Consider the following 53,892-nt stretch of genomic DNA (forward strand, 5'->3'; position numbering starts at 1 on the left):
TGTGTGCACAGTTAATTGGAACGAGCTCCTCAGATGGGTATTCACCAGGTGCAACAACAGAGGACACCCCCAAAGGCATTGTCGGAGCTGCGGCAACACTGATTTGCCTGCTGTCTTTTGTATTGATGTGATTGGGGTCCTTCCTGGGCGAGCAAAATAGAAATTGAGTTCTTGTTTTGTAAGTCAGCGTGGAAACTTTTTCTTTACTCCTTAATGATTAGCTAGTCTGCAGTGTCTAAATTAATTGATCTGAAGCTCGTGGAACATGAACAAATGCTACTCTAAGGCGTACTTTAGAATACTGCTGCAATCATTCACTGCGGAGTGAGATGTTTAGGAAATGGATGGGCTGCAGTGAATTGCAGGGCTATAACTTTATCAAGGTATTTCAGTGGCATTGTAAACCACCAGAGATGAGACCGAGTCGACCAGTTGTGATGCTGAGAAAGTTCAAGGCAGAAAGCATCGTTTCCACTCCAGCCTAGAGCTGAAGAAATCCCAAAGCCGCAAATGCTTGAACAGACATCTGTTCCCTTGGTGTGGAACTGGTTAAGGTGGTAAACCCCCAGTGTTTAGTGGGTTAGTGGACCTTTCCTGTCGTGCTACTTGCAGGATGAGATGCTGCTGTTTTGAGGAGCTTCTCCGCACAACACCTTGAGCACTGCCCAGTGCAGTATCTCCCCACGTTAGAGCAGGGGGAGCTGAGCAGCAGAGAAACGAGCAGACTTTAGCTAAATGTCAAGCTCTGAACCTTCTGCTTCCTTGAGGTCCTGGTAAAATCCTCCTGGTCTGCCTGGCAAGGCTGTAGCAGTTGAGGAGAGGGGACGCCGGGCAGCCCAATTCCCAAGTCCTGTCAGTTGCCTTGGGGGTTCCACTGGGTTCTTGGAAGTTGCCGGCACTGTGTCGGTTATTGCTGCGCCGTTGGGAATGTGGTCACACCAATGGCTCCCTGGCCATCTCCTGTCTCTCCAGGCTGTCCACAGCCACCGAGTAGCCCATGGTGATTCAGGAAGCAAGAGTGGGCGCTACGCAAAGTGAATCCTCCAGGAGAAGCATGAATTCCCTGTCCTAAGGGAGTGTCTGTCCAGCGGGCAGGAAGGAGGCAGTTTTGTTGGCAGGAGGGCCAACAGCAGGGATGCAGCAGTTACGTGATACTCAGTAGGATTTAATTATATACCTGGTCTAAGAGCAAGTCTGGGGAGGTAACGGTTTTTTTAATGGGTTTGAAAATTGTTGTGCAACTTGCAGCGATGGTGGACACTTCTAGCTTAGCTGTAGATACCAGGGTAAAAGGGAGCCTTGGGGAGGAGACTGAAGCTTGGATGTCCTTGGGGATCTTCAGCTTGGTGCCCTGCTCCGATACATCTTGGTTTCCTGAGACACGTCAGGAATGTCTACCCCAGCCCTGGGCATATTTCTTCATTGCTTTTCTAGGTGGTCTTAGCTGTTGTGTCCTGATTCCTCTGCCCAGGCTCAGGGCATTTGTGCTCTGAACCTAAAGCTGAGGTGGCAGCGCTGTCTGTGCCCTGAGCCTGGAGCAGAGGGGGAATTGCAACCCTTCCTTATGTTTCCGGGGTGGGTAGAGGGCTGTCTGAGGTGGGGAAGATGGAGATGTCCCCCCACCAGCCAGGGGTGGTGGGCTGGAGGTGTGCTGTGGCGTGGTTGCTGTTTTGTCTTGCCCCTACAGGGAGATGTGGCTGATTCCTTAGTTCTGTGCCTTTCCTCTGAATCTGGGAGGCTGATCCCTGCAGGCTCTAGGGAAGTGGAGCCCCAGGGCTGTGATAGTGCCTCAGTGGAGAGCAGGGGAAGCTGTAAGACGGGGCCAGGGCTGTGGAGGTTGGAAGCCCTCTGGAAATAAGCATTGTGGGCATGATGAACGGGATTAATTTCAAGCAAAGTGAAATTACAGGTAGAAAATTGGAACAAATAATCCAGTTATTCTCAAGTCCTAATAGTAAAACGTGGAAATCCAGATTAATGTTGTATCATCCCCATTAGATTTCTGTCTTGGAAAAAGAGTTCTTTCCAGCTTTAAATCCTAGCTCTTGCTACAGTATGTCCTCATGTCCATAGTGCTGTGCTGTGCTCTCTCATGTTTCTTGCAAGAACAAAAGGAGACAGCAACGTTGTTGTTTCCTAACACTGTAAAGGGCCCAGTACCATGAACATGTGCAATGCTGTAGCTGTTTGGGGAGTAAAGGAATGAAGTTATTGCCTTGCTTGCAGGATGAGGGTAAACCTTGAGGGGGAGGGAATGGTCATCTTTGTATAGATGATGACTTGCTGTATACAGCAAGACATCATCCACACAAAAAAGATGATGTGGAACAGAAGGAAGCAGAAGGGAATGTGAGCTGTGATTTTTGTCAGATAATGTCAGAATGAAAAAAAAAAAAGTCAGAGTAGAGCTGGGTTTGAGAGCACTGGCCTTTCAAGTGCCAGAAAATAAGAAGCAGGGAAATCTATCTGTTCCTTGGTCCAGTTAGCCAGAAAGGGAGGGGAAATTATCTCTAGTCCAAAGTAGTGCTTAGCAAATACTGTACATGTTTCTCTTTGTTTGTGTTCGAGACCACTTTCTGGGGTTGTCGTCTCTTCTTGCCCTTTCTTGCACCCCCACTTTGTGTGACGCAGATGGAGAGAGGTGGTCGGCAGGCTGGTGGTTGGAAGAAGAATAGCCCATGGACCTGTTAACCCATGCTACTTGTAGGATAAGGATGCTGGAGAAGAACTGCCATTAGGCTAAATTCTTCAGTGGCCCGGCTGTCACATATTTGCATTTATATTTGAGCTAATTGCTCATGTTCCTTTAACGGTTTCATGCTTTTATTTCTGCTGTTACAGCCTCTAATGCCTGTAGGGAGCCTTAAGTTTGGGTGTTAATAAGTGAAAATGAGGGCCCTCATTCGCCATGGAGAAACGTTCTTGGGCACTGTGGTAACTTCATGCCTGGAAGGAGTCATATTTGCTGGGTAATTTTTGTAACTTAAACCAACCAAATTAGCCTTGAGAAACTATAGTTCTTAATCAGAGTATTGAACTCTACGCTCCATTAGTTGGAAGCATCACCAGGCTCCTTGCACAAAGGGTGGACATCGGGTTTGCAAAGTCGGCAAGTAGTCTGATTTTATTAATGCTGGGGGCAGCAGTGATCCCTGGGTTTAAGGTTGTTCATAGTACTCTGAGCACTTAGTAGGGTCAGGCACACAGTCACATCAGGTCAGCTGACCTGGCAAAATGTAGCAGTTAAGTGACATTTACCTTCCTTCTGTTCCCACCGGAAAACTTGTGAAGAGGAATAAAGGACAGTTTGGATACTACTAGAGATTGGGTTAATAATTCCAGTAAATGGGATTCCAAAAGTAATGGAAGTCGGGGAAGGTGAGAAATGCCAGCAGGCCCTGGTGTGTGTTTGTGGCTCGTGGGACTGCACCCACAGCAAGAGGCTGTTTTGGCTCAGGGAATGTTTGTTCTGGGGTTTTACTGCTATGAATGTTGACTGTGCCACTTAAATATGGTCTAATCACGGAACAGGGTGGGGAGGCCTTAAGTTCTCCGCTTCAGAAGGATGTCGCAGCCTGGAGACGTGGGTGTGTCCTCTGGTTCTGCCATGAATGGGATTCTAGAGTTTCTAAGTTCTATTGTTGCTCCTTCCAGGTGAGCTGAGAGATGGCCACTGGCAAGATGCATCTGTCCATGGGGTCCTCCAAAATGGCTGATGGATTCCAGAGCAAAGTGGTAGCACCTCGTTTTCCAAAGCTAGTCAGAGAGACAGAGGAGTCTGTAACTGTAAGTACCTGCTGTGGCTGGGCAGGACCTGTGTTAGGGCTGGAAACTCCCCCTGTGTCCCTCCTTCGCCTTCCCCTCGTGTTGTCTAGCAGCACTGTGAAGCTGGACCCCACCTCCCCATCGCTTTGCTGCCCGGCTTCTGCTGGAGGTGGCTGTCATGGTGCAGTGGGGGATTGTCGTGGTTTAAGCCCAGCCGGACTAATCACCACACAGCCGCTCACTCACTCCCCCTAGGTGGGGTGGGGGAGAGAACCAGAAGAGTAAAAGTGAGAAAACTCGTGGGCTGAGATAAAAACAGTTTAATAACTACAGCAAGAAACACCGCGCGGAGAAGCAAAGCAAAAGAAGGAATTAATTCACCACTTCCCGTTGGCAGGTAGGTGTTCAGCTATCTGCAGGGAAGCAGGGCTCTATCACGCGTAGCGGTTGCTCGGGAAGACAAACGCCATTACCCCGAATGTCCCCACCTTCCTTCTTCCTCCCCCGGCTTTATATACTGAGCATGATGTCATATGGTATGGAATATCCCTTTGGTCAGTTGGGGTCAGCTGTCCCGGCTGTGTTCCCTCCCAACTTCCCGTGCACCCCCAGCCCACTCACTGGTGGGGTGGGGTGAGGAGCAGAAAAGGCCTTGGTGCTGTGTGAGCCCTGCTCAACAGTAACTAAAACATTCCTGCTTTATCAACATTGTTTCCAGCCCAAATCCAAAACACAGCCCCATACAATCCAAAACACAGCCCCATACTAGCTGCTATGAAGAAAGTTAACCCCATCCCAGCCAAAACCAGCACATTCTCCACCCCTTATTCCATACCATTTACATCATGCTCAGGTCTCACACCATCCAAAACGTTCTCATTCCCTATCATCGCCCTTCCCATCCTTTGATATAGTACACAGATATCCTTCCCTTAGTCTATGGACCACCCCTGTGAAATATTTGTAAAATGTCCATAAATGTCCATTGAGTTCATGTAGTCCATAACTTTGGGCTCCATCTGTTATGGTGGTCACTCAGGAGAGAAGAGGTGTTGTATTGCATGGAGTTATTGGGCACCACAGCTAGCTCAGGTCGGGTCACTGCTGCACTTGCACTGCTTCTTGTAAGGCTTGTGCTCCATTGGTTCAGGTGGTTCCTGCTATAGTAATTCCTGTAACATATAACTCAAATTATGGATTAGTTTCACCCAGAATTAAATCACCTTGAGGTACACACTGGACTTCCCCATTCTTCTGCATTACCCACCAAGTGCACCCAGGTCCTTGAGCAAAAACAACCCCGCAAATAGGTTTACCTTTTCCTGAGGAAGGAATAACCCAGACTGTTTTTCCCAGCAAGTTCCTTATATGTACTACGGGAATCTTACCTCCTTCCACAGTGCGCAGGGGTTTTGATTGGGCAGGGCCAGGTCGACTGGCAGAGCCTCTAGTGTTAACTAGCCAAGTGGCTTCTGCTAAATGTGTATCCCAATGCTTGAACGCCCCAGCACCCATTGCTTTCAGTGTAGTTTTTAATATTGCGTTGTATCGTTCAATTTTCCCGGAGGCTGGTGCATGGTAGGGGATGTGATACACCCAGTCAATGCCATGCTCCTTGGCCCAGGTGTTAATGAGGTTGTTTCGGAAATGAGTCCCGTTGTCTGATTCAATTCTTTCAGGGGTGCTGTGTCGCCATAAAATGTGCTTTTCAAGGCCCAAGATAGTGTTCCGGGCAGTGGCATGGGTCACGGGGTATGTTTCCAACCATCCAGTAGTTGCTTCCACCATTGTAAGCACATGCTGCTTCCCGTGGCGGGTTTGTGGTAGTATGATATAATCAACCTGCCAGGCTTCCCCGTATTGATATTTCAGCCATCGTCCTCTATACCAAAAAGGCTTCAGCCGCTTAGCTTGTTTGATTATGGCACATGTTTGACATTCATGGATAACCTGTGCAATGGCATCAATAGTCAAGTCCACCCCTCGATCACGAGCCCATTTGTATGTTGCATCCCTTCCTAAATGTCCTGATGTGTCATGGGCCCATCGAGCTATAAATAGCTTACCCTTATGTTCCCAATCCAGATCCACCTGAGCTACTTCAATTCTAGCAGCTTGGTCCACCCGCTCATTGTTTCGATGTTCTTCAGTGGCACGACTCTTGGGTATGTGAGCATCTACATGACGTACTTTTACAACCAGGTTCTCTACCCGAGCAGCAATATCTTGCCATAATTCAGCAGCCCAGATGGGCTTACCTCTGCGCTGCCAGTTGCTCTGCTTCCATTGCTGTAGCCACCCCCACAGGGCATTTGCCACCATCCATGAGTCCGTATAGAGATAAAGTACTGGCCATTTCCCTCGTTCAGCAATATCTAAAGCCAGCTGAATGCCTTTCACCTCTGCAAATTGACTTGATTCACCTTGTCCTTCAGCAGTTTCTGCAACTTGTCGAGTAGGACTCCACACAGCACCTTTCCACCTTCGATGTTTTCCCACAATACTACAGGATCCATCTGTAAACGGGGCATATTGCTTCTCAGTCTCTGATAATTCATTATACAGAGGGGCCTCTTCAGCACGAGTCACCTCCTCTGGTGACAGTCCGAAGTTTCGGCCCTCTGGCCAGTCCATGATCACTTCCAGGATTCCCGGGCGGTCGGGGTTTCCCATCCGAGCCCGTTGCGTTATCAGTGCAACCCACTTACTCCATGTAGCATCAGCTGCGTGATGCGTAGAGGGGATCTTCCCTTTGAACATCCAGCCCAGCACAGGCAATCGAGGGGCCAAAAGGAGCTGTGCTTCAGTACCAACTACTTCCGAAGCAGCTCGAATTCCTTCATATGCTGCTAATATTTCTTTTTCAGTTGGAGTGTAATGGGCTTCAGATCCCCTATATCCCCGGCTCCAAAACCCTAGAGGTTGACCTCGAGTCTCTCCAGGTGCTTTCTGCCAGAGGCTCCAGGTGGGGCCGTTATCCCCAGCTGAGGTGTAAAGCACATTTTTCACGTCTTGTCCTGTCCGGACTGGCCCAAGCGCTACTGCATGAACTATCTCTCGTTTAATTTGTTCAAAGGCTTGCTGCTGTTCAGGGCCCCATTCAAAGTCGTTCTTCTTCCGGGTCACTCGATAGAGAGGGCTTACGATCAGACTATAACCTGGAATATGCATTCTCCAGAAACCCACAACACCTAAGAAAGCTTGTGTTTCCTTTTTGTTAGTTGGTGGAGACATAGCTGTTATTTTATTGATCACATCCATTGGGATATGACGACGCCCATCTTGCCATTTTATTCCTAAAAACTGAATTTCCTGTGCAGGCCCTTTGACCTTACTTTGTTTTATAGCAAAACCAGCTTTCAGGAGAATCTGGATTATTCTTCTCCCCTTCTCAAACACTTCCTCCACTGTGTTGCCCCACACAATGATGTCATCAATATACTGCAGGTGTTCGGGAGCTTTGCCTTGTTCCAGTGCACTCTGTATCAACCCATGACAAATGGTAGGACTATGTTTCCACCCCTGGGGCAGTCGATTCCAGGTGTACTGGATACCCCTCCATGTGAAAGCAAACTGTGGCCTGCACTCTGCTGCCAGAGGGATCGAGAAGAACGCGTTGGTGATATCTAGTGTTGCATACCATTTGGCAGCCTTTGACTCCAGTTCATACTGAAGTTCTAGCATGTCTGGTACGGCAGCACTCAGCAGCGGTGTGACTTCGTTCAGGCCTCGATAGTCCACTGTTAACCGCCACTCTCCGTTAGATTTTTTCACGGGCCATATGGGACTATTAAAGGGTGAATGAGTCTTACTGATCACTCCTTGACTTTCCAGTTGACGGATCAACTTATGGATGGGAACCAGTGAGTCTCGATTGGTGCGATATTGTCGCCGGTGCACTGTCATGGTAGCAATTGGCACCTGCTGTTCTTTAACTTGCAGCAACCCCACCACAGAAGGATCCTCTGTGAGACCAGGCAAGCTAGACAGCTGTTTAATTTCCTCCGTATTCAAAGCAGCTATACCAAAAGCCCACTGATACCCTTTTGAGTCTCTGAAGTACCCTCTCCTGAGATAGTCTATGCCAAGGATGCATGGAGCCTCTGGACCAGTCACAATAGGGTGCTTTTGCCACTCATTCCCAGTTAGGCTTACTTCAGCCTCCAACACAGACAGTTCTTGGGATCCCCCTGTCACTCCAGAAATACAGATGGATTCTGCCCCCTTGTAATCTGATGGAATTAGAGTACACTGTGCACCGGTGTCCACTAGAGCTTTATACTCCTGTGGGGCTGATGTGCCAGGCCATCGAATCCACACAGTCCAGTAAACTCGGTTGTCCCTTTCCTCCGCCTGGCCAAAGGCAGGGCCCCTCTACTCCTGGTCTGAGTCTTCATTACTTGCTTTTTGTACGTGCATAACAGAAGTCCCTTCATCAGGATCAAAAGTACCATCAGCCCTTCTACTTTGTCCAACAGACAATGGAGCAGTCATTTTTCTGGACGGATGCTTTTTAGCTGTTGTTTTTCCTTGCAATTCCTGCACCCGAGCTTCTAGTCTCCAGGTAGGTTGACCATCCCACCTCCTCATGTCCTCCCCCTGGTCATGCAGGAAGAACCACAGGGTTGCACGTGGTGTGCGCCACCGGTACCCTTTCGCCTGAACAGGGAAAAGCTGACTCTTAATAGCCGAGGCTCTGGTTGGAGTGGATGAGGAAAACCTACCCTTCTCAGATTGCTTGAACATGTTTTGAGTCAGTCTGTGTCTGTCCACAGCCGAGACACAAGCACACATGGAGGGAGCAAGGTTATCTTCATATTCTCGGAGTTGCCTGGCCAGTTCACCTATAGTTGGTGCCTCAATGTCTGTCCAGTTCATCATCGCCAGGGTGTGGGTGTAAGACGTCGCTGCATTCTGTACAAACTTGCGCCACATGGACCGTGTGCATTGGATTTCATCCGGGTCTTTGCATGCGTGGTCATTATAGATTACCTCCAACACGGCTAATTCCCTTAGATACTGGATGCCCCCCTCGATGTTGGTCCATTTCCTTCGAGAGTTTGCGAGTTCTTCCTTGAAGGGATATCTGTCCTTCACACTTGATAGAAGTCGCTGCCAAAGACTGAGGACCCCTGCCTTTTTTCCAATACCTTTGTCAATGGCCTTGTCCTTAGCAAGGGATCCCAGCTGCCGGGCTTCCTTACCCTCCAATTCCTGACTACTGGCCCCCATATCCCAGCATCGAAGTAACCAGCTGAGAATTAGCTCACCTGGTTGACGGCTGAAATCTTTTCGCATATCTCGTAGCTCACTTAGGGATAGGGAGCGGGTGGTTTCCGTTTCATTGATTATCTCAGCCTCTTCGTCCTGTTCTTGTGGCTGCTCTGCTGCAGAAGAGGCTGCCTCTTCTGATTCTTTTTCCCTCTTAGGGGAAGCTTCTTCATCCCTTACTAAACGAGCTGATTTCTGCTTCCACTGTTTCTTTTTAGTTATAGGGGCAACGGACACAGTGCCTGATTTATTTCCCCTCTCTTCTCCCTGAGGGTGCTGCATAGTATCAAGCAGTGCTTGGTAGATGCTGGCCCGGGCCCAGCACAACGCGGTAAGTTGTGCCTCTCTGGAGTAGCCATGGCATTTTTTTTTTCAAACATTCTACCACTTCATCAGGATCCTGTAGTTGTTCAGGGGTGAAAGTCCAGATCATTGGAGGTGAGAAGTTCTCTAGATACCTGCCCATATTCTCCCACATGCCGTGCCACCCGTGACCATACTCTCGTGGAACTTGGGTCATATTCCTAAATTGCTTGTTGACCTTAGAGAAAACTGAAGCAATATGTCTAAGGAATATCAATAGAAGTATTTTAACTGCCCAAGGATGTTCAAGGTACTGAGAGGTCATTGTCATGAGGGAGACAACATCACAGAAGAAGGAAGCAAGGGTGCTGTTCTGTATTTCCTCCACAAAAAAACTCTCAGAAGAAGGAGTATAATTGTTAAGTATCTCCACGAGATGGTACCCAAAATACAGTAATGGCTTCAGCGCAGAGACCAAACACCAGATTACCCAGCTCAAGGTCAGCGTTTTAAAAACAAATCTTCCAGGCAAAACGTCACTAATTACTGCAGAGCACAGCATACTGAAAAAGCGCAGGCCAATCTTTAACAGGTACAGCAAAAAGAAGATCATGGTGCAAATTAAACAGACTAATGTTGACCTATAACTTTTAAAGGATAGAAGTTCTGTTGAATCTGTTATTATCTCGAACCCTTCGAGCCCCACGTTGGGCGCCAAAAAGGACTGTCGTGGTTTAAGCCCAGCCGGACTAATCACCACACAGCCGCTCACTCACTCCCCCCAGGTGGGGTGGGGGAGAGAACCAGAAGAGTAAAAGTGAGAAAACTCGTGGGCTGAGATAAAAACAGTTTAATAACTACAGCAAGAAACACCGCGCGGAGAAGCAAAGCAAAAGAAGGAATTAATTCACCACTTCCCGTTGGCAGGCAGGTGTTCAGCTATCTGCAGGGAAGCAGGGCTCTATCACGCGTAGCGGTTGCTCGGGAAGACAAACGCCATTACCCCGAATGTCCCCACCTTCCTTCTTCCTCCCCCGGCTTTATATACTGAGCATGATGTCATATGGTATGGAATATCCCTTTGGTCAGTTGGGGTCAGCTGTCCCGGCTGTGTTCCCTCCCAACTTCCCGTGCACCCCCAGCCCACTCACTGGTGGGGTGGGGTGAGGAGCAGAAAAGGCCTTGGTGCTGTGTGAGCCCTGCTCAACAGTAACTAAAACATTCCTGCTTTATCAACATTGTTTCCAGCCCAAATCCAAAACACAGCCCCATACTAGCTGCTATGAAGAAAGTTAACCCCATCCCAGCCAAAACCAGCACAGGGATGAAGTGCGTGCTGCTTCGGGAAAGGTCCAGAGTCTTGCCTGGAGGCCAAGTTAAATGAATGTTCTGGGCATTGCACTGGCATAGCTGAAGCGTGAGCGTGTGCTTCGTTCCATCCTCTTTGTGTGGGCAGTAATATCTTCTGTCACGTAGGCATACTTGCCAGTGCTGCTCTGACCGTACCTGCCCTCCAGGCAGCCGGGCATGTGGTGGGCTGCTCGAGCTCTGCCTGAAGACGTGGCTGGTCCCAGACAGAACAGGTTGCAAAACAGTAATTGTATCTCATATCCTGTGTGGAGCACGGATCCAGCCCTGCAAACAGCAGTGGAGTCAGGGCGATTCCTCCTTCCCATCCACAGACGTCCCCTTTGCTGACTGGAGCTCACTTGACTGGAGGTGACCTAGTGCTCAGGCTCTGTCAAGGAGATATCTCCATGTACTTCTGCAGAGGGGTCTGTGAGGCCAGAACAGAGAGAAAACAAGTGCTAATTAAGAAGAAATAACTAAAACTTGGACCCATTCCTCTCCACGTCAGTCTTGGCACAACGCTGCTTTTCTGCTTTCCTCTGACTCACCCAGCTGTGACATCACACACGTGTTGGTTGTGAGAATTGTGCAAGGATAGAGTTTGGGGATTTCTGATAACTCCTCCCCACTCTCTTCAAAGGTCACTGGCTCAATCCAGCAAAACTAAAAAGAAAACAAATGCCCAAAGAGCAGAAATCCCCAAACATGTCACATCAAATCATGAAGGAGAAGCTAACGGCAGGGCAGAGCCACTTGGTTAGAGCGTGTGTGTTCGGCTCTGTATCATTAATTTACTGACGTTAAATATTTCAGCAGGTAACTTAGGGGACTTCCAGGACTATCCTAGTGGCTATGATCACAAATTATTCATCAGTGGCACTTGAACAAGAAAAGTCTTTCTGAACAAAGGCATCTGTGTAACTCTTGCTGGTGTTTTGCATTTCAGCTGACTCCTTCCACCTTCCTGAAGGAGATGTCTCTCACCACCGAGCAGAGGCTGGCCAGCACTCGGGAGATGAGGCGGCCCCGGATTATCCAGCTTCTAGACATGAGTGAAACCTCCCATCAAAAGGTAGCCTTTTCCTGCCCTTTTCCTTGCTGTTTGTGACATTTGAAGAGGGTGCGTGCTTGTGACAGGCCTGCCTCCAGCTTCTCTGAATACCTCGGTGACTAGATCCTGTTGTCCTTTCCAACTCCTGAGTGACTAGCGATAGGACAAGAAGAAATGACCTCAAGTTGCGCCAGGGGAGGTTTAGACTGGATGTTAGGAAAAATGTCTTTCCGGAGAGAGCGGTGAAGCATTGGAAGAGGCTGCCCAGGGAGGTGGTGGAGTCACCATCCCTGGAGGTGTTCAAGGAATGTGTGGACATGGCACTGCGGGACATGGTTTAGTGGGCATGGTGGTGTTGGGTCGGTGGTTGGACTTGATGATCTTACAGGTCTTTTCCAACCTTAGTGATTCTGTGAACTGCTGGTGGTGGTGGAGTTCCTTCTGCTGGGGGAAAAGTAAAACATTTTTCCCCCATGAGGCATTGAAGTCCTGATATGCTTAGTAGCCAATACGAATAACCTCTGCTGAACTTGGTGGGTTTTGCTGGAATTTAGCTACCAGTGCTAAAGCCCGATACTGGGGGAAGGCTGGGGCAGGACACCAGGGTGCGAGCTTGCCATTTTCCATCCTCCTGCTGAAATAGTCACATCTCGCTTCGGTACAGTTGCTGGCAAATGCTTGGGGTCATAGGACTCCCTCAACGGTGGCAGCATTGGCCTTTGAAAGCTGAGGGCCTACGGTAATTATTCAAGATTTAACAAAACCAATTGCATTAATGCTTTGGGTTGGAACAATGTGTGGGACCCTTGCAGGGTGTTAGAAATTGCAGGCTGCCAGATATACAGGGGAATCACACTGGGCAGAGGTGACGTGGAGGTGCTTTATCTGGATCAACGTTTACTTTCAAGCTGCTTTTCTTACAGGACTGCTCAGTACAACACGCAGTCCAAATGGGTAGATTGCTGAGGTAGGCTGTTGAGTGGAAAATTGCCAGCCAGAGACCTGTAACGAATTGGTTAAGGATTGCCCTAGACAGCACGGGAGGTTGGGAATGCGTCAGACGAGTGCACAAATAACTGGCAGTGTGCCGCAGCCACACATGGAGACCTGCCCATGTCTTTCGAGGGGGAGCAGTGCAGCTGGAAGAGGGGGGACAAAGCAGGGAGGAATTTCCTCAAAGTAATGCCTCTGCTCTGTAAGCATTTGCTGTTTGTGTATGTTTTCAGCCATGCTTCTGCAGTGGTGTTAATTAAGAGCAATAATAGAATACAGTAAAGCATCCCTTTTAAAGCTCATGGCAAAAGGAGATCTCAAGTCCAGTCTTACTCAAGTTGCCCAGTAATGCTGAGAAAAGAGCTGAACCTTATCACCATCCAATGTTCCCCTCACATGTCTTTTTCCTAACTACTGTTACTTTCTTGTTGGCCTTACCTCCTCTGGTACTGTTCTCTTCTTACTGATTTCTAGGCTCTATATCAAAAAATGATATCTGGGGATGTGTGGGACTTGGTCTCTCTGTCTCAGAGTAAAGATCATCCCGAAATGGTTTCCCACGGAGTCTCATGTAAATTCTTGGGTTTCGCTTGCTCCATGAGCGCTCATGGCTCTTTCAGTAAGTGCTCCAGAGCTGTGTGACCCCGTTAGCACAGGGCTCTGCTGGAGGTAAGCGCTGCCGTGCATTTTGGAGAAGGAAACCTGGAGAAACACCTCCCAAAAGAGCTTCTTAGCCTGAGCCCGCTCAGCGTGGCCCAGAAACTTTTGCTGAGCTCAGAACACAGGTGGGTGAGCTCCTGTTTCCCTAGTGTGAGCTGGGCAGACATAGTCACCAAGAGACTGTACTTCCCGGGAGATCAATGTAGGAATCTCATTCATGAATCTTTTTGCCAGCAGCTGAACCTCTCACTGCTCTCTCTTGCATCTCCAGTTCTCCTCAGTTGACCTGGACCAGAGCTTGTTTCAGCCTTTTCCATCAGAGGTGGTGTTTCAGAGCTACGTCCCCTGCAAGGTCTATGAAGTGCCGCTGATTCTGAGGAACACCGACAAGGTAAGTGCTGGGACGTGGAGGTTTAACGCCGTGCTGGAAGAGGAGAGCAGTATAATTCACGTGGTATACAGCATAGCGAGTTATCTGCTGCAGCGCAGCACGTCAGAATCAAATGTCTCACCACCTTTATTTTGCAAGCTGGTGGAAATCTTCCCATGCTGGAGATTCTCCCCCTGATTTTGGCCATGCGTTGGTGGTATCTAGCCCAAAGGAGCTTTTCTAGTCAGCATCCTTCCCCTTGAAATCCCCGGATTGAGGGGAATGTCGAGGGCTGTACAGTCCGTACCTGCCCTCATGCTTTACCTCGAGTGTGTATCATGTCCTGGTGGCTCCTTGGTTAATCTTGGTTTCTGGCAGGGCATCTCTGCCTCTCACAGCCTGTTTAGCTGCCTCTGCAGCTCACTGTCAGAGCACAGGCGTTGAGTCTTCTCCGCTTTATGTTGGAATAAGTTACAATTAGTGGTGTTAGCACTCCAGAAAGGGTGTTTTGAAACAGCAGTGGAAGCGGACTGATTTAGCAGGAGCAGTGGGAGGCCTTTAGGGGCCACTTTAGGCTCCTGGTAAGTGTAATTCAGTTCTGCCCAGGTTTTTCTAAGGCAACGTGGCTCTCTGCTTTCCCTTTGGAGAACCACAGCCCATCCACAGTAACATGCTCTTGAAGGTCTCCACCTTTACTTGAAAAAATTGTGATCGTTTTGAGATTTCCCAAGGAAGTTGAGAAGGGAAAAGTTGAAAAACGTCAGCAATTTTCTTCCACTGTAAAGAGGAGAATTGAGACCTTCTGAATTTCATCAGGGGAAACATTTGCTTGAGTGAGGCATGTGCCAAGAGCAAGGTGGTGGGAAAAGAGAGGAGTGAGGAAAGGAGCTGAGTTAGAAGGTGCTCTGGGAGAGAACTTTGTACAGGCAAGGGTTTCTCTTGACACCTAGCAGTAAGTGTGCTGGCAGCAGAGAAGGGTCAGAAAAAGAAAGGTGTAATTAAAGACAGTCTTGTATACTGAAGAGTAAGACGTATCCATGAGAGGAGGGCGGCAGGATGGGAAGATGGAAGTGTGCACGAGAGCGGGTGAATTAACCCCCTCTCCAAATCTCCCTGTTGGGGGAAACAAACAGGTGGACAAAAAAGCGCTGTTGGGGCATATGGCAGGTGGAGGAACAGCAAGAGAAGTCAAAGTATATTTGGAGATGACAGGTTTTGACAGGGACCCGGTTGAAAAGAAGCCCCTTTGGCAAGGGAGGGTGCAGGCGTGGTCCCTCAGTTATTCCTGGAGAGTGCTGCGCCATTCCTGGTCTGGCGTTCAGCTCGGGGATATTGGAAAGATGCAGCGTGGATGCCCATGCCCCAGGGATACCATTCATGTGGTCCACAGTGATTCTGGGCACTCTTTCCTGTAGGTGTCCTTTCCTGATTAAAGTGTGCCTCAGTTTCTCTTTCCCTATGGCTCTGCTTCATTCCCACTAAGTCTTTTGGCTTCAGCTGCTCCATTATCCATGTGGCACTTCAAAATGTTTGTCTTTGCCAAGTACCAGCCAACAGGCAAACAGTTAATTTGCTCTGTTCCTGCTCCCTCAAGTGGAAAAGAACGTCTGCAGCAACATTTCTGCCATTCCCAGTAAAAAATCCTAAACTTGTACAGCTGCACCTTGGGATTTGTATGCCCCGAAAGGGGAGGCAATGTGTGAACTGTTGATTTTTTTCCAAAATGAATTAGTTTTGAAGCTAGCAAGACCTCAACCATTGGACAGTGCTGGTGTGAAAGTAAGATCGGCTCTAAGGAAAATCCTTGGCATATTTAAGTACACAAAGTTAGAGATGATAGTCCCAAGAGAGGTTATTATATTTTACTTTCGTTGGCTTTTGATAATGTCCTAGAGAAAAGCAACATGTGCTCTGTCTCAGTTTTCTCACCAGTTTCCCAGATTCTTCTGAATCATACTGACTTATACTGCATGGTAGCCTGGTGCTGTCTGCTCCATCAAAATCCAGCTGACAGCAAAGTGTATTCCAAAGAGAGGCTCTGTAATCATTCAAATACAGAAGCGCTTTGCTACATACTTCCTGTTTGTACCTGTGTTTTGTACAAGTGCTTTTCTGTCTTCAGGCTGCTCCTCACGTCTTCTGGGTGGCTTTTGCTGAAGGTCTTATCTCATCTCCCAAGGGATTTGGTGACCAAAATGTTTGTCTGCAGTGTGAAATTGGCTCTGGGAACTCGCTGCCCCAGGGCATTGCTGGGAGCAAAGGGAGATTGGAGAGTTCAGGACTGCCTGGGCCGTGGGTTATGAGGCTCGGGTGGGTGGTGCAGAATGAATCTCCACGTTTGCCAAGCCTCGTGTGGGTTCGTTGTTTCTCAGTGAAGCTGCCTGTCAGTCAAAATCACCTGTTTTAGACTTTCTGAGATGAGATTTGGTGCTCAGGGATTGATATCCATGTGCTAGAAAATGCCTGTGTGCAGTCTCTGTGTTTGTGGCATCCCAGAGAGCAGAAACTTGCAGCAGGGTGCCTGCAGGGGCTCCCGGGTGTGGGGAGGAATGCCCAGAGATCTGCCTTGCCTGCACTGGCAGCTGCCTGGCTACAATCAGCAGGCAGCAAGAGCCTCCAGAGAGCTGGGATTGGCTTTTAATAATGAAACCACACTGTGAGTCAGTGCTGGTCATGTATCTCAGGGCAGAAAATGCCTTTGAAGCCCATAATTGATAGGCACAGCCTGGGGGGGTCGTCTGGCTTGCCATTATTGTGGTAAGTTGACTGCTCTGATCTTCTGCATCAGCCTTTCCTTGTAGAGTATCATGGTTGTTCCTTGCTTCTTTACAGCCCCCTTTAAATTCTCTTAGCCATCTCCTTGTTTCTGGGGTTGTCCCTTTGTTTTCCTATGTTCCTCCTTTTGCTCCTCAGCTTGCTTTTATTCCCAGTAAGGCCACAATGTCTGTGGTCTCCTTCTCTTGTTGGTCTGCCTGCATGACTCTGTAGCATCGCAGCTCGACTGCCCCGCTCAAACCTGGTAGGTTAGAAGTGAATTTCTTCCTTGCCCCAGTATAACACGTCCTGTTTTGCCTTCAGATGATACATTCCCCCTTTAGAGGTGTGATGGCATGGATGTGCGCAGGCAGAAGCAAGCAGGTTCTCTGGGTTTGTTGACTATGTGGATGACTTGATTCTGGTATCGTATCGCCATGCTGCTGGTGTCTTATCTGCTTGGCACTTCCTTCACAGCAGGGCATTGCCCTACTGCCTCTGGCCTGGAGCTATTTTGCCCCAGCCGAAGGGATTCAGGTCCACCCTTGTGTATTATGTGTATGTACCTCGAGAGGTAAAAGTGCTTTGGAAAGGTGGTTGAGGAAGGATGTCACCAGGGCATGGCTAGGTCTCTTCTCCTCGTGTTTCCACAGCTGGCAAAGTCATAGTTTCATGTCTTTCCTGCAGGTTCCTCGGCTGGTGAAGGTCGTCCTGGAGAGGTCACCTTATTTCAAGTTGATCGGCCCCAGGGATGTGTACCATAAGGTAGCACCTGGCATGCGTTCCACTTTCCGCATCCTTTTCAGCCCTGAGGAGAACAAGGTGAGAGTGGAGGTGCCAAGAGGTTGGTGCCTTCAGGGGAAGCTGCACCTGCAGGGCCGGATTCAGAACAGGGCATCTTGTGTATAAAGTAATTGCTTTTTTTGCATGCCGGTTGTAGTCCACCCCCTGCTGTGAGGTCTGCTCCAGGCTGCAGCTGGTCACATCTTGGCATTGCAGGGTGCTGTTAGGCGCTGCACAGGGACTCGCAGGCTCTGCTTTCCCTCCCTGTGCTTTCTTGAGCATTCGTGAGGGAAGGTGCATGTGGAACATTAGGAAAGTGGCAGGGAGGGGTGTTGAGAAGATGTTTAGCCATCTCAATGGCAGGGGTTTAATTCTTATGGAAAATCCTAGAGGCATGAGTAGATCCAGAGAGGTTTTCTCTTTCCCACCTGGCAGCCACTTCCCTGCCTGGCTCTGGACTGGAGCAAAGATGATGCTTTTTCATCCCCTGTGTTTCCAAGCCTTGCAGCCGTGCTGTCCCTGAGGATACTTGCCTGTCTGCGATCCAGCTGCGAGTGCAGGGGAGAGGGAGTGCTGTGCCCATGGCAGGGAGCCAGGCTAGTGCAGAGCCACTGAGCTCTAGATGTCCTTAACTCAGTAGGAGGTTGATGTGCTGCAGATGACAGTGAGACATCTGCGGCGACACCCTGGCAGGGTTCTGAACTGGGTTTTGTGCCCCGTGCAGGGGTTGTGCAGGGCATTGGGAGACGGGTGCGTGCTGCTTGGTGAGGAGCACGTGGGGGTTTATACAGCCGAATCAGAATTTTGTACAAATCGAACATTTTGTCTCGTCCTTGGTGGAGCGTGAGTCAGCGAAGTACCCGAGTGCTGTAGCTCAGCTAGAAATGCATCAGTAGCATGGTCAGGAGGTGTACAGCACCTTGAAAACCCCTTAGCAAAGAGGCAGGCTCTGGGAAATGGTTCTGTAAAGCCAGCTGCGTTGGGCTTGCAGTTGCTGGCATGCAGAATATCTGTGGCTTAGCTGTGGAAGGCTTATGAGTGCTCCCTTGGCACAACCTCTGCCTCTCTGCTGCTCCATGATCCACTGGGATTGTGGACAACCCAGTGAATTGGGATGCAGGTACAAACCCCTCTGTCAAGGCTGGCGAGTCTTCCTGGTGTGGAGCTGGTTTCTATAATTCTCTTGATTTGAATCTGTTCTTCCCCAGGGTAAGTCTGACTTCAGTGAAGTCGCTCACGATTCAGGGGAGTAAAATTGCAGCTAAGCCCTAACTAAAAGGACCATGGGAGTTGTTAGTGGCTGAAATGCCATGTGCCATGCAGGCCTTCCTTGAAAAATGAGCCATTTCCTATTGTCTCGCAGTCATTTGGGAATGTGCCACGTGATTGGACTGTCAGAAAGTGAATAAATAGCTGACATGTCTCTTTGTTTATTGGCACTTGTGTTACAAATACGAAATGCTAATTCTTCTGTTGGGCAACATGTGCAATTAGTTGTTCTTGCTGCTTCTGATTGATGCATTTCTGTTTTATGGCTCCGGTTGTACAGCGGGAGTGTTCTCGTGCCGCCTGTGTTCCCAGGTCTCCTTGCGCGATGGTCTGACAGTCTCTGCCTAACTGGAAACCATCGTGGAACTGACTGGCAAATAAACAACAGCCAGAAATACTGACATTTGTGTGTCCTTTAGGCTTATCAATAGATTATCTTAAAGGAAGAAGGAAGGAAGACGACTATAAAACCACAGCACAGCCTATTTTGTTTTGTCCTCTTGCTCTTTTCACTGTAGCAATACAATATTTTCAGGCAATCCAAGTTCAGTCTGTGAGGTTTGCAAAATTCATTACCGATGCTCAGTGGAGGCTGAATTAATGCTCATTGATTAATATGAAATATGACAGGACGATGAGCTGTTCCATTACTGAAATGAACTCCTTTAAAATTCAGTCCAGCCGTGTTAGATGTTTTGTAGCACACGGAAGCTATTCCAAGTATACTTTCAAGAAGACTCCTGGGAGGAGGAAAGGGGCAGAAGATCAAGGCAAATGGCCCTGCGCAAAATGAACCTGGAGCGAAGGGACTGATTTCAAAGCATCCTGTGACTTGGTGGCTGAGGGAGGCAGGAGGAGGGGTACCCCTTCTCGTCTGAAGCCATCTTCATCCTCCAGCCTCCCTCCTCTCTTTTAACGGCCCTTATTTTCCAGCCTTGATGGTATCATGGTTTCAGCAGGGAGCTTGCCCTGTTTGACTTACTATGCTACCTCCTGCTGCAAGGATCTCTTCTTTGCAGTTGCCTGCTGCAAGGAACCCAGTGAGGTGTTTAGGATCGGTTCTACAGTAAAACTGACATCGGAGTTTGCTGGCATACTGGGCAGTTAAGGCTGCTATCTCTGTGACAGTAATGAATGTTAGCCTGAGTTTGCAAAGAGCTTGAAGTGACACCTTTGATACAAGCAGTTGCTTTAATTTCAGCGGGTGCTAATTCAAATGCCATCGGTGATGCTTTGCAGGCCAGAGCTTGTAACTTACTGCTTATCAAAGGGGAGTAAGAGAAGAGGAACCATCGTACAATGAACTGTATTTTCCCTGAAACTGAGAGCGGAGCTGTATGAAGCATGAAGTTGTATTTTCATGAAAATCTATAGCCTGAAGCTGCATCTAAACACAACGGTCTTTAAAGCATAGAAGTGATGCAACCCCTCCCTCACCCAGGCATGTTTACTTAGAGACCTGGTTTTAAACAGCCTGCTAAGGGTTTGCAGTTGCAAAGTCAAACAAGATTTCAAACTGGCTTCGACTGTACCCCTAGACTGTGAGTAAGTGCATAGCAGAGTTGGTAAGACAGGGCAGTGCTGCTGTGGAGAATTGCAGCCTTGATTTTCCAGGGGAGGGCGATTCAGCTTTCAAAAGCTTACAGGACCATGGATTCACAGCAGCGTGAGCAGCCAGCTTCTGCCTAGCAGCCCTCTTTCCTTGCTTTCCCCCCCCCACCCCGTTTGGCCTGACGCTGCATTCAACTTTGCTGCGAGGTCCCACTTTGGGGTCCTAGAGCGCAGTTGAAGGGGCAGCACGTGCTGAAGTGCTTTGAGTCAAGCTTTGTACAGGATGCACCGTCCCAGGTTGTCCCTGGAGAAGGGGCTCAGCACACAACATGTGTGTATGTGAATGGCAAGAGGCAGCTTTCTCTCTCAAAGGTCACGGTTGTCTCTGCGAGGCCAAATCCTTGTTGCTTTAGCCTTGTCTTCGCACACCTGGAGAAGTCCCTTCCCCAGGCGCTGCTGTGCAGGCAGTCCCAGTGCCCCTCACCGGCAACGGAGCTGGGAAGGCTGCCTGTGCTTGCTTTTGGGGGGATTGATTCCTTGGGCTCTTATTTACATTGCTGCTGATCTGCTCCTTAGCGATGACAATGACTTGAAAATTATTTCCTTTTACTTCCCTCAAATGCCTCCAATTGTTGAAGTTTTCTTTTTTTTTATCCCCCTGCTGATCTGAACTCCTTGCGTCCTCCTCTGTCTACCTGGCATCTGGAAGGGAGAGATAAGTCAGTATGGCATGCCCAGACTTAATAAGGCACGCAGATTTCAATTGGATTTACAATGCCTTTGTTAGAGGAGTGTGGCCAAAACAACAACAAAAAAAAGTAAATAGGATTCTTTATTTGCTAATGCAGTTTCTGAGGATCTAAACAGTCCAGGATGTGAAGTACCCAGCTAATAGGTGCTTTGAATTCACATGGACTGCCCATAGCTTTTATTTTAGAGGGCTTAGGCTGCAAGGTTGAGTACAAAATTGCTAATTCTGAAGGACTTGCTGAAGATGAAACGCATTCCTGAAATGTGATCTTCCAGTCTGTAGGTCGTTTGCTGCAGTTCCTTTCCTGGTATTTTACCTTCCAAATATGAGAAGCAAAAGCCCTTCTGCAATATCCAGTGTGAATATTTGAGATACCCAGAATAAAAGATACTTCTTTATTCTTTTTCTACCTTGGATGTGACAGCGTCTGTTACTGCAACCTTAAACCCCAGCCAAACAGGCGGTTGGTAGGCGCTGGGTGTTAGCTGTTGTGCTAAAGCTGTAGCTCTGTGTCTGTGCCTCGTCTGGCTGCTGTAGGTCCCTTGCAGGCTTGGAGAGGATGGGTATGGGAGCAGGAAATCCTCAAGGGCAGAGGAATGCGAATCTTGTCTGGTTGAGGGGGTTTGCTGCTGTGTGCAAATCCTAAATTGTCTGCTTGCTGCTTCAACAATTATAAAAATACCAAACGAGATAAAAGCACTGAGTGGAAAAAAGATCAGGAGAGCAAGTGAGTGATAAGAGGCAGAGCTTTTATCAACTGGTCACTAAGAGCTGCTGGAGGTAATGGCTCCTGGCCCTACTAAACAGTTTTACCACTGCTTTCAGCAGGGGGCAAGGTGATACTTCCAGCCCAGCTATGCCACACTGTAGATCTGGAGATCGATCTGCTCAACCCTACAGCAGAATGATTTTGGTGATTGGATTCACCTCCCTACTGCTTAAATGCCAGACAGCTTGAGGGGGGGTGTCTGTCTGGCTCTTTTCTGAGCAAGCCAATGACTGGGAATGGCAGAGCTGAGTTTGCTCTGGTCGGGATGTCTGACCTGCCTCAGGGAGGCGTGCTAGCAAGGCAGCAAGTCGCTTATTCTGGAGACTGTACAAAATAGAGGTGATGAAGAAATCAGTCATGCAGCGGAGAGGAAGCAAAGCTGTTTGCTGCCTCCCCTGAGGCTAGGAGGAGATGTAAAGGGAAATTGAGATTAGATACAGGAAGAACTCTCTTTAAGCCTAGGGCAGAGCTGGAACAGGCTGCTGAGGGCAGGGGTGGAGTTGTTAGTGCTTTCAAGTACTTGTCAAACATCTCTTGAGTAGTGTGGGTACAGAGCTGAGCCAGTTCTGGGGTGGGGAGGTGGATCAGATAACCTTTTAAGGGTGTGTGTCCCCAGCTTTGTCTCCATAATGCTATGGGAAGGGGTGGGAGATACACCTGTACCCTACACTCAGCTGATATAAACCAATTATTGTGTCCAACTTGTTTAGTATTTCACCAGACTGACTCTTGATCGTGCATGTGGCAAAGTCCTTCTGAAAATGTACCTGAGCATCCCCTGCCAAGCTTCAAGGAGGTCACTGCATTGCTGGGATTGGAGTTGGCCCTGTGGCACAACTGAGTTCTTAGTGGTGCCTTTAATAGTCTGCAGTGATGATCAAGGCAGGTTCTTGTTACTGCTGTAATCCCGTACATGAAATGACTCTATTTTGGTGCCTCAGAATCCAAGTGTCAGATGATTTTGTCTGGATCTGCCAGCTTGCTGGGAAAGCAGGTGACTCAAGGGGGTTGTTCCTTCTTTGCGAGTTAGCAGCCCTGTTCAAGTCGTGCTACTGGACTGAAAGGTCATTAAGGCAAAAAGGACTATTATATTATTGAATGCTCCTGTTAGAGTCCTAGAAAACAGCAGCTTTCCTTCTGCCGTGGGGATGGTACTAAACGGACTGTGCTGAGATTGCTTCTTTCCCTGCAGGATTACTTCCACCAGCTCACCTGCATCACGGAAAGGGAAAAGTTCGTTGTGCCGATCCGAGCTATAGGTGCCCGAGCCATCCTGGACTTCCCTGACCAGCTGAACTTCGGTGTCTGTCCAGTCAAGTACAGCACCCAGAAAACACTGCTGGTTCGCAACATCGGGAACCGGGAGGCCCGCTACCGCATGAGCACTCAGAGGTAAAGGAACTCAACATCTTGCTTGTGCAAAATACTGTTGCGTGATAATAGATTTGGTAAGCAGTAACAAAAAAGAACCAGAGCATCTGAGCTGCTGTATTGCAGGCATAGCTGGAACTGGGCAGGACGTGTGGGTCTGGCAGTTGCTTACAGTGTTTTAAGCATGATACAACCTTCGATAAAACTCGGCAAGCTGCAGGGAAGTTTTCATACTGCGGTGGTGTCTCCAGCACAGCCTCTCACAAGACCAATTCTGTTAGTTTGAAAGAACAAGTAAAGGAAGGCAACCTGACCGCCCTTGGGCTGTATGGGATAGTGCGTGGCAGATGACAGCTCTAGGAGCTCAGTTCATGTAGACCAAATGCAGCGTTAGGAAATGACCAGCTATGAGCTGGTGGAAGAGACATTGAAGAGTTGATCAGCAGCTGTGTCTCTATTGGCAAGTAATTCTGAGCAATTGGAGATCAGTCGATCAAAGCTGAGGGTACTGAGGTCCTGACAGTAACACTGTGTGGTCCAGGAACTTTGTTTTCCGGTAGGTTTGGTCTGGTCCCTGGGAGCAAATATTCTTACGTAGAATGAGCTCTTCAGTGGAGACGAGCAGACACGGGCTTCAAGACTGCACTACAGCCCCCAAGCAGAACGCTACTGAGGGCACAGGCAAAAGATGCAGCAACTCTGTGGTGCAGGGGTTGGGGGCATTTTCTCCTAGAGCTTTATCTCTCCTAGGTTTCCTGGAGAGTGCTAGAATGTTAGTAGCTAGCTTGCAACCTGCTGATGGTAAGTAAGTACCTTCTGAAACGGTTGCATACCACTGTCAGCCAAATACACCCGTGCTCTGGGAGGCCACAAGCACAGGGTATTCCGGTGGTCCCCTATCAAATGCCTGATGTGAATGGTGTTGCAGTCAGCCTGTGCTGTTCCTTTTGGTCTCAGAAGGCAGTCACCGGTTTTGGGGTTTGCTGAATTGGAGAGGGTAATGCGTTTTTGACACTGCATCTGCAAGGAAACCAGTTCAGTTGGTTGATAATGAGCTGAGAGTTGTTTGGTCCCAGAGGTCTCGGTGTAGGAGCTGAGGTCAAGAATGCAGCAAAGACCCACTGTCTGACTTGGTGCACCTGAGTAGCCTCAATTTCTTCCCCACGAAAGCAGGGCTCGAAAGAAGACTTTTTACTTCTGTCCTGTGAAACGTGAGGGTCCAAGAGGAGCTTCCACCAAAGCCTGGCAAAGCTATTTAAGCAGGCTTCCAGGATGCTATTTCAGCAGGCTGCTGCTTATCGCTGTGGAGAATACATAGGCAGGAACTTGCAAATCGCTGTACAGTTTTCCTCGGGGCTGTCCAGATCTAGTTGTGACCACCAAACTAAATACCCAGTAAAGTCAGGCATGTTTTTGCAGTGTCCTTGCCAACTGCTCTATTGAGTGCAATTTCATCAGCTGTCACTACTTAGGTGAGCAAAGTTCAGCTGGCGCATGGCTCCAGTTGTTCTCATTATTTTGGTGTGCGCATTGCGTCCTCTAATCATGGTAAAACTCTCCAGAACGTGGTTTTAAGGTGACAAATTGACCACCAGCAAAGCACTAAACCCAGTAACTTTTGTTTTCTAAGTGTGGCTGTACAAGAGCCATGAAGCGCAGCTGCCGTTGTGCAGAAGCATGTTTTACCTGACTTAGCCCTAAGCATTAAAGCATCGAGTTTTGTTTCTATCAGCCAAGAGCTGTTTACCTGGTGACAAATCATAACTGCTCATATTAAATCCACAGTATGCCAATACATTTTCATAATTATTTCCAAGACATTGCACAGACTTTGTCTGGTGGGCCAGGCAAACAGTTACCGAGCTTGGAGTACAACCCGGAGTCCCAGATTGCATTGCTTGTGAACAGAGAGAAGACCTCCTGTTAAACTTGCCTTGCTATGCTCCTGTTAATGGCGCTTCATTTCGCTAGGGATTTAATTGTTCAGGCTGTAAATGGGATACTCCTTTTGTGTTTTGTTTCCATGCTGTGGTATCACTCCAGTCTGCATTTGCATTCAGATTTTTCCTGTTGTTCTTTTCTTCTTGGAGCAGCTTTCATTGAAATGCCAATAAAACTTGCCCTTTCTTAGGCTAAACCAGGATGCTTTCAAGGTAAAAAAAAAAAGGATTCTGCAAATTGAACCATAATTAGTCCTGGGTCTTCAAAAAGACTTTTATTCTCTGTCTGATTTCTAGGCTGTGATCTCATTGAAACAGGTATTGCCTTGACATTTGCATCTCTTGAGGTGAGGTTTCTGGGTGGCAGGAAAAGACAGATTCCTGAGGAAATCAGCATCAGGTTGTGCATGTGAATAGCTCTTACCATTTCTGTGCTCTTCACAAGCCGTTCTCTGATGGTATTGCTAGCAGTTGGACTCCTGAGGCTGCAGAGAATCGGACGCAGAGCATGGGGGAGATGAGGTCATTTTATGCCATGGGATCTTCTGAGGGCTGGATCTCTGCAGAAGCGGGAGTCAGTCGCTCTGTTTCTGATCCTGTATGTTGTGTTTGTCTTCTGCTGGCTGTGGTTTGTTTGCTCCTTGCTTGCGCAAGTGAGCTGAAGGGAACTAGACTGCCAAAGGAATACAGTCCCCAAATCTCCCGCAATAGTCCTGATAGCTCTCTTTGCCTTGCAGCCCTTTCTCTGTCGATCCGTCCGTCGGGACTCTTGGAATTGGTGACGCCATGCAAGTGACAGTGGAGTTTCACCCGCTAAAGATGGGGCACCATTCCAGGTCCTTGGTAGTTCACTACGACACAGGTAAGTGCTGGGCGCTGCGTGGTGCACGCTCTCTGCGTCCTTCAAAGCAGAGCCCTTTCTAAGCAGAATAATTTTAAGTTTGCTTTGTGGGCAACTTCTAAAACATTTTTTTCCAAAAGCTCTGCATGTTTCAGTGTTTAGAAGTGAACAGATAAGGGGCAGAGGCTGAGCCCGTCCTTGTTCTGTATGTCCTGTGCACTGGTCCCTCACTGGGGGACCCTGGTGTCAGCATGGTGTTCTGCACCCAGCACCTTCTCGTGACAGTCTTCTGCCATCATTCCCCGTTGTCCCAGCCACCTCAATTCCCTCTCCAGGGGTACCTGCCCTGCCCCAGCTTTACCTTGGATAAAAGTGAAGAGTAGTTGGTGTTGAGGGGGTTGTTAAAGTAGATCCCCTCAAACGGGAATGAGATTTTGGAATGCTGTTTTTCTGGGAGTTGCTGAGTGGAGGAGGGAGAAACCTCGACTCTTCATTGCAGCGTGCGTATGCACGCATGAAATTTTAGTCCATGACAACGCTATGTTTGAAGCGTAATGTGGGGAACACATGTCTCTGTCAGACTCTCTCCAGTGCCTGCTGTCCCTTACACACCTCTGTCCCATGTACTGCTTCTCCATCATCTTGCCACAGACCTTTTTTTCCATGTTGCCCTCTACCCATCTACAGCCCATGCTTCCCAACATCAGGACTAAAGTAGCCAGGAGTTGAGGGCTCTTGGGATTTGGCAGGAAGTGCTCAGTGCCTCCCGAGATAGGTGTAAAATGTATGCTAGGGTACGAGAAGCCAAGATCAGGCCACAGAAATACCGTCAGCTTTGTAAGTCACTTTAAGAGTAAGTGGGGAGAACTCAAGAAAAAGGTGCGACATGTTAAAATGCTTCTGTCGGCCTTGGTTCAGCAGAGGTATCTCGTGATGCTGAACGAGACGCTTTCTCTGTTGCACGTATGCATTTGGTGTGCGTTTTCTCGTGCTTGAAAGAGAGGTTTGTTTTGTCCCTATTCCTGACTGTTGGTCCTGGGGAGCATGATGTCCTAATCCAGGTGACAGTGTGACGCTTTAGTCCAGCAGTGAACATTTTAGTTGTCTCGAGTTTGTAGGGGTTACAAAAATGCTCCTGTATCTTCCAAATGCTCTTTGTGGCTTTATGAGTTGTCACAGCTTTGTTCAATATTTGTCAGTTAATGACATATTCCCAGAGAATGGTTTATGCTCACTCTGAGAAGCTCATGGGATGGGTAGCGCTTTCTTGAAAGAACTACTGAAATTTCAGGTAGAGAAGCACAAAAAAGTGCCTCATTTGTATGCATCTAGAGAATCTATAGGATAAAATTCCGAGGGCTAGGTCTTTCTTTGACTCTTGTTCTTACTGACAAAGAGTACTGGAAAAGTACTACTTTTTCCCTGGAAAAGTACTAGTACTTTTGTGTAATTTCTGACTAAGATGATTATTTCAGGCCCTCAGGTTCCTGTTTTGTGACAAATCATGACAAGTCTTTCCTTATTCACATTTCCCGGGCCATTCGTGCTTTTACAAACCTCTCCCATCTATCTCCCATACGGATTCCTCAACCGAGAAATCTGTTCAGTCTTCATATAGAAGCTGCTCCATACTTCTAATCGTACTTTCTGCCCTTCTCTATTAATTTCAAATGCTTCAGCTAGTTTTTTTGAGATCAGAACTATACCCAATACTTCAAGACCCACGTGGCCATGGGTTTAGACAGTGAGGTGACAGTTTTCACAGTGTTTCTTTTGTAGTAGTTTGTCTTGATCGTTGTGGAGGATTAGCTTGTGTTTCCATAAACCTGAGTTGTGCATGCTCGAAGCACTGTGCCTGTCTCCCATTTCTTGGGTCCTGGCTCATCTGCTTGCCAATGTATGCCGAGGATTCAGCGCAGGGGAAAGGTAATGCTTATAAAGCATGGCCGTCTCTGTAACTCTTCTGAAGTTCAGTGATTTTTATATGCTAAATTGTCCATTCTAGGAGGCAGACTGTCCAGTCCTTGGAAACATTGCTGGTGTTCTCCCAACGTAACTCAGCTCTGGCCACAAATCCCTGCCACTCCAGACTCCCTTAAGAGCAAAGAAATTGAGGATTGTACAGGCATGAAGGCTGAATTCTCCATGTGCAGAGATGAATGACTGACCGTAGAGATCTACTGTTTTAAGGGCGAGTCTTGGCTCATTCCCCAACCCGGCTCCCAGAATGAATGGGATTCTGCTGCGTTGCCTGGCTTAGGATTGAAGGAGTCTGTCCAGCTCTCTCCTTGTGGTGTTGCATGGCAGCCTTTTAAAGGCAGGTCCATCCACTGGCTGCCTTGCTGTAAGCCCTGCAGTGAGGAGAAGGCTCTGCCTTTGCAGAGGGATGGCCTCCAGGCCATGGCTGGGCTGCTGCGCAACCGTCAGTTGGGGCTGGCTCGGAGGCTTTAAGCACCACTCCCTAGAAATGCCATTTCTGGAGAGCATGTCTGATGTTTGCTGTTTGCATCTCACCTGGGAAACACTCACCCACAACAGGAAGAGTGGGCTTGGTAGTGATGTTTGGGCTCGGTTGACTCCCAGGAGTTCGTTGGTTGGGAAGAATGAAGGTTTGAAAGCTCTGGGAATGAGGGAGCCTTTGGTGGGAGTCTGTTCTGGAGGGTGCGATGTCCTCGCTCTGGTCGTTGAATAGCTTGGGAATATTCAGTGTAGACTTGCACCCTCAGGCATAAGCAACAGGATCCAGGCTGAAGAAATGGGCTTGCAGGACTGTAATGGGCGGGCTGGTGCGGACCGTGCCCTACCAGTCTCATTTTGACATATCTTCACAAACAGCAAGTTGAGGGTACTGCTTCTACAACACAGTGAAGTTCTCTTCTGGGTGCCATCCTGCGGTGGGCTGTCACTTCACTTGTTCCTCTGAACCTCCCTTTTCTGCCCACATGCCCCCAGGCATCTTTGCTTGCCAGCAACAAGGGATCCTCAGGAGAGACCCACCACTGGTGGTGTGCCTGCAGGAGACCCTGGTCAAGCTATGACTGTGGTGGGACTCCTCAGAGTCACCTGAATGACTTTGATGCAGAATTCCCCGTGACCTGAGTGGGATGGCAACCCAAAGGCCACCTGGGCACGTCTGAAAAATCTCACTGTAAATGCTGTCACCTTGGGGATAAACCTCTACAAACACATCCAGAAATAAGGTGGTTTAGATGGTGTCCAGGACATCCTTGTGCTGTACACAGGCAGCTATCAGGATGAGATAAATGTGCTGATCCGTGGAACTGCTAATACAGCTAAAAGCTGTAACGCTTTCTTCTGTTACCTGTGGTTTGCTCTGTTCCTGGTACTTCCATCAGCAAGTGAGGTGAGCAAAGACTGCCCTTTGCTTTGTTGCAGGTGAAGATACCCACACGAGCCTTTATGGAGCAGCTGGAGATGTCAACATCAGGCTAGACAGGAACTCCTTGGCAGTTGAGAAGACTTACCTCTCGCTGTCAAACCACGGATCTGTGGTCATCCACAATCGGAGTGAAATCATAGCCCACTTCCAGTGGAAGGCTTTTGCTACACAGGAAGAGGAGGATCAGCGGAAGCTGAGGTGCGTTTGAAAGATTCGCTTCCATAAGATACGCTGCCCAAGGGTAAAACTGACGTGTGGGCTCAGGGGTGTTGGTGCTTTTGAATGGTTGAGGACAAGTAAACCATCCCCAGCATCAGGGTGCATGTCACTGAGCTTCAGGGTACTGGAGCTCAGCACTTCCCATTCCAGTTCCACCCATACTCCAGCTGAGGAAGATGTTTTGGAGAGGAAAGGTTGGTTGCAGTGACTGGATAGTAAATTGGTGGTTTGTGGGAGCACAGACCACTGAGGTCCAGAGATCCCTGGGCTACAGAGGGTCCATGAGGCTGAGGAAAGTGTCAGCACTCGTTACCTGGGACGTAATGTAGCTGCAGATAACATAACTATTACGATAGTCACTGCAGTTTCTTCCGCTCCAGCTTTGATAAGGTGGCAGGCTCCTTTTCCAGCAATGTGCAGGGTAGGGTGAAAGTTGAGGCCACCCTGCTGTAGGGTGTTAATTGCCTTGCGCTGCCCTGGTTTCCAGTACAAGGAGGTATTTGTGCCCTTCCTTCGAGGCTGGGGAGAGTTTGGAGGTGGAGGGTTCTGCAGGGAAGGTAGGGCAGCACAGGACCTGGAAGTGTATTTGGGCTTCAGCCACCCATGTCTTCACGGTGGTGAGAGATGGGGCAGGTTCTTGAAAGGGTGACTTTGCTCAAGCTTTGAAATTCCCATTTCAGGCAGCAGAGAAACACTTGCAGCCCGGGGGGGTGAATTGGAAATGACACGTAAAAGCTTGGGTGATTTAGGGAATCCTTGTGTGACTTTTCAGACTTGGATGGATGTAGGTATATATGAGTTAGTCTGAACCCATAGCTGATCAGGAAACTGCCTTAAAGTGGAGCACTTTCTGAGGGCCTCTGAGCAAATAAAGTGCAACGTAATTAGGTCAGAAATGCCTTGAAGGGCAAAACTAGTTTTCCACTGTTCTCTCTTTAATGACACAGTGTGTGACTTCTGTGCACGCTCAGTGTGTTGAAAGGAAACCTCCTGACCTTCTCTTGATACTTCCCTGGCCCATTCCTTTACCATCTCTTCCCAGCTGCCTGTCTCAGCCTGGACCCTGAGTGTTCCTCTTTCCCCTCAGAAGCAACCAGGTTTCCCCACAGTAGACTTCAACCGGATTTTTTTTTTCTTTTTTTTCCAATTACATTTGATCTCGTGCCAGTTTGTGTCTTAGAGTCTCAGCAGGAGGTTTTGTTCTTCCTTACTTGGAAGTCTTAGGGATGGTCATAGCTCTAAGGCCACTGTCCTGCTGTCAGAGAAGCAGGGATCCCCTGGTGGAAGGCAGTATAGGGAACTGGGAGCAGGCATTGTTTGCTTATCCCCGCTGGTCCAAAAAGGAAGGAAAAAGAGTGATGCTCGTAACCTGCAGCTGAACCCCAGGTGCTTCTCCCCTTGCCAGTGAAGCCCTGCAGTGGGTGCTCCTTGATCTTTATCTGCCTCCCCCGAGCAGCTCTATGGTGGGAAAAGCCAGTTGAGGTTGGTGGATTCTCCATCAGTTGTGGCAGTGGCTTTGAGCCAGGAGGCTCTCTTGAGGGCTGCTAGCTTTCCAAAACCTCTTCTTAACTTGTGTGGAGTAAAACTACCTGCCACGCCAGGGAGCAACAAGTGATCATCTGATCCATTTGGGACCCCATGGCTCGGGGTCAGCCCCTTGCTGAGCTGCTGCTGATGCTGCTGTTCCTCCCCGAGTGCATTGCTGCCCCTGCACTTACCCGGCAGTCTCTGCAAATATGTTGCTTATTGAATTATCTGTTTGGTTTGTCTCTCCCCGTGGCCGCAGGCTGTGTCGCAGGCTGCAGAGGCAGGAAGAGGACAGGACGGATTGCTTCCTCAAGGAGTGCACGGTGGACCCCACTCTCCGAGACCGCCTTTCCCTTCTCTCCCGCACCTTCCGGAACCAGAGGGCAAAGGTGCAAGGAGACTCCATGCTTTTCTCCGATGATATCTTCACCATTGAGCCGATGGTAAGCTGTAGCTGAGAACCTCCCCTCCTCCTCCTCCTGCTCCTCCCTGAATGAGGTCACTTGGCAGATCCTGCATCAGCTGCCTTGATGTGCCGAGAGAAAACGTCAGGTTTCTAGTGATGCTGGGAGAGCTTGTTACAAAAACCACTTCTGAACTGCGGGCTCCTGACAGGCAGCGAGAGCCTGCCTAAAGCTGAGCTACTGCAAGGGCTATAAATAAGTGTTCTTAGAGTGTTCAGAGGTATCGATTATTATATCTAAGGGCACACCTGACGCATACTGTATGGGGAGTAACAAAGGGTATTAGAGCATTGTCAGTTCACATATTGACCTGAAGAATGAAATGGTCCTCTGTGGAAAGGAGGCCAAATTCAGCCCAAGTTTAGTCATGGAAACACCAATCCCTTTGTATAAGCTGGACTTACACCATGTCTGAATCTCCCTTCCAATGGCATCTGTGAGCCTGGACACAAGACTGGCAGGTTTTTTTTGAGTTGTATGGCACATAGGTACAGAAAAATCTTTGCTTTTCTGTTTCTGCAAGCAAAACCCCATGTCCTTCAATCAACCAGAGCTCTGATTCTGAGTATTTGCATGGTCTGAGACGAAGAATGCCTGCTGTCTGAGCAGTGCAAAATCCCTTCTCATCTTGGAGTGAACCCTAGAATAAGCCCAACCTCTTCTTTTTTTAAAATAGGTGAAAGTAATTTTTTTTTTTTTAACCAAGGAAGGGGATCGTGTTCTCTTCTTGGTTACTCCTTTAGCCCATCGAAGGCTGAGAGCCAGCAATGTCAGCACAACTGCAGTTTCACACCACTGTAGCTGACAGCAGCATGGTGTGACCAAGAGACTGTGTCAGAGCAGTAGGAGTATTGTAGAGTGGGAGCTGATGAGCTGAGCATGAAGGGCATCGTGCAGTGCATTAGAGTTGATTTTGGAGTGTGTCCCAGGGCTCCTGCTTCGTTACAGTTGGAGTATGACTCCAGAACTAGCTCAACCCCCCCTTGAGCTCCTGAAGTGCATTAAGGTGAGGTCCAGAAGTCTGGCTGCCCACAGTACTGCGTGCTGGTACTCCATGTAATGATGTACAGACATGAAGTGTAGCCAGGTCCCTTTTCCTTAGACTGGCTGGTACCTCTGAAGAAATCCTGCTTGATTTGCTGGAATTTGGTTGCCAGTTGGGTTGCTTCGTTGTAGCCCTAATTTAACAAAATGCCTCTCCCGGGTGCCAGTAAAGGTAAGGGACTTGGGACAGTTTTTTGCAGCTGCTTCCAGACTCTTTTATAAATGTTGTTGGCAAGTGTTGCTTGCTCCTTGCTCTTCACTGATGCTCTAAATATAGGCTACAGGGCTGTGGTTGAAAACAAGACATGTAACGTTTGAAGATAAATGGTTTTCTGTCTGCTTCTGTTTTAGGAGGGAGATGTCTGGCCAAATTCTTCGGCTGAAATCAAGGTCATCTTTAAACCCCGAGAAGCCAGAGTGTATCAACAAGCGGTCTACTGTGAAATCTCAGGTACAGCTCCTTTCTCCTGCTTCTGTTACCCATGGTGAAGGCGAGGCACAAATAGTCTTCCAGCCCCCTCGGTTCTCATGTAGTTGCTGGGAAGGGTGGGTGGTCAGCAGGTCAGGGCTGGCACATGCCCGCTGTCCCTGCGGTTTCCAGGTGATCTCCTGTCCAAGGCCAGCCCTCGCGATGCCTGGCTACAAGCTTGGATCACTGATCCCAGACCAGCCAAGGCAGTGAAGGGATAAGCTTTCATGCCATGGGTTTGCCAGCATTTGCTCTGCTGCAAGGTGCCTGGAAAGGCCAAAGAATGACACAGCAGAACAGCTTTCGTGGACGAGCACTAAGCCCCTATAGACCGTATACTTCCAAGATGAATCTTTATTACACGGATGCATCATCAGACGCCTGAGGCAGCAGGAGCTGAGTTACAAATGTGCTCCCAGATCCTGGCTCACCTCCCGCTCCCCAGATGCTGTCAGACCTCAGGTGACTGAGCCCCGCTGAGTGCGGGGTGTCTCCGAAAAGACCACTTCTGGCCAGCCTGTGCTTCTCTCCCTGTGTGGGAACTGTCACCTCGTGGCTCGGCATCTATGGTGCATACGGGTAGTGTTGCACAGGCCTTGCTGTACTCAGCAGGGTGAACGTCCTCCCTGGGAATCGGAATCCGAGCAGTCCGCTAGACAAGCTTTATGCCCATCCTGTCTTACGGAAGTGCTGCCAAGTCTTCTTCTGGGAGTGGTTACTGTTGATGTGCGTATGGCCGTTAGCAGGGAGCTTCGCCTTGCTTGGGCTCGTACTTCTCGGCTCCTGTGCTGTTGTCTCTGATTGCATCAGTATAGATGGCAGATTTTTATCTTCAGTTCTGTTTTGTGAGCTTTGTGCCTTCACTGAATGGATTTCAAAGCTCATCTAAGTGTGTGGGAAGAAATTCAGAGATCGTGTTTTAAACTCAGCATCCCGTTTTCAGGGTGCAAACTGATCACTAAATTAGAAACCGGCCCAAGGGCATATGTCCCGAGGGAGGAGAAGGGTCCCGTATCTTCTTCCTGGAGCATCTAGAGCTGGTCCCATCCATCGCGGAGTCAGGGACTAGCATTGAGGCAGGCTGGAAAATCCAGGGCAACAGAGGGAATTACTGTACTGAAACGGCAATCTCTCCCCAGGCCGAGAGGCCAGGCTGCCCCTGCGCATCAAAGGTGAAGGCATAGGGCCCTGGCTCCGCTTCAACTTTGACCAGCTGGACATCGGGAAGGTTTTCATTGGATCAGCCCACAGCTATGAGGTGAGCAGGAGGGGTTCGCAGGGGTTGGGCTGGATCCTCATGGCTCCCGGGGCAACGCTGAGCCTCGTGGACCTGGGGGATTCCTGGCAATTGAGGCAGTTGTGAGCAGGGAATATTTGACATATGAGTCAAGTTTGGGGGGTTTCACAGAATCTGGATACTTTTGGTGGGGTCTGAAAGGTGTATATTTTCGTGAAGCCCTAGTCCCTGCTTTTTGGCAATCTCCATTTGAGATCAGCTGGGAGGCTTCATGCAAAAATCCCCCTTGACACATGAAAGCAGCACTGGGTCAAAAAGATAAGTATTCAGAGGGTTTTGTTTCAGCCCTAGATGCAAAGCACCTTTGTACTCTGGCTCTTAAAAAGCAGCTGGAACAAATTTACTGTGTTTGAACTCAAGTCCCTTGCAAAGAGTTTTCAGTTAAGTGCATCCTACCAATTCCTGGGAGTCAGAGGAAAGCCATCCAGCCTCCTGGCTCCAAGCTGTCCCTAGGAAAGAAATTGGGAGTGCTTCCCCTCGCTGACGAGCCCCTCACCACACTTCGGGCTTGGTGCACCTCTGGCTCTATGAAGAGCAAAGCATTTCTGGAAATGAAGCAAAGGCACTTTCTATATATTTGCCTCCCCCCAATGGTGTCAAGTCTTCTGCAAAAAAAAAGATAGAGCAAGTGAAAGAGGTAGAAGACGAGGCAATACATCATGCCAGACACTTTCAAAACCTTGACTGTGGCAGGGAAGGACAGATTAAGGTGTTTTCTTATGGAAATATTGTGTGCTCTGTGCATTTTTAATGCTGATACTTTATTGATTCTCTCTCTATCAATTTATGATTTTCATTACTTGAGAAAATGTGATGAAGTAGATGAAGCTGTTAGTGCTTTCCTAAGCAGCTAGACTGGAGGTAAACCTCAGCTCAGCGTCGGATCCCTAAGTGCAATTTGTAACTAAGGTGTAAAACACACAAGAGGCAAGAGTAGTGTTCAAGTTACCATTGTGGAGCTTGAATACATGCATATTTTCAGCAGCAGCTGCAAAGTTGAAAAAACAAAGGATGTTTCTATGCTTCTGTCTCAGTTTTTCTGACAGGTTTTGCAAGGACAAAAATTAGGGGAAAGAAATTGAAAGCAGATAGCTAAGTCCACGGAAATGGCAGGATTTCACCCTGCAGCAATCAGAAACTACAGCTTTGCTTTGGGTAGGTTTGTTGGTGATGGACGGCGTGCCGGTACTCACAGGCAGATCTGGGCATTTCTCACCCAACATGAAAAGAGCTGAATTTCAACAAACGCTGCGGGATTGTGTTACTTGTTCGAGGCAGTAGATCTCTCGAGCATTCAACAAAATATGGCTTGGTTCTAAATTTGCAGTTTATTCCAGTAATGGTAAAATCTTAGATGGTAGCTGTGTGTATATTTAGGAAAGAGAACTTCTTTGGAATAGATGGAGCTGCTATGCACCTCACGCTCATTCTTTCCTGACATGTCTGTTGGAGCAAAGACTAAGAAAGTATCACCTTAAAGAAGAAAGAAGAGAAACCTAACTTCTGTACTGTAGCAGAGTTGGGGAGTGCTTCTGAAGTTGGTTATAGTGCTGGCCTGAGGGGTCTTCTACATGCAATGAACTTGTTGGCTGCAATGGAAGCTGCCCATGTTCTGCCCTTGGCAGGACCAGGCTCATCAGGAGCAGAAGCAGTTGTGTGATGACCCACTAGTAACCGCCCTTCGTTGCTCTTAGGGGCAGGTCTGAATCAACTCGCTGATGCTGAGCAGGTCCTCTGCACTGCAAGTCAGAGTGGACTGCTCTGTATCAGTAGAATAAACCCAGCGTGACTCTGTTTAGATGAAGTTATCGCTGCTTTGCATGTAAAAACCCAAAGGCAGAACTTGTCCTGTTGCATATTCTTTGGCTTCTGCCAAGCAGCAGCACACGGCATCTTCTGTCTTTTTACAGATGTTACTTGTTTAATGGGAAAACAAGTCAGCCTTGTGTAAGAAAGGAAGATTCCTTATGTATTTCCATTTCGCTTTCTTGCTGCTGCAGGCGGTCCTGTTTAACAAAGGAGCCATCGATGCTTTCTTCCAGTTGGTCCCTCCAGCTACAGCTCTGGGCTCCTGCTTCACCTTTCTGCCCCGGGAGGGCACCATTTTGCCGGACGGGCTCCAGGTGATCCGGATCTCCTTCAGTTCCACCATCCTGGGGCAGTTCACAGAAGAATTCAAGTTCAGTGTGAATGGATCCCCTGAGCCTGTGACCTTGACTATCAGGTGAGGAGGGTTATAGGAGCTTGGTGGGCACATCTGTAGGTCTCTCTGGGTAATCAGCTCCCCCCTACCTCATTTTATGATGGAGCAGAGAAAAAAGGGGTTGTCTAAGGTCTTTGTCTTGGCTCAGATCCTAGCACCCTCCCACTAAGAGCCAAGACTTTTTAACCTTGACTCCAGTTTGAACCTTGCAATTGCAGCAGCCAAGAAAGTGTAATTGTCTGCGAGAGGAAATCATAGAATGGTTTGGGTTGGAAGGGACCTTTAAAGGTCATCTAGTCCAACCCCCCTGCAGTGAGCAGGGACATCTTCAAGTAGACTAGGTTGTTCAGAGCCCTGTCCAGCCTGACCTTGAATGTTTCCATCTACCACCTCTCTGGGCAACCTGTGCCAGTGCCTCACCACCCTCATTGTAAAATATTTCTTCCTTCTATCTAGTCTAAATCTACCCTCTTTCAGTTTAAAGCCATTACCCCTTGTCCTATCGCTACAGGCCCTGCTAAAAAGTCTGTCCCCGTCTTTCTTATAAGCCCCCTTTAAGTATTGAAAGGCCACAAGAAGGTCTCCCCGGAGCCTTCTCTTCTCCAGGCTGACCAACCCCAACTCTCTCAGCCTTTCCTCATAGGGGAGGTGTTGCATCGCTCTGATAGTTTTCGTGTCCCTCCTCTGGACCTGCCTCAACAGGTCCGTGTCTTTCCTGTGCTGAGGACTCCAGAGCTGGACCCAGTACTGCAGGTGGGGTCTCACCAGAGCTGAGTAGAGGGGCAGAATCACCTCCCTTGAGCTGCTGGCCACCTGTGACCATGCCTCCTCTGCTCTCAATACGCAGTTTAACTTTCAAAGTCTTGGGTTCCTCTAGGAAGCAGCTTTGCCTTCATGGTTGAGCCAGGGTGGCTCTGTGACTTTCTAGGACACTGTTTGCCCAGAATTTGGCAGCAGCAGATTCCTTTTGTGACCCTTTGACATCTCTGTGTGAGGACCGTGGTGCTTTAAGTGACTACCCGTGCTGGAAAAAAGTTTGACTGGAGGCCGTACGGGAAAGGTGTGGAGATGCCTGCTGCCCTGTCCCGGTACCCAGGAGCTGAAGTGACTCCTTGCTACAGGTAGCTCATTCCCCCTTGGGCCATGGCAGACAGTGTGATGGTATCAGCTTTGGGCAGTAGATGGTCTGGGATGTCCCCTGAACACCCAGCAGGGCCAAGAGGGCTTTGGAGAGGGGCCAGCCTGGGTGATTCTGCATCCAGAAGCAGTGTTTTTAAAATCCTCTGTTAACATTCCATACAAAATGGGTAGCAGCAGCAGCATCAACATCATCTCTCATGCTAATGCATTGGGACAAGCTGTCCTCCCGGCTCTTGTGCAGCAAGTGCTACGGTACCTCCTTTCTGCAGCCAGAAACGTGCTGATGCAGGAGACGGGAAGCTCTGCAGCAAGTACTGTCACAAGGGCTGGGGCATCATCCCCTGGGCTGGTGCCATTGCAAAAGAGAATCCTGACTGAGCAAGAAGGGAGAAGGGGGAAAAAAAAAGCTGATGAAAGGAGAGGCAAAGCTCATTTCTCAGGACCACAGCAGCATGCAAACTTGTCCCAGCAAGTCTTAACCACGAGCTGCTGGGATCATGTGGTGTAGGCAGGGAAGCTGATGCTGGGTGCTCTGGAGCTGTGGGGCTGGTTGAAGTGGTCCTTTTTTCCCCACTGGTGCCCTGGCTGCCAGTGCCCAGCATGTCCTCCCCTTCTCTGTGGCCGCTCTGCCCTGTTCTGCCAGCATGGCCCTGAGCTCAGTGCAGACCTTATGTCTCAGTGAAAGAGGATTGCTGGTCCTTTTTTATTTATTTCTTCCCCATCCTTGTATTCCTCCTTTCTAGGTGGTGGCTCCTATGCAGCCCATCTGAGGGTTCCCCAGCATGCCCACCTGCTCCGGTACAGCTGTCCCTCAGCAGTAATTCTCATTGCAGTCCACTCTGCTCTGAGATGTCATCTGCCTCCTTGATTTCTGCCTTGCCTTAGTTTCAAGGATCCCTATCCAGTCCTTATCTCTCATTCTCCAGGCCCACAGTTCAAGCTGTTTGTTTTCAAAGGCCTTTGAGATGTCCACCCACCAGGTCAAGCTGAGCCTCCCTCGTCGGGAAGTTTTAAGCACTGGATTTAGTCCTCCATGGAGAAAAACTCCCAGCTCTTTTGAATGGAGGCGAGCTGGCTGGTGGGAGACTGGGCTGCAAAGGAGGGAAGGAATGGGGATGAGTGTTGAAGCGGTTCCTTTCCCACCTTGTGTTATCCTTCGTGCTCTGCAAGGACCCTGATCTCCTTTCACAAGTGCATTATTTAATGCTACTGTAAAATGCGGTAGTTGCCAAAACCACTTCCTTTTCCCCCATTTTTTTGCGAGCTGTACTGTTATGGGCTGTGGTGCACAGGGCTCTGGTTGGCTCCTTGCTCGAGCCTTCTGGGCAGTCATTCAGGTTTAACTTACCTGAGCACAGATACGGCGCACTCAGCAGAAATGGCAGTCATTTCTCCGCTTGCCTGGCAAGGCTCATCCTTGGCAGTTTCCCAGTGTGATCCCCAGTCATGGTTGGTTTGGAGGTAGTTTTCCATCGTCTCGTGGCAAGTGCTGTGGCGGAAAGCATGCCTGCTCCCTTTGCTGTGTCCAAAGCAAGGTGTTAGGGCTTGGGCAGTTAGGTCTGGTTATGTGAGGTCCTTGGAGAGGGAACTTCATCATCATCATCAGGGATTTGCTCCCTGACTTAGTCTCAGGAACTGCTTCAGCTCCAAGAATCGAGAATTAGTATTGGATTGAAACTCCTGAAAGTCAGTTTTTGAGTGCTTTTTGACTATGCAGTCAGAAGATGCCCAAACCATAGGTGATTCTTCTTGGGAAGGAACCCAACCTTACAAGGTCCTGAATGCTTGTTTCTTTGGTGTTTAGAAAGGGATGCTGGAAATGGGACACCACGGATGAACGCAGGTCCCTCCTGCAGGATGCTTGAGTCTGGTCATGTGCCAAACAGAGTCAGTGGCAGTCCTGTGACTAAAACTAGGAGGCAGCATTCACTGTGGTCCTTGATTTTTAACTAAGAGGCAGAGCTGGCATTGATTGGCATCAACCATGAAATAAATTAACGGCTGTTGTGCAGCTCCAAGTGCTGATTTCAGGGGATTTTGGTGAGTTTGGGAGTTTGGAGCCTGGCTGCTGAATTTAAGGACAGGTGAGGAGGTGTGGTGGGTTCAGGACACCCATGTTCGGTGGTTGGAGACATGTGTTGCTCTTGGATGTGTCAGCTGGTGCACTGGTGACAAGCTGATCCTTTTCCCCAAGATTCAGCTGTCCGCTGTGTAGAACTGTTGCTGCTGTTGTTGTGGCCAGTGGGTGTCTGGGAGCTCCCCTGGCTTCATGCCTCCAAATCCTGCATGCCTCATGATTGCATGGATCAAGATGATCTGAGGCCAAGATGTGCATATACTCCATGGGAATACCAGTTCCAGCAAAGAAATACCAAAGCAGAGAACCTGCAGCTGGCAAAGCTAGTACAATGGGTCCACTTTTGCGTGGAGACCTCTGTGTCATCACGTTACAGATGGGGAAACTGAGGCACGGAGCCATCACTTGTTCAGGGTCCTTCATCAGGCCAGCAGCAACTTGGGGGCATACCCTGCCTGACATGGTGCCCTAAGGCACATCAGCAGCTATCAGCTGCTGACCACTTTGCTTTGGCTGTCTCCTGTCCACATGGATGCTGTGCCGAGCAGAAAGGCGACGGGTTGATTTGAAACCTGCTGTGGTTCTGAGACCAGCTTTTATCCCTCCGAGCAGTAACGAAAGCCGAACACTTTGCATTTCTCTTTAACCAAACCAATGCCTCCTCTGCCTGTCTTTGTCCTCACAGGGGCTGTGTCATCGGACCGACTTTTCATTTCAACGTACCTTCCCTCCGCTTCGGTGACGTCTCTTTCGGTGAGTGTTCCCTGGGCTTGGAGCATAGGTTGAGAGGTCTGTGCATCACCAAAACAGAGCACCTGAACAGAAGAGCACCTGTCACTTGTGTTCCTCTGTAGCAGCCTTCGAGGTGTTAAAACCAGGGCTGCTGGTGGCTTAGGCAGTGTTGTGCCATCATGAGGTCAGACCAGGACCAAAGGAACAGAAAGTCAGTGTTTTCTGGTGTCCCTCATAGTCTGTTCAGCTCCAACCTCCCAATGCTTGGCAGCAGAATGGCTGTGAAAGACCTTGTGCCAGAAGGGCCCAGGGGATGGGACTGCAGGAGAAGGGAGTTGAAGCCACATGCTAGCCTGTAGCTGCTCTGGGTGAATGTGCGTGTTGCAAGGGGAGGACACCATTTCCCCACCTGACCTTCAGTGTGAGATGTTGATGAGTGCTGTGAGGGCACCTCATTCTCACCTCCCAGGTAATATGCCCAAGCAATAGCTCGGCATCGGGCACTGATGTCCTCCGAGATCTGGGCTCCTTCTCCTTCCCTGCCAAAAGCCCAGGTCTGCTGATGGAGCTGGTGGCTGAGCATCCAGAGCATCTCCATTAAAGTGCAGATTCTCGTTCTCCACCTCCGTCTCACAAAAGGCTTTTTACTGAGATGTTCTAAAGTTGAAATGTGAAATCAATTGTGATTGAAGGGCCATTATCATTCTGCACCCAGGATGCCTCTGTGTTTTCATGCTGCTCATGGACTTTCTAAGAAAGCTCATTACCTTTCCTGAGCTGCTTCCTCCCCTCCCTACATCACCACTCTGCCACTTCTTTATTTCCTTTTGAATAAATAAAACCAGAAATGCACCAGGCAGAAATAGGGTTATGTAATAGGAGCTTCATCCTACTTAATCTGATTTCGTTAATAAGGCCTTTTGAGCTGAAGGGAGCTACTGTATTTTTGCTTCTTTTAGCTCTGCTGCTGACTGTTGTCTGCATCTGGAGACTTCGGTCTCCTTTGGGACTGTGAAGTCTGTGTTTGTCCTTTCTGTGTGTCTCCTGCCTCCCTGCTGGAGTAGTTGCTGGAGGTGGGCAGTGGTCACTGTCGATGGGCATGGATGAACTACCTGCTGTGTCTGCAGTTGGTTTTCCTCCCCATCTGTATTCAAGTAACGCTTGGTAAGCAGGCCATGGGAGATGTCTCCTTCTCACAGAGCTGGCCATCCAAGGCAGATGTCCACTCCAGAGCAGGTTGTGGGCTGATGTCCTGTCTCTGCAGCACATCCCCACCAGGTGTGGTTGTATCACTGCTTTTCCATTATGGAAAGCAAGTATCCAAGCTAAAGTGATGTAAACCCTTGCGGGCAGTAACCAAAGCCAGTGTGCAGCATGGATGTGATGTCCCTGTTTGTTAGGTAAGGTGAGACACGGTTCCTGCTAATTTCTAAGCAAGCATCAGGCTTGCCTCCTGTGAAGTGGGCTGCAGGTTGTCACGAGCTGAGTCTGATTGCCCCCAGACAGGAGATGCCTTGAGGATGCTGCCTAGAGAAACTGCATTAGAGTGCTTTGCATCGTGCTGTAGTAGCCAATTGCATCCATCCTTTCTTTTACTGGAGCTTCTCCTCGATGACAATACACTGCTTTTATATGTTGAAAACTGTGGGAGTGTTCGTGGAGTTAACAGGGAATGTTACGGACTGAATTTTCAGAAAAAATGGTCTGTCTGGATGTACGCTCATAAGCGAGAAATAACTGATGCTGGTTTTGGGGCATGTGAGAGCGCTCCTCAGGTAAAGAGAGACAAAATTCTGGTGTTCGGGATCACTAAGAGTGGGCATTACCAAGGAAACAATCTCTGTGATCAGCATAAAAGAGAGCTTAAGTGACAATGAATTCCTTGCTTAGCTTCTCAACTAGCTGTGATTCAGATTGAAAAGAGCTAAACTCCAGGCACAGTTTTATCATAACAGGATATTCACACCAGGACTCAGGGGGATAACTGGGGCGTAAATTCATATTTGTGTCATTTCCTAGGCTTTCCTCGCACCTTGTCATGTCGCCTCACTAACACCTCCTTGGTGCCCATGACCTTCAACCTTCGCATTCCTGGGGACGGCTCGGGAGAGCCCAGTGTTACCAGTTTTGTTCCTTTGTCGGACAACACTCACTCATACTGGAGAAGGGGAGCCCAAGGTCTTGTGAAGCCAACCGAATTTACCATCACGCCGTGCAGAGGGACCATCCGCTCCCAGGGGGTCGTGGATATCCAGGTATGGGAAGAGTCCGGCCATACGTGCTTCAGCAGGTGGAGCTGAAGCTTCACTGATGCATGAGAGGGCTTTAGTGCTGCCAGCATAACGCGAGTAAGATATATGCATTAGTGTTAGGCTTTTGTTGGCTGGGTTACTCTGGGACGTTTCAGAAGGAGCACCGTTTTGTTTCCAAAATCCTAAGCGGAAGGTCTTGTACCGTATAGTCAGGTACAGAAGCCACTCCTGTGTTTTTGAGAGCTGCTTAGAGCGATCTCTTGGATTTAAAGTGGGCAGAGGAAGGATGAGGACAGAAGGTGGCTGTTAAAAAGAGAGATGTCATTGGATAAAGCAGTTTGCCTTTCTTCCCAGTCTAATTTCTCCTGTCCTGTTGAGCAGGAGGAGCTGTATTCACTGCAGCGATCCCCAAGGGGGACTGCAAAAGCTCTGGCAGCCGTGAACTGCACAGCATCTGCTGGGCCACGTTTTGCTCTCAGCTTGCCCCTGTAAAGCTGAACTCATTCTGTTCAAGGCAACAGATTTCCTCTGGATTTATGCTATTCTAGTCGAGATTACAAACTGGTCCCTTAATTTTAATACAGTGGTGAGTAGAGCATTAGTCTAATTGTGCTTTAATTTAGCTTGCATATACCCTGATAACTGCACGGTGTATTTAACAGAGCAGATCTTGTCAGAAGACTTTTATTACTTGCAGAGCCTGTGCTCTGTACATGGACCAGCAGAAGAATTAGGGCAAAATCCTCCCTTTCCTTACTGTGGAAGGAGAACCGGAGGACACCACACACGGACGATGGCTTTTGGGAGCGATGAAGTATTTGATGGTCTTCTCTTCCCCCAGGTCACCCTGTGTTCCAACACCGTGAAGAGATACGAGCTGGCACTGGTGGTGGACGTGGACGGTGTTGGCAAGGAGGTGTTGGCATTGCCTCTCACAGCCAGGTATCACCGCTTCCCTTGCAGCTCATCGTCTCTCCTCGTGCACCCCCCACCAGCACACTGCCTTGCACGCGGTTTTCTGGCTCCATCTCAAAATGAGAAGCGTTGCTTAATGAGCTAGTTCTACCCAGCTAGCTAGGAGAACAGCAGTGCTTTGAAAGCAGTCCACGTTGAGAAGCACCTGTGCTCAACGGACAGGCATGGGGCTGAGCCTTTTTCTAAAGGGAACAGTAATTATATTCATGTTTGGCCTGGCTTTTGGTGCTTGAGGTGTAAGAAATTTCCAAAGGGCTGCCCCTCCTTCTTCCTGCAAGTGGTGGACTTGTGCTGGGTTGCGACCAAAACGCAACATTCGTTTGGGACGCAGCGATCAGCCAGCTGAAAGCTGGTGTCTGGTTCAGTTAACGAAGGCATGTGCAAATGGGGAAGGGTCTTGTGTCAGGACTGGTGAGGGGAAGTAGAGGCAAGATCTTAGGACAGGGAAAATAGTCCTTGATGTGGAAGGTGAGCTCAGGTTTCTCTGCTTTCCTCTGGTTCTTCTGAGACGTACTGTTCTCAGATTTAAGCCAAAAGCTGTTCTTGCTGCAGCCAGATTCGATGCTGTTGTGCTGCAGTGGGTGTCAGTTTAATTGCAAGAGGCAGAGTCGTCCAGTCAGTGCCTGGGCTGCAATTCCGTAAAAGAAGTGCAAATGGGAGCAGACAGTGTATGGACCCGTGAGGGTCAAGGAGCAAGGTGGCTACAGAAGTGGGGAAGGGGTGGCCAGCCACTGCGTGAGGCAGGTGGTGGCTTGTGCCCTCTGCTGCTGGGGTAAATGGCTGAGTTTTCAGGCAGGGCAAGAGAGGTATGGGAGAGGAGGGAGTAATTTTTACTGAGATTGTGGGGTCTTGTGTTCCCTGAGGCTTGGTGAGCCCTGGTCATGGGTGGGAAGGCTCCCCTGGAGCTCATGCCTTGCTGAGAGCGTCAGGAGGGTGCAAGGTGTCTTTGCAAGCCTCCTGGGGCGAAGGTGCCCATCAGACAGCTCTGGGACAGGGCACAGTGCTCTGCCTGGGCACTTGGCAGCCTCTACAATGCTGAGACTCAGGGTTTGCTCCTCCTTTACAAGAGGTTGTTGTATAAGAAGAAATTAAAGGCAATTGGTTGCTGTAGGGGTCTTAAACGTCCATTTGACAGTGACACGTGTTACGCGTCATTTCATGCTATTTGGGGAGTAAATAAATTCTACATTCTCTCAGTATCTCCAATTCCCTTTTCGTCATCTCTTTGCCTAGATGTGTCGTTCCTCGGCTGCGAGTGCTCAACCCGGTCGTGACATTTGGACGGTGCTTTCTAAAGTACCCGTATCGGCAGATGCTGACGCTTGAGAACGACAGCAATCTCCCAGGCTGCTACGCAGTTCTTCCTCAGGTTTGGCATCGCATCCACCTCCTTTCCTCCAATGTTGTCAAGGGGTATATTAGGAAAAAAGGAGTTTTGGAGAAGACCTTGCTGGTTTATAGTCAAACCTAAAGGTTTGCTGAGAATAGGAACCTACCTGAATAGAAACTTTAGAAAGCAGTTAAATAGGAACCTGCCTGAATATAAACTTTAGGAAGCAGTTCATAGTCTAGTCTTCGGGGTGCTTTCCCGTAGGAGAACTTAGAAGGTCATGAAAGGCTGTTGCAAGGAGGCTGCCAGCACAGGAGCAGGTGTTTGTGCATGCAGCAGCTCTCGGACCCCCTCAGGATGCTAAGCCCATACTGGTCTTGCATTTGTTTTTGTGCCTTTCTGCTTTCTCCTAGGGATTTTTAAAAATGTGCATGAATTGTCATTGTGGTAGATGTCAAGGAGTTCAGAGTGACCTTTGAGGAAGCTTTAAAGTTGGTTTTGATTCCGTGCCTTATAGGAACACAAGAAGGATGCTCCTGTGTGGTACTCCAGCCCCACGCCATGCGGGATTATCCAGCCTCGCAGCTTGGTGGAGGTCCCGGTTACACTGGAAGCCCAGGTGATGGGAGAGCAGGACACAGTGGCTCGTGTCGCGGTGTTTGGGAGCAAAGGATCCCCGCTGGTGAGTGCTAGGGGAGATGTGTGCCTTTGTGCGACTCATCTTGGTGGGGCATAAAGTGTACAGGGATTCTTCCTGGGAAAACAAGAACTTGTAATATATGGCTGGTGTGGACAAGGAAAGAAGGGATCCGTGGCATGAGCAATGGCTCATGCCCAGAGAAGAGGAGGGATGGTATTCTCTTAGGTGGTAATCCAAGTGTCTGACACAGCATTTCATTATGGATATGTGAGATGGGATAACAAGCCCAGTCTAAAACGCAGCACGATCCCTGCCTCTCCTACTCTGCTGTATTATTAGATGAGCAGCAACCGCTACTTCATTAGGACTTTTGCTCAGGAGCGCACAGGGACCTCCCAGAATCCTGCTAAAGCAAGCACGTAAGAAACCATGCTGAAGTGATGTTTTGTCCAAAGCTGGATTTAAGCTTTTCTGAAGTCAGGCCCATCATGTTTGAGAAATATCCATCAAATCTCTTTGCCGAAAGTCCCAGCTGAAGACATGTGAGTCTCCACACCATCTGCATACACAACAGCAGCAGCGACAACAAAATGTAGTCAAGAGACCGTTGTATGTAGTGTCCTGGCTTCATCTAGCTGAAATCTAGATGAAATTTAGTTACACTTTAAATGAAAATGATGCTAACTTTTGAAGCAGCTGTTTTAAAATGTCTTGTCATCTGTCTGAGCATGAAGGAGGATGTCAGAGGATTGCTGGGAACCTTAAGCTTTCTGTAACAGGAAGGCAGGCTGACATTTTGAAAGTAGTTGAGGGATTTAAACTTCCATTAAAAGGACTGGAAATGATGCTGCTAAATCCCCTGGATGCCACTGAACCTCTCAACCCAGGCCCTTGGGGGTGTGCAATGTAAAGCAGTCAACGGGAAGGCCAGGCAATGCAGGCTTTGCAGGGAAATGTGAAGTTTGACAAAAGAGTTGCTCGTAAATATAAGGCATGCTTCCCTTCAGAAGAAGGGTTTCCCCCCACTAGAATTTATGTCTGTTATTCATATAATACCAGGAATACACACAAGCATAAATCAGAGGCAAGTAACTTGCATGATCTGTACTCTGAAGAGCCTGCTTTGCTTCTGACTTGTGCTGGTTGTCACAGGTGTCACTTTGGGAGTGTTAACGAAGTTAGTCTCCAAGTGGGGCTGTGCAGCAGCAGAAGTCAGGGAGGGTGGTTTGGGGCAAGACTGAGCAGGAAGAGGGGTGGGAGCAGGCACAGGGTACAGGGAAGAGAGCTAACAGTGTGGAGGAGGTGTGAAAAAGCAAGCGTGGGAAACCGGGTTTCTTTACCCCCTGATACCGGGAGCTTGTGGCTTTCAGATGGGATGGCTCCAGATCCCACACGTGCTCCAGGCCTTCTGTTTCAGTCTTACCACACTGGAAATTTCAAACCACCCTAATTATCCCTCAGTCTAGGAGTACTCTTAGAGCTGTCTAATCTTTTTCAACTTTCCCTGTTCTTTTTGATCTTTCCTACCTGCTTCCTGGAGCAGAAGATCCATTTAGTGAGTGTTGGAGAAGGACCAGTTGTCTCCGTGCACCCGAGTAAAATAAATTTTGGCCGTATCCAAGTTTTACAAGATGCTTCCCAAACTCTCCGCCTCTGCAATCAGACTGTCATCCCTGCATCTTTCTGGACAGAGATGGTAAGTATCTGTGGGGCTCTTTTCCAGCAAAAATGGTCCATAGCAGCCTGTGACTTGACCTTTCTATGCAACATTTCCATATTGCTCCCCGAGGGAGAAAGGGAGATATTCCATCACAACGCGGGAAGAGGAGCCTGGCTCTGGGAGCGGTTTTCTCTGGGGAACCCCTCAGTAAAATAGAGAGTTTGCATAGATGTTTGAGCAGAAATGAGTCTGGATCACTTTTACAAGTTGTCCCTTTGTTTTGTGGAAGGTATTTAGCTCTGAGAGTCATGCTTTTGGAGCTCTAGGCGATGAAGGGAACCCTGTGGCCCTTTGCTCCTGAAAGGGCATGGGTTTCCCTGTGGTTTCCCTGTTCCGTCTGCATCTGCTTTGCCTCAACCTCCAGCTGACGATAGAGACTAGGGTGTGAGGTCTGTCCTCCAACTGCTGGTGGTGAGGCGAGTTTCACCCCTACTGGGGGTCACCCCAGCTGGGTTGTTGCCCAAAGATATGCTTGTAAGGGTGGTGTAGCGATGGAGTCTGTGGACTCCGTAGCGTTGCAGAGCATCTCTGGAGACTAGCTGCAGAAGAAGGTTATTTAATTCATGGAGGCTGCCTAGTGTGACAAGCTGCCTAGCAGGAGGAGAGCTTGGCTGCTTCCCTGGCAGGGGGAGCGGGGCTGATGCAGGCGGGAAGGGCTCGGGTGCTGAGGCTGGGTGGGATGTGCTCCCCACTGCAGGGGGGATCGAGGCAGGAAAACAGGGTTTGGAGGGGGTTTGTGCTTCTCTGTGCTAGGTGGGTTGAAGTTCTGGGGCTGGTTAACCCAGGCTGAATTTCCCTCTTGCTGCTTTTGCAGCTTGTTTGCTCCAGTTTCTGTGCCCCGGAGCATCAACATAACCTCAAAGTGGGGGATTCCCAGGGCAGCTTTCTTTGGCTCCACAAAGAAAATCTGCTTTCCATCTCTGCAGAGAGCAAGCCACCTCGGATGGGTGGTACTGGTGTGTAAATGATGGGGTTTGCATGCTTGTACCCAAGACTGACCTGCAGAGCTCCATTTAGGTCCTGCCATCGGGGTGTGATGCCTTCCCTCCCTCCCCTGGGCAGCTTGCAGTGTAGCCAGGGGGCTTGCAGGGGTGTATCTGCCTCTCCATTGCCTCAGTGCCCTAACTTATGGGACTGGGCAATAAAACCCATCCTGCTTCCCTGCGATCTCTGCAAATATTGTGCTAATCAATAACTAGAATGGTAATATGAGGTGGTTCAGGGATGGTTTCTTTCCCTGCAGCAAAGATGGCCTCTGCTGTTCCATAGCCCCTCTGCTGACTTCCCAGCATGGAGTTACCCCATGGTGTGAGCATCTCAGCTTCTCAGGATAGCTGCTACTATCCTGGAGATGTTCAAGGAGGCAGGTGCTGGGAACCTGCTGGATCAGCCGTTTCAGCAAGGGCTCTTCAGACTCTTCAGGACGGTGATGCTGAGCCTGCCTGATGGGAGCAGCACCGTGGCAGGCGAGGTGTGCTCCAGCTCCTCCCTTGCCCTCAGCAGCTGCCTACTTTGGTGCTGTTTTGTTGCCTCGGTTGAAGTTTTGCCCTTTGCTGCTGCCTTAGGCTGCCTGGCAGTTTATTGATGGGAAGAAGAGGGGACTGAATAATTTTGGAGATAAAATTTGAGATGCAGTCGGGTGTCAGGGTGACCTGCACATGTAGATCTGAGAGCAGAACTGGCTCCGGCCGTCCCTTAGCCTAGCTGGTGGGTGACCTGGGCATCCTTCATTCATTTGCGCCCCTGAACCCAAGTCTTGTGTTCTCGAAGATGCCAAAGCTGCTGCTTTGATTTCCTGCTTGGAGACTGCCGCAGGACAGCGAGCTGGGATTTCCCTGTTTCCCGTTTGATGGCTAATCTCAAAACCCTGGCTCTTTGCAGTTAGGCTTCTAGATCACAGTCCCCACTCGAAAGAAAGAGCTCTTGATTGAAATTTTCAGAGCAGTGTTGGATCAGCAACATTACAGCATGCTGACTGGCAGCTCAACAACCTGAATGAGATTAGATTAAGGGGCAGCAACAGGGCAAATAAAAGGCTGGTGCCTTGTTCAAAACAGAAAAGGAAAATGCTGTAATGCAGATGGCCATGGTGGTATCCTTAACCACCACATGCAAATTGCTGTTCCTGTCAAGTCAAGCTTTCTTCTTGCTTTATGGGAGAAAAGAGCATGATCTGAGGAAGCTGAGATGTTTTTTGTGGATAACTTCACTTTGGGATAGAGACTTAAGGAATTACCTGGAGTACTCCTCATCGTGCACAGGCTTCCCCGTACCCCTCTTGTGTCTGTCGGATGAGTTGTGGGGAGCAGCACTGAGCATCTCTGCCACCAGAAGGAAGGAAATAAAAAACCCCTCCAAAGCTGTGCCTTGAGATGGGGCTTTTTGGGTTTGTAGTGGAGTGTAGGGACTTCATACCCTAGTCCTTGGTTGGCTTATCCCTGCTTGCTGGGGTAGCTGCAGGGCTGTGACCCTTGGGGCCAGCGTGTCATCCCGTGCTCATCCACTGAATCCTGTGTGTGTCTGACGTACCTTTCTTTGTCAGATTGCTTTCCCAGCTGCCAGGCAGCCAGCCCTGTTAGAGCATCCTGTGGATCCCGCAAGGGGAGGATTTGCCTTTTTTGTGGTAAAAAAGACTGGAGGAATAGGTCAACATGAAGGAGCTGCTGCAGCTTAGCTGGAGGCTGATGTGACCTGCTGAAAAAAGTGGCCGTTTCTCCTCCTTGCTGCCGCTGTCATCTTCTTTTCCTGTTTCCCTCAGTGTCTAATTTTTGCTGTATTGACAAGTGCAAAAGAGTTGTATTGATTAATGGAAGCGTTTGCTTTCCCTGCAGAAAGGCAGAGAGAAAAAAGCATCTTTCTTTGATTTCCTACTTGTTTGTTGTCACTCTGTCTCCTCAGGCATCTTTTATTTGGCTACCAAGAATGACATGTCTCAGCATCACAGAAGGCAGCTGCATATCACACCTGTGTGATCAGGAAGGAAAAGACAAGGCCTAGGGTGCAATTTTTGTTCATCAGCGGCAGCTTTCTTCTGCCTGCATAACCACCGTGCTGGGTGTGTTATGTGCTACCGCAGGGAGGCAAACGGTGTTTTCCTGGTGCCTTGTAATGAGGGAGGAGAGAGGAAAGCTTTCTTGGGACTTCCCCTTCTAGTGACGGTGCTCTGTTTCCTGATTTTGGGGTCCTGTCTCCTTTGACGGGATCCTTGACCTCCCTAATCCAGAGCCCTGTGCTCCTGATGGAGCTCACTGCCGCGTGGTCTCCAGCAGCGGTCATCCAGCCAGATGTGTTGTCGTCTTCAGGAGAGTGCCTGGGGAGCAGATCCCCTTCCACCTTCCCAGGGATGAGCTGCCCTCAGATTCAACTGGAGGTGATGTTGCAGAAGAGACCATGTTTTGTTTATTAAAAAAAAAAAAAGAAGCTGCACCTGTTTATCTTCTCACTGGGATTCCCTGGAGAGAATCAAGTGATTTTCAGGCAGCATATAAAGAGTTTTGGTCAAACTTGGTGTAAGCAAGGAGAGAACATGCAGTTCCCATTCCCATATTTGCTTCTCTCCTCATTTAGTGCAGGTTTTGTTTCATTTCCTGATTTCATTGCATATTATCTCAAGCTTTTGACGACATTCCCTTTATTAAAGAAATGGTCATATGGAGAGACAGCAAAACAGGGAGATAAACTTCAAACCAGTGCCGATAAAGGGATGCTGCTTTAGTGATTCTGTTTCTTGTTCTGGCTGATGCGCAATTTTGTTGTTATCTGAGTGAATTGCTCAGGCTGCGGGGAGGGAAGGCTTTGAAGAGCCTGGAACTGAGTTTATTAGTTTTGCCAGTGCCTGGAATAATTTTGATGCCTTTGGCATGCTCCATCCGGGGATGCAGGCATGCAGACCTGACCTGCAGTCAGCCTAAGGAGTTTTCATAGCTGGGGCACCTCCCCACGCTGCCAGGACCCTGAATGCTCAGCAAGTTACTGCTTCCCTGTCCTCCCGCTAGTCTTACCCTCGTTAGCAGAGGTTGTTTTGGGGGGGTATTTAAAATGCTTTCCATGACTTTGAAGTGCTGCTTGGTTTTCTGGTGTTCTTCTCCCTTGGGCTGGCTGGTGTCCTGTTAGAGCTCAGTGCCACCAGCCTGACAGATGGAAACTCAAGCTGACTTCACCTGGATCAGGCACTTGGATCATGTCAGGCCTGCAAGCTCATCCTTGCTTTTCATTAAAAAAAGAAGAAAAAAGCCTTTTCTCTTAGAATACTGCGGTGTTTTGGGTGAGTAGTGCCTGTCGTCCCAAACACAGCACTGGACTGTGGGGTGCATGTGCCACTAACACCGTGATGGACACTTTGAAGCCGTACATCTACATCCCAGTGCATTTCATGCTGGCCAGGGGACATTGCATGCGTTTCTCTTTGTCTGCTGCAAGCTTGCTCCCTGCGACTGTGGTTTTAAATGGACCGGGGGTCCAGCCCCCTCATTGCCCCATCTGTAGCGCAAGGTGCATGAGAAACCAGAGGAGAAGAATGCTTGGGAAGCCCGGGCCATGCCCACAGGGCATGTCTTGCCCTTTCTTTCTGCTTAGTTCTTTACTGCCCTGCTGTAAACACTTAGAGCTGAATGTTTCAAAGCCAAGGACAGTGGGACACCTCGCTGCAGCTGGTGATCAGTGGGGACCGAGTGCTTCAGTCCTTCAGGGGCTGTTGAGAAGCACTGCCTAACTCCTGGGAGAGACGACCGGTTTTGCAGAGTTATTCTTCAGGCTCTCAGCAGTATCCCCCAGGCATGTGGCTGCCACGGTGGGATTTGAGCAGTCCTGGCTTCCTCTGGCCTTGAGCCTTCATGCAAACCCGGCCACCGTTGTTGGGAAGCCAGGAGAGAGAAAGTAGCTTCCCTTGGTGCGCACTCCAAAAGAGAGACCAAAAGAGGAGGGGGAATAACCTTCTCCTGAGGATGAGCATCTCTTGGGTTGGGCAAAACGGGGTTAATGAAGTGAGTCTGTTAAAGGAGGGTAAACTACAGGTTGCATAAGCTCCTGCGTAGTTGCTGTTTGCAGACACCGTAGCTTAGATTTAGGGAAATGAAGCCTTTCTGGTTTTTACCCTCGTGTCTTTAGTCCTTCCTTTTCCTGCACCCCACAAGAGACCAGGGTCCGTGGTTTCCTTGCTAAGTTAGTGTTTGGCTTGTCTTGCAGGCTGGCAAACGTTCGCGCTGGAGGATTGAACCCAGTAAAGGAGTGATCCCCCCCGAGAGCGAGGTGTCTGTAACCATCATCGCAAACTTGGATGACACGGAGAAATTCAGGGACGAGGTGAACCTGTTCATAGAGAACAGCCGTTCCTATGTCATCCCCGTCCGGGCTGTCGGCATTGGCACCACCATTGTCACTGACAAACCCTTTGGTCCGGAGCTCAACTTGGGATGCCACTTCAGGTAGGCTACCTCTCAGCTCCCGCTTCTGCCGCGGGCTCAGCCAGGAGGAGTTTTGCTGTAGTCCTTCAGGCTAGTTCTCCTTCCGTGCTCAAGGTCCTGCCTCTGTTTCACTGAAGCCACAAGAATTCCTTTAGAAGCATTTTATGGCCATTTAAAAGATGTTAGATGCCCTCAAAAGCCACCAAAATGGACGCCAGTTGCTAAATTGTCACTGAATTGCCCTTACTTATAACGCATTTATTTCCTCACTTTATCAAATAAAGATACGGAGGAAGAACAGTAGGTCCCCGAAGCCTCCGGCTGAAAAACGCTACATTACGAGTATAAACATATTTCCCTTTGGAATAACATGGCTTGCTTTTTCACTCACTGTGGAGTATCATCTTGCAGCAGCGGAAAACCGTGGAGGTAGCTTGTTAGCAGCTCCTCGACTAAAGTAATAGTGCTGCTTTATTTCCCCTCTGCCTGGGAGTCCTGGAGGAGCAGCAGAATTTGTCTTTGCCCTGTATCATGCCTCAGTTCACTCGTCATCCCCGGCTCCCCTGCCAGACTGCTCTTTATGAGACGTAGTTGCTCTTTCCTGGTTTCTCCTGCCTGCTTTCCTCCCTGTCTCCTCTGTCAAGACCGTAGCAGCAGCCCGGGGCACGGGCAAGTGAGGATGGCTGCAGGCCCAGCTCTGAAAGGGAGAGGAGGAGAGGTCTGCTGAGGTTGGGCGGGATAAATTGAGAGTATTCATTGAAAGAGCTTGGCTGGGAGGAGGGGATTTGTTGATGCTACCGTGTGTGTCTGAAACCAGGCACGTCCTTCTAAACAGGGGAGGAAAATAAGCCTTTGCAAAGTGCTGCTTGCCTTGTGTTGGAGACCTTTTGGGGCGAGAGGCATCATCTTCTCGAGGTGCCTGTTCCTTTCCCTGGCTGCAAAGAGGGTCCACCGTGCTCCGATACCTACATTTTTGGTTAGAAAGAGCAGGTTAATCCTACCTTAAGCATTTAGGATAGATTTTTAGCGACTTAAATATGCATCCACAAGCCATCCGCATCAGCAGGGACGTTGCAGGGAGGTTGGTGCTTGCCCAGCGTGTCCTGTGCTCTGTGCAGCCGCAGATTGGCTACACAACACAGGGGACAATGTTGGGGTCGTTCATGTCATTGTGCTCTGCCCCCCTTCACCCGCAGGCTCTGTTTGGAG

The 53,892-nt window shown here is 49.1% G+C and overlaps 1 protein-coding gene across 1 annotated transcript; it reads left to right on the forward strand.

The window, feature by feature from the left end:
• Positions 1–3,682: 3,682 nt before the first annotated feature.
• LOC132321533 (hydrocephalus-inducing protein homolog) lies at positions 3,683–52,708 on the forward strand. Its single transcript, XM_059835033.1, has 18 exons — positions 3,683–3,786; positions 11,636–11,761; positions 13,665–13,784; positions 17,205–17,339; positions 22,833–23,032; positions 25,689–25,813; positions 29,189–29,390; positions 31,198–31,381; positions 32,798–32,897; positions 34,055–34,173; positions 36,213–36,436; positions 40,318–40,385; positions 42,384–42,619; positions 43,458–43,558; positions 44,825–44,960; positions 45,439–45,603; positions 47,105–47,257; positions 52,466–52,708. Exons 1-18 carry the CDS (start codon positions 3,694–3,696, stop codon positions 52,706–52,708), a joined length of 2,730 nt encoding a protein of 909 aa, XP_059691016.1. The 5' UTR covers positions 3,683–3,693.
• The last annotated feature ends 1,184 nt before the right edge of the window (positions 52,709–53,892 follow it).

The sequence above is a fragment of the Gavia stellata genome, unplaced genomic scaffold (assembly GCF_030936135.1).
Source record: "Gavia stellata isolate bGavSte3 unplaced genomic scaffold, bGavSte3.hap2 HAP2_SCAFFOLD_105, whole genome shotgun sequence".
In the NCBI taxonomy this organism is placed as follows: domain Eukaryota; kingdom Metazoa; phylum Chordata; class Aves; order Gaviiformes; family Gaviidae; genus Gavia; species Gavia stellata.

Bases quoted from the DNA above. Each gene is read 5' to 3' on its own strand.
- LOC132321533 (XM_059835033.1), top strand. From the start codon at position 3,694: ATGGGGTCCTCCAAAATGGCTGATGGATTCCAGAGCAAAGTGGTAGCA. The intron at 36,437-40,317 runs GTGAGGAGGGTT...TTGTCCTCACAG, and splicing joins CCTGTGACCTTGACTATCAG to GGGCTGTGTCATCGGACCGA. The intron at 47,258-52,465 runs GTAAGTATCTGT...CTTGTCTTGCAG, and splicing joins CATCTTTCTGGACAGAGATG to GCTGGCAAACGTTCGCGCTG.